The sequence below is a fragment of the Terrapene carolina genome, unplaced genomic scaffold (genome assembly GCF_002925995.2).
Source record: "Terrapene carolina triunguis isolate 2854851 unplaced genomic scaffold, T_m_triunguis-2.0 Scaffold62, whole genome shotgun sequence".
Taxonomy (NCBI): domain Eukaryota; kingdom Metazoa; phylum Chordata; order Testudines; family Emydidae; genus Terrapene; species Terrapene triunguis.
Window position 1 is genome coordinate 33305506 of NW_020664413.1, and position 72089 is coordinate 33377594.

Genomic DNA, 72089 nt, shown 5'->3' on the forward strand with positions numbered 1-72089 from the left:
TTAGGAGGGTGTGGGGCCCAGAATAGAAGTGACGAATCCGTCACTTCCGGGACCGACCGTGCTGGCCAATTGCACTGGCCTGCGGGTTCCCCAAAGCACAGGGCCCAGAGCGGTCGCCCTGATTTGCCATACCCTAGGGACAGCTCTACCCAGGGCAGAACAGTCAATGGGCCCCCTAGAAAGGTTTGCCTGACATTGGGTGGTGCTGTGCCTGCACTGGCTGGTGCCCAGTGAGCTGCTGCTGGGTCTCTTCTGGCACAGCCAGGGCTTCCACATGCCCGCCTGGCTGCCTTCGCTGCTGCTGGTATCACCCCGTGCACACCTAGGAGCCCTGCGACCTGCCCGGGCGATTTAAAAGGGCCCAGGGCTCCTGGCCGCTGCTGCAACCGCAACAGCGGCAGCCGGGAGCCCCAGGCCCTTTTAAATTGCCCGGATTCCTGGGCAATTGCCCCCTTAGCCCTCCCCGTTGGCGGGCCTGGCGGAGGGGAGCCCTCGGCTAGCAGGCCGAGAGGAGCGAGCAGTGGGCGGGGCCGTGGGGGAGAGGAGCCAGGGTCTGGAGAGGAATCAGCGGCAGGCAGGGCCTTGGGGCGCAGCACAAGTGGAACAGGCCGGGGCAGGGCCCCTTCTGAGTGTGGGCCTGGTGCCACTGGCGCCATTGTAAACCTGGTACTGACCTAATCAGCTGGCCAGGGAGGGGTGACAATTCCCTCCCGCTTGAATGGGCCATTACTGAGAAATATGATTCCCTGGTGACTCACTTTCTCTCCAAGACCATAAGGCATAGTTTTCAATATAGTTACATTATTCTTTAAATATTACCCATACACACATCTCAGAATTACCAGCTATCAGTAGAGACCTCACATGCTACCTTTCATGGACAAATACCAAGAAAACAGTGTATTAGGTGCACTGAGTTTGTCAGGTCTGAGACAGGAGTTGCTTGTAAAGAGCAGTGAACCGGTTCCCCTTTGACATCACTAGACTTCTGTGTCACAGCTTTATAAGACAGTACTTTTGTGAAAAGATAAAATAGAGAGATGGCTATGGGAAAAGTAGTGAATATATATAATTACATTTCTGGGGTATGTACATCCTTCCTATGTGTCCAGCTATTATTGTATCTTTTCCAGTTGCTCCTGTTAGTTTCTCCATCTGTTCCATGGTAGATAATGCTCTAAGCGAGGCAGCATCTCACAGACCCTTCTAGCCAGGACTGATTAGAGCCTGCGAGCTATTCCTTGGTGTTGATTGGAAGCACTTGTTCATTTAACATCTACAGCACACCAAGGTTAGGGTAAGGGCAAGCTTTTAGTGCCCAGCATTAATGGAAGTGTTTTAAATATACAGCCCAGTAGTCATGTAACTTTTCTCCCTGTAATCCATCTTTAATTGTTCCATTTTTATCCAGGCAATTAGTTTTAGCTTTTATGACAGAAGCTACTTGTCAATTTGTCCAAAAAGTCATAATTTCAAATGAATTCTGTGAGGAGGAGGTCAGCGATCAGACAGCCATCATGTGATCACCCTCCATACCTTAATGACTAATTAGGTTTCCACAGAGCCAGGACAGAATTTGAATACATTTTGTGCAGTGGTCACTATACAGCAATATCCTGTGCTGAAGCAAATGTATTGCCTTTCTCACAAAAGTTCTCAGTATGCTACAAAAAGGAATAAGTGCTAATCCTTTTTGCTCTATCTGTTAGGGCTTTGATGACTGCTTCCTCTTCAGATAAGCTGTGAAGCACAGCACACAGAGCATGAAGGCCTCCCTGCTCCCCCTCTCGCCATCCTTTAAAAAAAAATATTTGAACCACTGTTAGCAGTAAAAGCAAGAGGGACCATCTGTGATCCAATAACATATTTCTCTCCCATCACCATAGAGCATCTTCACAGAGATGCACTACCAGGGGCGGCTCTATGTTTTTTGCCGCCCCAAGCATGGCAGTCAGGCGGCCTTCGGCGGTATGCCTGCGGGAGGTCCGCCGTCACGCAGATTCGGCGGCGTTTCTGCGGGAGGTCCGCCGGTCCCGCGCCTTCGGCGTACCCGCTGCCAAATTGCCGTTGAAACCGTAGGACCGGCGGACCTCCCGCAGGCATGCTGCCGAAGGCTGCCTGACTGCAGCCCTCCCAGCGACCGGCTTGATGCGCTGGTGCCTGGAGCCGCCCCTGTGCACTACAGTGGTACAGCTGTGCCGATGTAGCGCTTGTAGTGTAGACCTGCCCTCAGTCTCTCTAGTTTTGTCAGCTCTGACTAGTTGGAGTGAATTCTCTGGACCGTGCAAGCTCCATTTTCTTTTGAGGACTCTGGTGGGGGTGTTTTCTGGTTTTGCTTTCATGGTGTCATTACTTCTCCTCACATTGCATATTATATTATTGCATTGTGTTCAGAACCAGAACCCTTGCATGGGTGAGTGGGGAAGGGAAATGGTGGTGGAAGGAGGAGTGCAAGGAGTCTCTCTCATTTTGTACCTATTCAACATCCAGTCTCCCTCTGTGGGGGTCACACTGATGAGCATCAGTCGCACAAAAGCAACAAGGAAGGACAAAGTTTTTCCATCCCTCACACCCCAGCTGGTCTTTCTGACCTTGGAGGGTACCACCCAAGGGGTGATGCAGCAGGCATACTTCCTCTGCAAATCCAGGAGGCACAGAGCTCCTCCAGGGTGGGAGATCAAGTGCCTCCCATAACACATACAGACCTGGCCCTTCCTCTTTTCTTCAAGGTGTTTCACAAAGCTCTTGCCATTGCATACCACATAATGGTGCTCATTGGACAGTGACTGTGTTGGATTGCCGGCTGAGTTCTGCATTTTATGATGTATTGGAACTTCGATATTAGATCAAAAACAGTAGATCATGGTTATGCCCTACAGTGAGCTCTGATTTCACACTTCTGCCAGTTACATGAGCTGCAGCTAATAGCCTAGAAGATGGAATGCTCACCCTGCTCCAAACAGAATATAAAGGGGGAAAGGAGTCCAGGAAAGCTGGCTGTATTTTAAAGAATCCTTATTGAGGTTGCAGGAACAAACCATCCCGATGTGTAGAAAGAATAGTAAATATGGCAGGCGACCAGCTTGGCTTAACAGTGAAATCCTTGCCGATCTTAAACACAAAAAAGAAGCTTACAAGAAGTGGACAAATGACCAGGGAGGAGTATAAAAATATTGCTCAGGCATGCAGGAGTGAAATCAGGAAGGCCAAATCACACCTGGAGTTGCAGCTAGCAAGAGATGTTAAGAGTAACAAGAAGGATTTCTTCAGGTATGTTAGCAACAAGAAGAAAGTCAAGGAAAGTGTGGGCCCCTTACTGAATGCGGGAGGCAACTTAGTGAGAGGATGTGGAAAAAGCTCATGTACTCAATGCTTTTTTTGCCTCTGTCTTCACGAACAAGGTCAGCTCCCAGACTACTGCACTGGGCAGCACAGCCTGGGGAGGAGGTGACCAGCCCTCTGTGGAGAAAGAAGTGGTTCAGGACTATTTAGAAAAGCTGGATGAGCAAAAGTCCATGGGGCCGGATGTGCTGCATCCGAGGGTGCTAAAGGAGTTGGCGGATGTGATTGCGGAGCCATTGGCCATTATCTTTGAAAACTCATGACGATCGGGGGAGGTCCCAGATGACTGGAAAAAGACTAATGTAGTGCCCATCTTTTAAAAAGGGAAGAAGGAGGATCCGGGGAACTACAGGCCAGTCAGCCTCACCTCAGCCCCTGGAAAAATCATGGAACAGGTCCTCAAGGAATCAATTCTGAAGCACTTAGAGGAGAGGAAAGTGATCAGGAACAGTCAGCATGGATTCACCAAGGGCAAGTCATGCCTGACTAACCTAATTGCCTTCTATGATAAGATAACTGGCTCTGTGGATGAGGGGAAAGCAGTGAATGTGTTATTCCTTGACTTTAGCAAAGCTTTTAACACGGTCTCCCACAGTATTCTTGCCAGCAAATTAAAGAAGTATGGGCTGGATGAATGGATTACAAGGTGGATAGAAAGCTGGCTAGATCGTCGGGCTCAACAGGTAGTGATCAATGGCTCCATGTCTAGTTGGCAGCCGGTATCAAGCGGAGTGCCCCAATGGTCGGTCCTGGGGCCAGTTTTGTTCAATATCTTCATTAATGATCTGAAGGATGGCGTGGACTGCACCCTCAGCAAGTTTGCAGATGACACTAAACTGGGAGGAGTGGTAGATACGCTGAAGGGTAGGGATAGCATACAGAGGGACCTAGACAAATTAGAGAATTGGGCCAAAAGAAATCTGATGAGGTTCAACAAGGACAAGTGCAGAGTCCTGCACTTAGGACAGAAGAATCCCATGCACTGCTACAGACTAGGGACCGAATGGCTAGGCAGCAGTTCTGCAGAAAAGGACCTAGGGGTTACAGTGGACGAGAAGCTGGATATGAGTTAACAGTGTGCCCTTGTTGCCAAGAAGGCTAACGGCATTTTGGGCTGTATAAGTAGGGGCATTGCCAGCAGATCGAGGGACGTGATCATTCCCCTCTATTCAACATTGGTGAGGCCTCATCTGGAGTACTGTGTCCAGTTTTGGGCCCCACACTACAAGAAGGATGTGGAAAAATTGGAAAAAGTCCAGCGGAGGGGCAACAAAAATGATTAGGGGTCTGGAGCACATGACTTATGAGGAGAGGCTGAGGGAACTGGGATTGTTTAGTCTGCAGAAGAGAAGAATGAGGGGGGATTTGATAGCTGCTTTCAACTACCTGAAAGGGGGTTCCAAAGAGGATGGATCTAGACTGTTCTCAGTGATGACAGAACAAGGAGTACCTGTACCTGATGACAGAACAAGGAGTAATGGTCTCAAGTTGCAGTGAGGGAGGTTTAGGTTGGATATTAGGAAAAACATTTTCACTAGGAGGGTGGTGAAGTAACCAAATCCTAATTAATGATTCTATAACATAAAGTGAACCAGGCATCAAACTTTTTAAGAGTATATTATTGAAGACTCACGTTTGAGGATTACTGCTAGTTGCTTGACCTGGGTTCTCTCTCTAACCCACAGCATCATACAGCAACTCAGCATCAGTCTCTGTGGAAAAGATTTCAAATGGGTAAATACTGAGATCCCAGCGATTAGATAAAAGTCACCTTTCACCACCTCTCCATATGCATCCTGTGCCCATTCAAATCAATAGAAAAAGTCCCATCAGTTTTAATGGTACAGTTTAAAAGAATGGGGCCAGATCCTGTAAAGCACGCCTGCATGGAACCCCATTAGCTCAGTGAGATTTCCACGCACCTGTGATTCAGGTCCTTTGTGTTTACTGAAATCACAAAGAATGGATAAGACTGCAAATGGCAATGGTATCATAAGCAATATTACTTTGATCTCAATTCTTTTCAGAGGATATTAAATGCTTCATAAAGTAGTACATTCTATGTCAAATTGTCCATGTATAATTCAGTAACTGTACAGTTCTTCACAGCAAAAACATTAAAATGATGAATCCCAGAATTGCGAAATCAATACAAAATCTTTTCAAATATTACATGAAGTTGATACATTAAAGGAATTCTGGTTGAATTTAATAATGTATCAGCATTACAGTAAGTGCCTGTAGTGCCAACATACATATGTCTAGATGGCAACTGACAATTACTGTAATATAACGTACTGTTTAAATTAAGAATATATGCATTATGCACATAGACTGAATCACCTTGGTAATAAAAGGAAACATTTATGAACCATTCAAAGAGTGATACACTTAAGCCCAGAAATTTAGTATTTAGTTAATTCCAAAGTGACTTAGTTTCATTATCTATTCCCAATGGACAGAACAAGCTAATCTATCATTCATAAAAAGTATCCAGTAGTGAAACAGACTATAGCCCAGATCATTAACAGTATTTAGGCTACTAAATTCCATTGAAATCAATGAGAGTTATGTGCCTAAATACCTTTCAGGATCTGGACCTACGTACTTGTTTCACAGCCCTGTGTACCCTCACATTTGCTGATGAAGTCAACTGGAGTTGAGGATGATCAGGACCCTACTGGACTGAGGCCAGAGTTGGATTCTGTCAAAGGTAGACTGTAGTTTTCCACTTACCTGAAACCATTTCTCTATACAACACTGGAGGAACACAAAGATCTTAAACTTGATCTTGAACTTTACATTGATTTAATCTCTATTAGATAAAGTTTGACAACACATTTCACATACTACCTATACATACATGGTCCAGCAGACCAGGTCTCTCAAATGAGACACTACAATACCCATTAGAGGAACTGGATGTTTGCCTTGGGGCATCGAAATATAATGAGCTAAAAATGTATCCATTCTCCAAACTGTGTTAATCTAATTTCATTTAATAACTGGATGGAAATACCCTTTTCTCTAAAACAGTAGAGTTGACTACTCTTCATGCCATTTTGTAGTAGATATTACTGGTTTGGGTTTGTAGGTTTTTTTTTTTTTTAAACCAAACAATTAACCATACTGACATTTTTGTGGTTCATGTTTATTCTGCACACATTACAAAATCCTTCTCTATGCTTATGGCAAAGCTGACAAGTTCATCAGAAAGGTACTGCCTTACAGAACTAGCTATTAAATTCTTCAAGCAAGCAAATAATAACTGAGCAGACACACAAAAATGATAGGAAGATTAATAAGTAACTGCTGACTTAAAAGCTTTTCATCAGTTGTAGGCTGAGGGAAAACAAAGCAGGCAATAACTACCTGAGTATAATGAATTGGGTGCTGAGGGAGTCAAGATGACAAAACAGAATGTTCCTTTTATTGAAAAGTCTAAACAAAATCAGATACAAATTTAGCAATTGGGCAGAATCTAAACTGCTAAAATACATATGGTCATCCTTTGCCAAGAGATAGTAGAAGTCAGGGCCTTTCAGGTTGAGCAACACTGGGGCTGGGTATTTTCTTAGTGCAACTTATTTATTTACACTCTATACAGCAATCCGGGAATAGAGGTAAGTCACAAAAGCATGCAGGCAAATCCTCTCTTCAGTAATTTCAGCCAAAACACCAATGCCTGGTTCTCATGGAGTAATTCTGTCCTCATAATTAACTCTGGATAGGGAGATTAAGGCAGTGTGTAAACTCCCATGATTCTTTCAACAGCTTCCCACCTTCCCCATAAAGAAACTACATTACAAAACTAACTACAATACAAAGATTTCTTCAGAGACTGAACAGTGCTCACAAAGTAAGAAAAACAACTTGTAAAACTATGTGTAACAACATCATCTAGTGCCTTCTACCATAATAGCAAACGTGTAGGTTAAAAAGTTTTGATTGAAATTGTTTTTCAAGCAATAAGGACAGTGGGCAAAATTTTCAAACCTGGATGCCTAAATTAGGGCATGGCTACACTTGCAGATGTAGAGTGCTGTGAGTTAAACCAGCCCTCGGAGAGCGCAGTAGGGAAAGTGCTGCAGTCTGTCCACACTGTCAGATTCAAGCGCACTGGTGTGGCCACATTAGCCGCTCTTGCAATGGCCTCAGAGAGCAGTGCATTGTGGTAGCTATCCCAGCATGCAGGTGGCTGCAACGTGCTTTTCAAATGGGGGGATAGGGTGGAGTGTAACGGGGAGTGTGTATGTGGGGGGAGAGTGGGTTTTTGGGGGGCTGAGAGCATGTCAGCATGCTGTCTTGTAGGTTCAGACAGCAGCAGATCCCCCCTCCCCCCACCTCTCTCTCTCACACACAGCATTCCACAGTAATGGTTTGCTTTGTCCCGGAGCAGATAAGCATGCTGGCTTTCAGAAACGGAGCTTTGAAAGGGGATATCCGCATTTCTGCAGCGATTCCAAACAATGACAAGAGTGGCCACTTGACTTAAGGGGATTATGGGACGTTTCTGGAGGCCGATCAGAGTGCAGTAATGCAACACCTCGTTCACACTGACGCCCGGGCGTTTCAGCCGAGGCGCACCAAGCGTTAAGCTTCTCGTGAAGGTGGATTACCAGGAGCACTCCAGCTGCAGAGTCCAGGCGCTTTAAGTGCCTTGCCAGTGTGGACGGGTCGTGAGTTAGGGCACCCGGGGCTGCTTTAATGCGCTGTAACTTGCAAGTGTAGCCATGCCCTCAGGTCCTACATCCTGATCAGTAGTGGCCTGGTTTTCTTTTGAAGTCAATGGGACTTGCAGGTGGGCTCAGCAATTCTGAAAATCAGGCCACTCCTGTTTAGCTTTCTAGATATGGATTTTGAAACCTAACTTATGCATGCAGGTTTGAAAATGTTGAGCAGTATCAAAGCATCTCTGGCTGAGGTAGCATAAAGACCTTAAGATAATGAAAACAGAGATTCAGCCAAGTAGGTGATCAAACCATTTGATCTGGATGCAAAACAAGCGCTCAGCAATAAAATGGGGAGCCAGGCCCATCCTTCACATTATTTACATGTGAATTCCTAGTTCACTAGTCTTCTATAGACCTTGATATAAATCTTCTAAATGAAAGTGAGCTTGGGCATTTATATGATTCTGCCATTTGTTTCAGATGGGGTAGAGTTCTGCTGAACAAATGGAATGTACTGAAGAGAGACATGGAATTTGAGATTTAAGTTCACTGGCAGAATTCCATGGGGAAGATCAGACAGCACCTGCTCAAACTACAGCATTATCACCATCAGGTTTCATAAGCAATAAGTTCACTTATGAATTTAAGGTAAATTATGATTCCTGTAAACTACAATTTCTATTCTGTCAATCTCATAGTAATGATTTTAAAGCAGACTATATCGTCAGTCATTTTAAAAAATACCAATGCTATTTTATTCATATAAAATCCTTTTAATAAAAACACAGCAAACAACCTTGTAATTCACTATTCAATGAGTAAAACTGCACTTGTGCACAGACTGTGTTGGTCCTCTGCACAACAAAAGTCCCACTTAACCCCTATTTAAATGCACAGGTCTTGCATTTGTATTGGTCCTCTGCACCAAGGTGATTTTCACTCTAAGCCAGATACACTACAGATACACTACTATAGAAGTGGGACTATCCCCACTTCTCAGCAAAGATTTAATAGCAGAGTGGTATGGTTAGGTCTCTTAATAATACAGTTTCAGGACTTTTAGAAAATATACTAGAGTATGTTTACTAGTATTCTGTGAAGAGTTATCAAAAGTAATTAAAACTCCATTTGTTAAATGACTAAAGAAAGTACACTTTGAGATGCCTAATCTATGTTTTTTAATTGTATTTGATTACTAATTTGCAAATTTGCAAAATTACATCCTTAGCAATTGGTTTTCGAGTTATTCATCCAATTTAGTGAGACTCTACTGAAGAGTCAGGTTTGATGCAATGCAATCTTAAAAGTCAAAGCTTAAGTCTCATCTAGAAAAAGACAATAGCATAAAACACGATACACAAATATAGTTGTACAGTTTAAGATTCTTAGTCAGTACGAAAACATAAGAGGACTCTGTCCCAGTCATATTTAAATTGATATGAACTGATGACAGGCCCTTTAGACTCAGGACTGGCAAATTGGCTAAAAAGGTGGAAGTGTACTGTTGTAAAGAGAGGCATTATTAGGGAAGCAGTAGACCATTTCTTTTCCATGGCTACATTCTTGGGGATGCAAGATAGTCATAACAAATCCAACTGTCATCACTAACACACCAACAGTAAGAATCAGGCCGGATATGAGGTTATCTGAATGGTTCCAGCGCTCTTCAGACAGCTTCAGATAACATGCTGTTGGGATGATAAAAACAAGTGGAGTAGCACTGAGAATCCCCTGGTAGGAGGAAACAAAAAAAACCCATGAGCACATATATTCACATCTCCAGCACAAAACAAACATTTATAATTAGTTTATAGTTAACCGGTAATTACATCTGTGAAAAAGTTTCCTATGAGAAGAAACTAGAGTAATGGCTTTTCTTCTGGGTGGTTTCAATCACCAAAACCCAAATCGATTGCAAAGGAGTCTGCACTATAATTTGAAATGTCTCAGGATGAAGAAAACAGTTACAACATATTCATTTTACTGTAACAGGGTGAAATTTTACCCTGCATGAACTTGCTTTCTATTAAGCCAAAATCACATGAAAAATCTGAGCTCCAGAAGTACAGTAAATCCCACATTTTGAATAGCTTTGAAATATTTTGTCATGTGAAATATTTAGGAACAATTCCTGATAAGGTTTTAGAAGAAATGTAAAGGGGCAGTATTATTCATTAATCCTTCTTTCATGCACTATCACAAAGCACCTACTTGGATTTCCTTAAAGTTTTTACCTTTCAGTAAAACAAAGAAAAGCTTCCTGTGCATGATAAACATCAATGCAGCAGTTTAACTTGCTCCTAGCAGCTGCTCAGAACAATATTGTCAAGCAATGCCTCCAAACATAGACCCTTAGTCAGGAAAGCATCCCTGTTCAGGACAACACTTACACATGTGCTGAACTTTTAAGGGAACTAACTACAAGTCCAGCACATACTTAAGTGCTGTCCTGGGTAGGGATGGAGTTAAGCATGTGCTGAAGTATTTTCTTAAGTAAGCACCAGTGCAGGCTATAATATTGTTGCAGCCATGTTTCATTTGCCATCAGAGAGCTCTGCAATTCTGTGCATGATGTTGGAACTTGCCACCCTCTTACACACGCTTTATGAGTAGTCTGCATTAATTTCAGTTAAGAGTATCCATAAATTTGTTGATTAGAGAGACTGCAGGCGGTATAGCAATCCATACGTTAACGTGTCTTTGTTTCATTCATCTGTATTTTCTTGTTACTTATACTGTCATGCTGGGAAGTGTTATTGGCAGTCATCAGTTACAGACCTGGTAGAAGTCAATGGGTGTACTATGCACCCTTCATTCAGGCTACATGATGGAGCAATTAAATGGCCCTTTTGCTTAGTTATAGCTGAAACAACAGAAGCAACTGCCCAAGTCATGGTCAACCATGGCAAGACCTGGAAGCTAAGCCATGTGGCCCAAGGGTTTTCCCTAGAGTCTGACTGCAAACACAGGGAATTGATTTATTGGCAGCTGTATCTGTGTATGGATTAAAAGAAGCAGTGGTGATCATAGTGCTTGGGAGGAAACCAAGAGACAGAAATTCTTTTAGGCATAATACTCAAAGAGAAGGCACACTGGGCTTTCTGAACAAGGAAACTGCCTCCTGTTTGTTTCTACTATGTTCAGGGAAACAGGACTTTGTGTACATTTTTGTAAATAAACATGATTACATCAAAGAGATACCAGACTCATCTCCTCAGCTTCTTCTCCCAATGGAAACAACCTGGGAAGGACTCAAAAATTGGTTAACTGCTTGGGCTAAAAGGGACAATATTATTATATTTATGGAATGCTTACTTATATGGAAGATTATTTAAAAAGAAAACACTTACGTAGACAATTACACATAAAAATCATACCTATTTACTAATTTTGGCAAGAGAGTGGAACTGACATTCCCTGGCAGTGCCTCAATAATATATTAATTTAGTGTAATAAAATAGTACTACATCAGGTTAATTATACAAGAGATAAGTCTTTTTGTAACAATAAAGAAAATCTATAATAAGAAAATTCTGTTTGTGAATTATACACATGTATGAATTTCATACACACAACTTAAAAATAGAGAGAGCTGCTGGAAAGAAAGTTGCCAACAGATGCCAAACAAGCAGTATTGGGGGAAATGCCAAAGGGAACATCGAGCATAGCTAAACCAAGCCAAGATGCATTCTGTTTATTTTAAGCTATTTATAATTTGGAAAGGATTAATTGGAAAGAAACTATGCAGGTAACAATGATTTGAGAGGAGGCCAGTCAGGTAGTTTATCTGGATAGCAGAATCAGATCTCCAGTATCAGTGTGAGCACAAGCAGCTAATGTGGCTGTTATAAAGCCTCTTCTCATTGCTCAGGTGGAAATTAAACTGTAATGCAGAGAACATGTTCCTCACCAAGGTCCTAATCCTTCAAGCTGTTACTTGTGGGAAGATCCTTGTACCTGTGGTGAGACCAACTCACTTCCTTCTCGTTCACTGATTTCAATAGAGCTTGCAGAATCAGGTCCTAGGATTCTCAACTAAGTGAAATGAACAGCAACATAGAGAGCCATTTTTAGGTTCCTCTTATGTATCAGAAGCAGTGGCTCTTATTACAGGGATCTCTCAAACCCCCTGCTATTACACCCTGAAGTGTGACATACCCATACCTACTATATTATTCATAGATTCCAAGGCCACAAGGGGCCATTGCGATAATCTAGTCTGACCTCCAGTATAACACATGCCGGAGATCTTCCCTAAAATAATTCCTAATGCGTATCTTTTAGTAAAACATCCACTTGATTTTAAAATTGTCAGCGATGTAGACTCCATCACAACCCTTGGCAAATTGTTCCAAAGGTTGGTTACTCTCATTGTTAAAAATGTACACCTTATTTCCAGACTGATTTTGTCTAGCTTCAACTTCCAGCTGTTGGATCATGTTATATCTTTCTCTGCTAAATTTAAGAGCTCATTATTAAATATTTTTTCCCTTGCAGGTACTTATAGTCTGTAATCTAGTCACGCCTTAATCTTCTCTTCGTTAAGCTAAATAGATAGACTCAAGGAGCTCAGTTGCTATAAGGCATGTTTTATTATAAATATCTGGACTGAAACTGAAGCTAGAGGACTGGTTAAAAACCAGAGAGTTACCATAAATTTAGACTGGCTAATAACACAGGCATGTTTTGATGAGCTATGTAGTCTGCTTCCTCTATTATTACTATTGCAGTTTGGCTAACAATCTACATTCACATACAAGACTCCACTAGGTGGAAATGTTTTTACCAGAAAAACCAGTTTTCAGACTGTAACCAGTGGCCCCTCCTGGACACTGCCTTGTGGACTCAGCACAGCCCTACAAGTGGCACATTTCCTCAGTTTCCCTTTTGAGTCCCCAGTAACTCCATGCAAGCTTATCTTCTAGTCCCAAACAATTTCTTTACAAACATGGTGTAAGTACTCCATAATATATCCCAAAACATAGTCCATATCACCCCAGTGTAAATAATACTCCCCTTCTTTCTGTGTGCAACCCTGTTCCTTCCAGTGGGGACTCCCACAGCCTCTCTGCCAGGAGTATTCTCCTTTTACCGTTTCGCTGGTCCAGCTCTCCAGCAAGGAGATGCCAGTGGGTAAGCCCCTCCACTGCTCTCCCTTCTTTCAGCCTTCTCTGGCCCTTGGCTCTGGTTTAGGGTCATCAGGCAACTCCTTCTGCTGCTGCTGCTGCTCCTCCTCCTCCTGCTTTCAGCCATCTGGCCCTAGCTCTTTGGCTTAGAAACACCAGCCAGCAAATCCCTCTTGCTGCTCTCCTACCTTTAGCCTTCTCCCAGGAAGTACCTTCTTTCTTTGGCAGTTCTCTTCTCCTACCTCACTCAGTCTGCTCTGATTCTCACTAGATCTCACCAGGCCTCTGATTGCTCCCCAAATGCTGCCCTGCCGTCTTAACTGGCCCATCTGGGAACACTTGGCCTGGAACAGGAGTGCTGAGGCCAGTTTCACTCAATGGGCCAGCTACTCCGTTACACATTCTTTAACACTTTGTGTTGTGTAAGTATTAAAGACAAGAAAAACCTTAGTATCTGTCTTTAAACTGAATCCATGGTTTTGGAGCCTCTGCCTTCAATTTGAGGCAGTATCAGAGTCTTAGGGATGACACTTTGCAAGAGATATATTTTCCCTCCTATGAGGTCATTTTTGGATCCCCCACTCTGGCCTTCCCATAGTGAAGACATTGTTGGTGGCTCAAGTGCAAAGGAAAGTCCAATAGCAGTGGAAGAAATTGGTTGCAACCGCCCTTCTGCCATGAGCTTGACAGGAATCTAGGCTCAAAAGTCAGCAGCACTACCTGGGGAAGGGCCATGGCTAGAGGATGTAGTGACTCAATATGAGATACCTGTAATACTGCAGTAACTCTAATTATTTCCTAACAACAAGTGTCAAGATTTTAACAGGTCCCATTATACTCCACTGTCTTATCTAACCTGTACTTAACTACTGATAGTCATGGTCCATAGCCATCAGCCACATCCTTTGATAAGTCTATTCCATTTACTCTTGAAGGTTATGAAAGTCCTCTGACTATCCAGCCTGAACTTTTCTTCCTTAGCTTCAGGACATTGTTCTTTCATCTTATCTTCTGAGGAGGCAAATAATTCCTTTCCTTCTGTGACACTGTTAACACTATACTATGTTACATTTAAAAGAATACTGTAGTTTTTCAGAATTCCATTTATATTAAAGAGTGTTAGTAAATAATGGAGCATTAGGTGCACTTACGTTCAGCTCTAAAACTATTCCAAGGCAATCATACACTAAAGATATGCTTGTGGCTACAGCAACAACAATTACTGTCACAGCAACATGGAGAATGGTGGTAAGGGTCCCACTGAAAAACACATTGGCAATTACCTGAAATGAAAACACAGTTTGTAACTTTACTTTGGCCAATTATTTATTTTAACAAGCTGCATGTTTTAAATTCTATATGCTATGATTTATAATGCAAATGAAAGGAGCGGGTGAGAATGTTATGGCTCTCAACTATCTCAAATTCTTGACTTCAGTGAGAGGCATCCCTCCTTTTCCAGAAATTACTTCATATTAAAATTATGTAAAAACCCCCAACATTTGACTTTACTATATTTTCAGGACATAGTGGCACTCTTCTCATTCACCCGATAAACACAGTGAAACCTTCTTACCATGAAGTCATTTATTAAAAGAAAAGATTTCTTACAGATTTCCCATTAATCGATTACAGTACAGTGAAACACTCCAGGACTTTCCCTCTACTTCACTATAAATCCCCTGCCCCAATCAGTTACAACCACCTCCTGCATACTATACTGTGTGAGTCGCCATACTGGAGTTCACTACATGCCAGTTCCATTACTCCACACTGAGAATTTAAGCAACAGTATTCAAGAAAACACTATTAAGTTTATGAAATCACAAGAAAAAGCCCACTAAATGCTATAGCTAGCATGCACCAGACCATTAGGTATTGATATTTACATAAGATTAGTCAGTAATTGCAATTAGGACAGATCTCACCATATATTTTACAGATTAAGCATATGATTAAAAACATCATGGAAAAAGAGATAAATGTCTCACTTCTCTAGTCACAAAACATTCAATGGGGAAAGTCAGGATTATAGTGACTCCATAGCAAAACCTTCCAAATGTAGCAAGAGCATCGTCTCTGCAATAGTTTTCAAATATATCTCCTAGAGAACAGTGAAAAATGAAATTATTTTCAAATTAATGACAACTGTGGCTAATTATTAGCTGACATTTACACTAATGCAGATAGAGAGATAAGTCACCAGAATAATTGTATACAAAAACTTGAGATTTTCTGACCCACTTTTGGAGACATAAATCAGAAAATGATGATTAAATAATCACAAATTACATTCAAAGTTAACTTTCACCACCCCGATAGTAACAGCATTTTCTATTATTTCTTGTGTTCTCAAGATCATTTCCACTTGAGTATTTACTTATCTATCTATCTATCATACACATATTACAGGGGTAAGCCTATTGTCATCCTATTTTTTGCAGCTTTCTTTTTGAGATTACTTTGTAATGGTGCTTCTGGTGTTTGTTTTTTTAATCGGTATGTGACACAGTTTTAGAAAGAAAAACATTTGGTTAAAACAAACAGATTTCCTTTTTGTTATTCTTAGGACAAGAACAATCACATAAGGAAGACTAGATGGGTACAGCTAGAGACCTGAATTTCCTGTGTATCATATTACAGGATCTAATCATAGCTGCAACACTATACTGGGGGATTTCAAACCTTCAAAACCCTATGTAAACATATGGATTATTAACTGGTAATTCCTTTTGCATCAGTTTACTATTATACTGCTATACAATTCAAGTAAATACCTCACCTAGTGATTATAGCAAAGGACCTCTGTGGAAAGGTGACCATGGGATCTAGTTCAGGCTGAATGACTAACTTACCATGGAACATGACCAAATCTTAAGACTATACCTAGATGGCCTACCAGGTCATTTAATATAGTGTCTAGTATATATATACACACAAAAAATAGGAAGGTATGATTTTCCCAGTCCTGAAATATATTTTTAGTCATTCTGTACTCAGCCAGTCCAGCTAGAAAGATGGGTATAAGCAATGACTGGAGTAGGTTGCTTTCCTGGATAAAAAAATGGGGGCGGGAGGAGGAGGGAAGGGAGTGAAAATCCCCTACTCCAAGCACAGCTAAATGCTGCTGTCTGCCACAAAAAGATGAGGTGATAAACCTCTTACAGCTTTAAACTGGACTGTAAAAGAATTGTGAAACAACTGAAGAAATGTCTCTAAAATTGTTTGACTGACTTGAGAAACAATGATGTATTTAACAAATTTCTTCCTCCCTTAACGCTTACCTCCCTCTTCCCGCTCATTCCCAAAGACAGAAAGAGAGTAAAATCTGTTACAAAGACAGTGAGAACCCTATGGTACATTTCTGACATTAATAATCTAGGCTGCAGTTTCAAAGAAAGTGCATACCTGAGTTGTGCATATGAAAAATGTAACTCTGTTTAGATAGAGCAGGGGTTGGCAACGTTCAGGGTAAGCACCCTGGCAGGCCGGGCCAGTTTATTTACCTGCTGACATGGCAGGTTCGGCCGATCGCGGTCCCCACTGGCCGCGGTTCGCTGTCCCGGGCCAATGGAGGCGGCAGGAAGCCGCAGCCAGCACATCCCTCGGCCCGCGCCGCTTCCCGCCGCCCCCATTGGCCCGGGACGGTGAACCGCGGCCAGTGGGGGCCGCGATCGGCCGAACCTGCCGCGTCAGCAGGTAAATAAACTGGCCCGGCCCGCTAGGGTGCTTACCCTGGCGAGCCGCGTGCCGAACGTTGCCGACCCCTGAGATAGCGGATCCTCAAGGCAAAAGGCTGTATGTTTTTAGGAATACTAGACCGAAAGTTGCTCCCCACACACACACCACCCTCACTCTCCCCTCACTGCTAGAAGAGAAGCTGACTTTTCCCCCCTCACGCTCTCAGAATGTCTCTTTTCCCTCTCAGCAACAGGAAATGAGTTTTTCCCCCATCAGCTGCTCGATTCTTCCAGAGAGATTTGTGTGTGTCAGTCATACCAGTCAGTGGCAGCCTAGCCACCTGCACTCCAGGGCAATTTCATCCTGAAGGAGTGCAGGTGATGGAAGTATCATTGCTCCACTCTGATAAGATTCTGCTGGGCACATGGGAAACAGCTCTAAGTTAGCCACTATAAGAGCACTGCCAGCACAGTGTGTTGAGGGGATGTGTGGAAACTATTTAAGCTTTTATATGTACTCATCATATTTCCCCATCCACTCTGGCCATGCTCTACCCCTGGCAGTGCTGTTTATTTTTGTGCTTTGCTAAACCCATGCAATCCTTCCAACAGAGGGAAGCAGTTTTGTGCTAATGTATCTCCTTGATGTGGGCTTTCCACCATCAGGGCTCTGCTCCTGAGTCTACAGTATCTTCCACAGCATAGACCCTGGGCTGGTTTCTCACCCCACTCCTATATTTTTTGACTACTAGGTAAGAAGGGTAAATCCCAGACATTCCTTTTCAAGTATAACTAAAAAGACAATGATCAGCTTGGCATTTCCTCCTCTCTCTACCCTGCAGGGAGTTAACTGAACTCAAACAAAAAGGGTGGAAAGTGTCAGAAGGCCAAGATAAGCCTTAAAATAGATGTGTAGAGTATCTTACCTTCTGTGTAGCCGGTAAATGTCACATATCCACATACAGCAAACACCACACTGATAAACAGAGCGAGTGAGACAGACACATGAGTGATGCGAGACCAGTTACTCAGAGTGGGTTCTTCCAAAGAGCCATAGATTAAAAAGCTGTTATGATGGCAAATGAATGCTGAAACACACATGGCAATTAAAAAAACAACAACATTTCATTAAAAATAAAAATTTTGTACCAAGCTAAGCTAGTGTACTCCAGGGCAGTGGAGTTTAAATCAATTCATTATTACAAATACAAATGAAGGGCGCAGTACATAGCAAACATCAAACAGCTTCACATTTTGGATATTTATCTCATTCTACGTGGGTCTCCACCTTCCACTCAGCCCATATGATTCTGATTTCTCATCCCCAACAATGCCACCTGGTTCTCCCCTACCAACGCCAGACACAGCTTCCTGCTCACAATTCCACTTCAATCTCCAGTGCCTCCTTCTGGTGCGCCCCTCAGGTTTTATACCATGATCCAGTCTGGGGCTTCTCTGTTAACTATGCCCCAGAATGTACAGATGAAAAACTCCAGAGGATGTGACATTTCCCACTCTGGGACGATAGGCATGTTGTGCAGTAACAAGCAATCGGAAGACCTCAGAGTACCAGCACACTAGAGCCTACAGAGGGATATCAGAACAGTGAGCGTAGAAGTTAGAGTGGGAACTATGCATATGAGAGGAGATTTATCCAAACCTGAATAAAGGTTTAATTCTGGCTAATGGGAAAAGATTAGGGCTAGCTCTAATTTTGCCTAAACCAGCTTAACACTAAGGTAAAAACTTAAAAGGAAAATGCGTATGCCATGCAGGTCCAGACATAAAGTAAAATTCTTTCAACCATTAGGGCTGACTGCAGATTGAGAAGAGATGTTCAGACACACACACACTTACCAAATGACATCACCCCAATGGCTTGTATTGCATTAGACTTTGCAAATATCCAGGCATTCTCTGTTTTGGGTCTAAAACAGAAATTTGTTTTAATCGAATGTCCCCTATAGGTGATCAATGATTAGAATTATTTTAAAATACTACATATAACACAGTAAGGCTAGGCAGACCCTTCCGAAAAGAACTCCTCTGCACATTAGATCATGATGCTTTGGTAATAAAATGCTTGTCATTCAGAGATATCCTTTTTCCCCCTTGTATTCATAAAAATATCATTTTCTGGGAGTGCTTCTTATGGCAATGTGTCAGCACTTTTAATGAATAGTTCTGGTATTGTAACTTAAAAAAAAAAAAAAAAAGATTATCACATCCAAACACTCTGGAAATGGCAATCAGGACAGTGAAGGCCATGGTGCTGACCCCATGTGGGGTCAGGTTAGCCAAATAACACTGTAGATCTCTACTCTGAATATTAAGGGACAGATTTTTCCTCTAGATCTGCACATGTAGATCCTGAGGATTTCAATGGGAGCTCCACATTTGTTCCTAGGGCTTTAGTCCAAGTGTGACAAAATTCTGCCCTCATTCACATCTGTGCAACCCCACTGTCCCAAATAGGTCTGTTCTTCAGGGAATGATATTCCCTCTGGTAGGGAGGATCTTGCACATCCCCAGAGCCCTGTGGTAAGAAACAAATTTAAGGAAGTACAACTAGAACAGTCCTGCATATGGAGGAGTTTAGGGTAGGATAAGGAAGGAGCCAAGGGATTCTGTATTATGTGGCTCCAATGACTATCAACCCCCCACAAGTTGTGTGGAAGAACTGCAGTGACTGTATGCCAAAGCAGCAGTGAGCTGGGACAAAGGACAACTGCTGTAGCCCTGAGCCCTGGTCATAGGTTGGTAGATTTTGGAGGATTCCCCCCCTCCCCCTATACACCACCCCTTATCCCCTGAATTTACTCAGGTTTTATACAGAGGAAATAAATTTCATTCTAGGGGCTTGTCAATACATGAGATTTTTCCAGATATACTTTCATAGTTAAACTGCAATAGCTCGATTGATATAACTCTCCATGTGAACACACTTATTCAGGAATAAGAGTACCTTTTTTCAGTTTAGCTTGAACTGCTTCCAAAGCAACATAAGCTAAACAAAAAAAAATGCACTCTTTTATTCTGATAGAAGTTTCTGCACAGGGAGTTACACCAATAGAACTATAGCAGCTTAAATTCACCTTACGAATAAGTCCCTGTGGAGGCAAGCCCAAAGTGTATGTACTGAAATAATCAACAGTCAAACAACAGTTTCCACTACATGAATTCATGTCTTACTGTTGTCACTGGGCTGCAGTTACCACTTTGATTTATGTATTTTTTAAATTGTGCATAATTTTATCATCTTATTATATAGAGAGTCTTGACAGTCTAAACTGCTGTCAATCTCCATTTTAAAATATACTCAGGGAATGACGGCAGAATGCAATTTAGATTAAGGCCCAGAAACGAAAGTTTGCAACAATCTTTGTTAAATCAGATCCAGAGTTTGATACATGAAATTCCATCCTGTAAAACGAATTTAGCCGCCCCATATATGTTGATGCACACTCTGGGGAAACGGAGAAGCAAGAACATCCTTTTTCTAAGATGCAATCTGTTCACATACCAGATGGAAGCTGTATACCAACTGAGAACTTCTTTTACAGAAGTTTTACAGAATAGACAAAATGGCATTACAGTGGAGAATGCTGCCATACAGCTAGCTGCTGCTAATTTTGCTTGCTTCAATTTCCACTTTGTTTTGAGGGGAAGCTGCTGCCACCTGCTGCCTCAGCTGCTGTACTCTTCCTTCACGGCAAAACAGCATGTCACAACCATCACACCACCTCTGTCTTTCTCTCCCCCTCTCTGTTACTAAGTCAGCTCTTTCAAGCAGCACTTTCCTTGGCAGGTGTTACTTTAGATATTATTGCTGCCAAACTTTTAAACCCTTTCCAAACAGATTTATTTATTTATTTTTGTTCATTCTCTCCCCCCATTCATTATCTTCCCATTTCTTGAGAGGTGTCAGGCTTTCCCTAAGAACAGATTTTAATAACAGCAATGACCTGATTATTCCAGCCTCCATCTATAAAAATGCTGGGGTTATTTTATAAATTATGTTCCTTTACTATTAAATTAATATCAACCAAATAGTAAAATCTTCATTTTCCATTTTAAAAATACGGCTTATTAGATCCAGATAAATATTTGGCCTTGATTCAGAAAAGTATTCCTATTCATGGCAGCACTTAAACTTGAAGTGAAAGGGTTTTAAGCATGTGCTTAACTGTAAGTATATGCTGAAATGCTGTTCTCTATCAAGACCTATATAAATATTTTATTAGAACTGGTTCAAGCCGAATTCTTGGTTCACAGGGACAGCGTATGGTCTTTACTACAGTAATGGGTTTTTTTAAGGATTTCAGATTATTTTTTCAGCTGAGAACTGGGAAGAGGAAGAACAGATGAGGTTGAGAGAAAAAGGAAGTTCCGTTGAAGAAGAGGCTAAGCATATTCCAGCCTTTATATCCTTGTTTATATTAGCTTGTTTGGGGAAATCTCCCCCAGCTTTACTACTGCCTGCTCTAAGTCGGGTGAGATAACATAATAGCAAAAGCACCAGTGCTCTATCTACATTTGTGCTTCCACAACTCCTACCACTACTGGGGCTGCACTGCTCATAAAGGAATGGCAAGACATTAGCCTGAGGAAGACATAGCTTAAGTGAGCAATAATCTATTATAAAAATAAGCAGATAGTATACATAAGAGAAATAAAGAGATGGCTTTCAAATGCAAACAAATAAATGTTTTTAATGATATGAGCAGTACTGAGTTATGAGGCCTATTGGTATAATTCAAGGACTATATTAAGATCATGCCTGTAAACAAGAACACTGAGACCAAAAATCAAAGAGCGAAAATTGGTATGTCAGAAACCAGGGCATGGTAGACAAAATCATGAGGGAATGGGCTCACCCACTACTCCCTTTTTGATTCCTTAAAGAAAGACATAGGGAGAAAAACTGTCTACTAGAGCAGTCGTTCTCAACTCGAGATCCGGGGCCCACAACCAGGTTTCAAGGGGTCTGCTAAGCAGAGCCAGCGTTAGACTCACTGGGGCCCAGGAAAGAATGCCAAAGCCCCACTGCATGGGTCTGAAGCCCCAGGCCCTGAGCCCTGCCACCCAGGGCTGAAGCTGAAGCCTGAGCAATGTAGCTTTGCAGGGGCCCCTGTGCGTAGGACCCCAGGCAACTGCTCTGCTTGCTACCCCCGGCTTTTATACGCAGAAAATCAGTTATTGTGGCACAGGTGGGCCGGGGAGTTTTTATAGCTTGTTGGGGCGGGGAGGCGTGTCTCATAAAGAAGCAAGATTATGAGTGTCTCATAAAGAAAAAGGTTGAGAATCTCTGTACTAGAGCAAGCTTCATCATCATGGCTTCCAGACCTTCCATCTCCTGGGACCCCAGGCCTTTCTCATTCTGATCCTGAGAGATGTCCTGACCAGACCGGGACAGAGAGAGAGACCCAGGTGACACCGCCACCTCTACCGGCTTCATCAGAATCCCACACACCACCTGGGATGTGAGACTTTGGTTCTCTCTCTCTCTTCCCTCCCCCCCCCCACCACCATTTCCTTTTCCTTCCCCATCTTATTTTATTTCTTTCCAATCTCTCTCCTTTTGCCTTCTTTTTAATGAAAGTCTGCCTGAGGCGGCCAAGACTGCATATTCTTCAATACTACTGTAAGCCTGTGACCAGAAATGCAGCTAAAAGAAATGGCCTGTAACAGCCCGATGCTGGTATAAATTTGCCAGGTTTCACAGTAGCTGATAAGACTGTGTGTTGTGCCTGCGTTTTTCTAGCAGTCATATTGCAAGTGAAAGTCAATATCAGAGACAGAAGCTGCATTTTCTATCTTTGCCGTTCTGTTCTCTCCCCTCTTGCATGTGTTCATCTTGTTTTGTCTTTTAGGAAATGGAATCAGACTTTAACAGCAGCAGCAACTACAGCAGCTCCAGCCTATCTCAACTAACTTACTTCCTGCCCCCCCAAAAGGACACGTATTACCATCTTTAATACCATCTAAGACATTGTCAATTGAGGGTTTTTTCCTTTTAAAAACTCTCTCCAGCTAAAGGTTAAAGGGCTGTTCTTAAAATGAAGGCCTTATTTAATACTTTACATTTCAAATGCTCTAACTGTTTTTCCTTCTTTTCTATATCTTTAATGAAGGGTTAAAAGGATTTTTAATGGTATGTTTGGTCTTTGTATACAAACCCCAAATCTTGTTAAAAATTGTTTAATGTTGGACAGAGACAGGGTCTTGTTAATACCTTTGACTCTTTGGGTCCCTTTATTCCATCTAAATTAATACAGCACCACATCACAGAACTACTACACTATTTAGTCTTATTGGGTCTCTCTAAACAGCAGAAAAACTCAGGACCTTAACTGCATTTCAGGTCAGGATGAGATATATTGGAGATAAGGTAGGAGCAAGATTACTTGGAACATGGTTGCTCTGTTCCTTGCCATCAGATACACATTCATGAAACAAATAAAAATAATTACAAAATTTATCAACTATTTAAAAACAGCCACCACAACTGAAGCTAAGATATACCAACTAAAGCCAAGCTATTGAAAAATTAATGCCTACATTCTGTCTAAATGCATGCCTTAGTGGTGAGGAGAAAAGCAAATGAGGCTTTAGTTGGGCTTTATTTTCTTTATTGATATATGTTAATCTAAGAGAGTTTTGATTTGTACAAATATAAAAAATAATAATTCTTTTTTAAAAACATTGAATTGGTTTCATCCTTCGTTTAACACTGACAATTTCAAATCAGGGACATCAGCGATTAAATTAGACATAGCTATTTATTGCTGGACAGTTTACTAAATATGGTACATTTATTAAAGTACTCTAACATATTAAAATGTATGAAACAGAAATGGATTAACAATATTTAAACTAAACCATAATAGCATTATAGCAATTTAGTTCTATTGCCACTGGAGGTCAGATTTTTTTCAGTACGTAGACATGGAGAAAACTAATTTATATTATCCTTTGACAGAATTGAGTATTCAAAAAGAATTTGTGAAATCTTTCTAACCAAGAATTATGATCCTAAAATCTTTTCCATTATAATATTAAGTGCACGTTGTGAAAGACTGACAATTTCCTGCAATATCCTGAATGAACTTGACTTAAATTAAATGTTTTTGAATTAGATTAATACCTATAAGGTCAAGTGTATTAAAAATAAAATTGCATATGTGTTGTGAAATTGTATGTATTTCCATGGGAACGGTAAATAGGAGAACTGCAGTGAGTGAGTAGGCAAATTCACTCAGATTGTAATATCTCCAGAGAAACCCCTCCCCCGGAAAAGTCCAAACATACTAGCTCAAACTAGATTCTCCATGGTCCAGCAGACAAAGGAAGGGGTTTTGTATAAATAACTTAGTTTTAAACTGGGTCAGGGCCTTCTTCCTGATTCAGCAAAATGGACAGGATCCCTGGTCCATGGAGGGCCCCAATCCTTAGGGTAGGATTGGAGGGTCTGTGTGCTTGTTCTGAGCTAAAGCTATGATAAGCTGGTAATCACGAGGAATAAGCCTTGGGTGAGGGTTTGAAGGACTGTTCCTGCCAGAATCCATGTTAGGGTTAGGGTTAACTTTGGTAAGTTTATTAGCATGTGTGTAGGTTCTTTTATTGTTTTTAATACATTTTCTCTGTAATACTTTTTACCTTAAGAATAAAGTTGGCTTGCACAGGAAGTGCTGTGTTGTATCTCTGTAGCAATTCACCTCTTAACTGAAGAGAAAGCAAGAAGATGTCCTTGGGCAACCTCTCTGTGCTGGGAATAACACAGTTAAGGCAGGGAACTGTCAGTCTGGAAATACCCCAGTCAGAAGGGAGAGTGGAGTGGGCCCTCACCCAAGGGAAACAACAGCAAGGGAGCTGGAAGCCTGAGGGAGGGTGCCTTTGTTGGAAATAAGCCTGAGGGGAATACAGGGGCAGTAGCCCTGAATTGTGAGACAGGTTATATTTATATAACATCTTATGAGTTAACTGACCATTTAAAATGCAACCAGAAAAAGAAAATAATGGTTTTAATACCACTGACATTTAAAAATTATTGTAAAGCTCAAGCTGATTTGAAAATGGCTGTAAAATGCCTCCATCACCACATGCATTTCTTTGCATGAACATTTTAAAATAAAATGGAGTTTTTACAGCTATGTTATAAACTCCTGTAATAAGAGTTTAAAAATGAAATGATGGTAGGATTCTGAACTTCAGTTACGGGGTTGTGAATAGAGATGTCTAAAGAGTCAATCTTTTAAAATTAAGAATACTCAAGAGCCTGCAGGGGTGCTGGAACAATTTGTATAGTGGGGGTGCTGAGAGCCACTGAACCAAACTGTAAATCATGTACATGATGGAAATTACTTCAAACCATGGGGTGCTGCCGCACCCCCTGCACTCCTAGTTCCAGAACCTATGAGAGCCTGACTACCTGCTGTTAATAACTGGACTGTGCATTAATGATATGAAATACTAACTGCTCTAACTGAAACATAACCATCTTGTCTGGATATGTGACACCAAACTGAGATTGTGCTATTTGGGAATAACTCCAGAAAAGTAAATCCTTAAACCTAACTGTACTCAGGAAGTGCATCCTATCCTATATTCTTAGAGTAAATAACCAAACCTCTCAGTACTGGAACAGAACTTAATAACCACAGTTTGCACTACCTAATTTCCACATAGTATCCATACAGTGCAATACCACACACACAAAATTATACATATATTATAACCCTTAACATTTTCCTTAACATGTAAAATAGGAATGGAAAGAATGCATCACTCAATTAAGTTGATTTTTCTGTTTTCATAGGAAGCATTATGATGTCTGTCCCTTATGGGACACATTCTTCAATTTATTCCTGAACTGGAGTTTAAAAAGCAGAAACTCAGTGGCAGTACAAAAACACAGTGAGCTGTATAAGCAAACACTAATTGTGATGTCTAGTTCACTGTTAGATTGAAAGCCAGGAGCTCTGGAATTCTAATTCGACCTCTGACATTTATTCCCTCTATCTCAGTGGGGGATGAAGATCACAAAGGCTTTAGCAATCTTCATGGAACTTAAAGGGAGGACAAGTTGCAAGAGGGAAGAGTTTTGAAGAGCACCAAGAAGTCAGTCTGTGTGCATAAGGATAGCTTCAGTTACAGTGCCTTGGTAAATAGTTCTCTTAGTAAAGAGCTAGTTTAGTTTTAGAAACATGGAGTCCGACATCCAATACGTTAAATAGTTTCTTCTCGGAAAGAAAGAGTGGAGGAGCTTAAATGGAAATTGACGTGAAAGACCATGGAAGCTAGCATAGAGAAACACTAAAAGTAACAACAATCACAAGGAGAAAACGCTGGCTGACATCAATTTAGCCCTGATACCTGCAGCAAAAATAGGAGAGGATTAAACTGAAAGAGATCCTAAGGGAGGTTACTAGCCCAACCAACAGTTAAGAGGCCACAAATTAAATGAAGCCAACAGCAAGACAGAATTGGCAAGTAATTCTAATTGCTTACTATAGTGAGGTGTATGGCCTGAGACGTGTGTTTCCCAGATAAAGTAAGACTGTATTCAGTCTTCAGGATACCAATAGAATGTATATCACAATAAAGGTGCTGGCTAATGCAAAGAATGCTGGGGAATCCCCACTGTTTGTAGTCCAAGAACAGAAAGGCTACAAATGCTGTTGTGGTGAAAGGTGCATCACATAAAGCTCTGGAGTCAGACCCAGAAAAAATTGTTTGGTCACAATATGATCTGGGTCGTTTTTGTTATTAAAATGTTAACGTCTCCATCACAAAATCCATTGTGAGGGGAAATCATTCTGTCTTTAGTGTTGTACACTGTCAAATAAGAGACAGCGAGCCTGGTTTTTCAGAATATGGAGGAAGCAAGGTTATCTCTGATCTCAGCCCAGCCACACACGGTATAGAGATTTCATTGAAATGAAAAAGTATTTACAAAAGAGGAACAGGAGTCACACTTTTGTACCAGATGAGCTGCATGTTTTGTACCAGCAAGAAGACTTCCATCTTCTTGAATGGAAGATCGGTGATAAAACTGCTATATTAAGGTGCAGATTGGCAATCATCAAGATGATTCTTCTCATGGAGCACCAGACAGCAGATTTAATTCAGGTTTGACTTCTAAATTTATAGACTTTATTTATAGACTAAATTTATATTAAATTGTGGAATTCAGTTTCTGCTCTGTGGCAAAACTGTAGAATGAAATAGGGAGCGTGGAATGTTAGTTTTATGCTCTGGATTAAACTATTTCAAAAACTGTAGCCACTGAATTTAATCTTAGTCAACATTATGAAAGGTAAATTAATAATGCTCAGGTTAGCCTTTAATTTCTAATTGACAGAGGTCTTTCTGACCATCAAGGAAAATAAATAACTAAAATTAAGTGACATCATCTAAAATTCTGGCATGGCCCTACTTGAAAATAATTGGTGTATTTCCCCACTCTTTCTTAATGAACTGTTTAGCAGTGGTGTAAATATAGAGTGTCTTTGTTTTTACTTTTGGATTTCACTATATGGTAAAGTTTCTTTGGTCATTACATGATTATTAAGGAGCAAGAGAGCATCATATTCCTACTTTCATGTTGTTTTCTTGAACACTTGGTGTTTCATTACTGCAATCAGCTGCCAGATGCATAATTCTCTTACAGCTACACTTATGTGCAATCTTTAGAGGTTGCTCTCAAAATCTTTGTGATGATTTATTTATTATGCAGGCACTGACATAATGGTATTCTTTCAAAATCAACACCAAAAAAAGTTAAAATGCTCTGTCTTTATAAATGGCATTACCTATTATCCCTTTTCTATCGATGTATATTCATAACTTCATCCTTAAGACATGAAATAGCTTTATGCAATATGAATGTGTTTGAAGACTGTTACATTCTGAAGATGAGATAATCCTAACCCATTGTTGTTTTTGAATGTGTTAAAAAATTAACCCGGTATAAGCAGGTGGAAGTAAAATGAGGGAGAAACAGTCTTTTTTTTACTCCACAACCTCTCAAATGTAATGAGGGCAAAAACTGTAGGCTGCACACTGGATGTTCTTAACAGCTACACTGTCAGCTTCAGACTGCAGTGATTATTTATTTATATGGGTGACATGCAATGAAAGCAAAACTGAAAAAAATATATAATGCCTTGACTCTACTTATGCCATAAGGGAAAAAAAGTCAAACCAAAAAATATCCTGATGCAAATATCAATTATTTCTGAAGCCTTCCAAAAAAAAAATAATAATTTCCTCCCAGTCCCACTCCCTCACCCACCCAAAAAAGCAGATACCTTAGTTTTTAGATTAACTGAACATTAACATTAAAGCATGGTTTGGTATTGAACAATGCCAAATTACTACAGGCCTCCCAGAAGAACCTCCCAGGAGAATACAAGAAAATTGCATTTCAAATGAAATAAGTGTGTCAAAAAGGTTTACTTTAGGTCTGCCTCTTGGCACACTTTGACTGGACCCTAGGGACACCTGAATAGACAATTTAAAGCTTAGGCTAACTAGTGAGACTTTTAAATTTTCTCAGTTACATCAACAATAAAGAAAAAATACACGACAAGCTTATAGGAATACAAAAAGCATTTAAAAGAAAAAATGTCAGACTAAGTTAAAAATATATTTTGGGTCCCCCAAGATATATTAGGGAGATCTGGCTTACTTTCCCAGTCCCCTCTTTAAAGGCAAAGGGAATAGAAAACCCTCTAAGAGCCAAACAGAATTCAGAAGCCCAAGCATCCGTCCAAAGACACTGGTGGTGAAGGAGGCTGCACTGAATTGGCACAAGACTAGGAAGACTGCAGTCCATAGTTGCTGCTTTAAAACCAAGAATAAGACATTCAATATAAATAAAATCTAATATGGTGAAGGCAAGCTCAATGAGGACACAAATGCAATATTTGTTGAAAATGGCTGATTTTTTTTAAAATCCACAAGTTTATTTAACTTGAATCTAATAAACCTCTGGAAACCCAAGGTCTAGTCATGCTAGTAGCTTGGAAAGGTGGAATTCTCTCATTCCTTGTACTGGCTTCTAGCTCATTTCTATGTGAATCAAGACCTGTTGTACTGATAAACTGCTAGGACCATACCGGTATCACCACCCCTTCTCACTCAGAAAGACACTTATTCTTCCCAACCTTGGACTGATACCCATCTGTCCAAGTGGTGGATGACTTGATATCCATTCTGCAAAGAGAAACATGTGCGCCATCTCTTAAATGTTGCAAGACAGAAAGACTATTCCCATTCACGCCCCCTTTAGCAGGTGGGATATTGAAATGGGACTCAAGAGACCTGGGTTCAATTCGCAGCTCAGCCAGATACGTTCTCTATGGCTTTGGGCATATCATTTAATGTAGCTTCTGCCTCAGGTCCCCGACTGTAAAATGGGGATATATGGCCCCATCCACATAGTAAATACCTAGATCAGTGGTGGGCAACCTGCGGCCCACGGGCTGCAGGCAGCCCGTCAGGGTAATCTGCTGGCGGGCCGCCAGACAGTTTGTTTACATTTGCACAGCCACCCGCAGCTCCCAGTGGCCACAGTTCACCGTTCCCAGCCAATGGGAGCTGCGGGAAACAGCACGGGCCACAGGGATGTGCTGGCCGCCGCTTCACGCAGCTCCCATTGGCCGGGAATGGTGAGCCACGGCCACTGGGAGCTACAGGTGGCTGTGCAAATGTAAACAAACTGTCTGGCGACCCGCCAGCGGATTACCCTGATGGGCCGTATGCGGCCCGCAGGCCACAGGTTGCCCACCATTGACCTAGATGATCTGTTTGGATCACACACCCATCAATAAATGCCGTGAAGTTTGAGATCTTGTACTATAATAAACCCGGCACTAGCACCATTGCAAAAGCTATGCATAAAAAATCAGGGAAGTCACAGTACCCCTATAAGAAGGAAATTAAAACCTGCATGTGATGGGGTGGACTAGTCCGAAGGCCCTCTGCTAGAGGTCTTACAGCCATGCCTCTGCCCACCCCAAAAAAGAGCAGAGGCGAAGTCCTCCCGGCAGTCTAGAGTGGCTGCAGGGGAGCATCCAATCAGAGGGAATTACTGGAGCAACCAATCAGGGGCCAGAAGGGCCACATAAAAGGAAGCAGCAGCAGCAGAGCAGTAAGTAGCTGCTTGGAGCTTGAAGAGGGAGGACTGGGTGCCTGACTGGACGAGCAGCAGGACCTTGGACAGGTCACTGCAGACAAGTTGACCCCAGGGGACTGAGCCCAGAACTTAGCCAGACCAGGCAAGGGTATCATGATGGGCCCTGCTGGTCTGGTTGAAGACTGAGCCTTGACGAGGGCTGCTGAAAGAACACTAACCAAGGGTACCGAGATGGGACCCTGTTGGGCTATTAAAGAAGGCAGTGTCTCCAGGAAGGATGCTGGAACACTGCACCACTAACACTAATTCACCTACTGGCACATAATATTGCCAAGCACCACTTTGAAAGAGCATGCAGGGGAAGGCAACAGGGAGATGTACTCAACGGCTGTGCACTGGAGAAAAGAAAGAGCTCTATGGTATACTGTAACCTAATGTTAGGGTCAACCCATAAAATAAGTCCAGCCAATCAGGTGGACCAACACAGGCCAATGGCTTCAGGCAATGGCAGCACGCTCTCCTACAAAGACATGTACCATTGGCAAGCACCATATTTTGGTTTTGTGCAAGGTAATATGGGAGCAAACTAGTCTCCCTTGTTTCCCTTCAGAATAAATAATTTTGAGATTTTGATTAATTCCAGGCTTAGGGTCAGTCTTCACAGGCCTAATTTTGTAAACTCTTATACACACAGAGTAGGCCTTATACATGTAGTCCCACTAAAGCCAATAGGACTATTCATTATTTACTTGGTTCTTTTGTTATAATAAAAAGACGGGACACACATTAGTTAACTTACATTTGTATTGCTATTGTCTCATTTCCTCATTAAGAGGAGAGAATACTAACTAAAAATGAAAAGGTTTACACAATGAAAATATGTCTCATTCTAAATATACAACTAGAAATAGATACCAGAAAAAGGTTTATGGAGCTTCTAGAAAAGTTAGTCTCTTTATTAGATTAGATTTTGAAAGGGAAAGTGTTAAAAAAAAAGTGTCTCAAAGAAGCCTCAAAATAATCTACCATAAAATACCAAAATCACTTTTTAAAAAATCATCATTGGTTTTTTAATTAAAAAAAACCCTGAACAATGCCCCATGTTTTACCATACCCTATTATGATGGTGTTACCATAGTAACAAGGTCATCATCAGTAGCCATTATATATTACTTCATTTTTGACAGGGGAGTTAGAAATCTCTCTTTCAAATATGCATTTAACAAGCTCTGTAAGAAACCACAGTTTACCAGATCATTCCACTGAAACAAAACAAGGAAAAACACTCACAGTGCTGAATGGATCATCTTCTATGGATCATGCACATGTACGTTTGTCACATTTTCAGAAACAAGACTGCCATTCTAGCTACTGTGCCAACACTAAAAACAATATGCCCTATGATTGGCTTAATTATCAGACAGTGATCAAACAAGACAAATAAATGGTTATGTGAAGCAATGTTCAAATGGTTATGCTAACAGCTCTATGGTGTAAGAAGCTACTCCATATACAAACACTGAAAATACTGCATAAACAAATCCAATGGATAAAAAATTAATTATATGTTCAAATAAAGGCTGTTTTCCTTACTACGGGAATTTCACATACAACTGAGGACACCATTCATTAAACAATGGATAAAGCAAATGTTTGGGTTTATGGAGGAGGAGCATTAGATCCACAAAAACCTTACTGTAGCAGAATTACAAAAAGTATTACCACAACAAATGCATGCAGTGAACCATCCGGAACACTGCAATGCCAAGTATTACTCGAAGTGCAGTAGAGTGCTGGACTGCAATTTCTGCCTGCTCATTCAGCTGAGAATGATGTAATGGTGTTTTTATTTACTGTATAGTTCACCCTTTTTTTTTTTTCCCCCTACTTGTTTTCCAGTTCTGGAATTTGAAATAATTGTTTTAATGAACAGTGAAATGTCAATATTAATTACATTAATTTAATTTAACATCAGTTCCAACTTGACTATCCCCTATGTGAAAAACAGTTAGACATGACATTTCAAGGACATCTACTCTCAGAATCATCATTTCTGAAAGTACTGTCTTGGAAGGAGAGAATGAGAAGAAATAAAATATCTGAGACAGTATCTACAAGCAACACATCCTTATGATAAAGTAGATTTAATCTAATAATTTTAAACCACTACATATTAACCCAGAAAACATGCAAAGCAGCATTAAGGGTATGCACAAATATGAGCAAGAATGCAGAATTTTAAGACTGAAACACCATCCTCAATCCAAACTACTTTGAACCAGATTGGACCATTAAGGCACTGGCTTACTTTTGCACTCATGCACCATTCCAGGAGGAATTCTGGGAACAACTGTGTCTTAGGAGCCATGATTTCTCTGCCAACACTCCACCATGCAGAGGGAGTGCCCACTGAGCATTCTTTGTACAGTTGGCTTGCTACCTAGACTAGTGCTAGGGCAGAGCATGGATATGGTCATGCTTTCCCCTTTGGAGTAATTCACACACCCAGATGCTAAATGGAAGCAGTCCCTATGTTCTTCCAAGCACACAACTGCTACTGTAAATGGTCCCTTGCTCAGGAGATGCAAGAAAAGGAATGCCTCTGCTTGAACCAGGCACGATCTAGCTTTTTGTCTATGGAACCTGCTGAAATAGTGGATGATCTTGCATGCCATGTGTAAAATGTTCTAATCCCAGGAGACACCTGCACAATATAGATGAGTTAGGTATGAGATTTCAGCCATAATCTGAGTAAACTACAGAAGAATTTAAAACACCACATATGTAGCTGCATCCCTTCCTTTTCCCTATATCATAAATTCTAATCTCAATAGAACTGAACAGCAGGTTTAAAACAACTTTTCATTTTGCTATTAGTAAAATGTATGTTATTTCCAATCCTTAAAAGAGACAAGACCTGGTGTTTTACTTCTACACATACAAATGCAATATAATCACAATAGATAAAGTACATTTGATTTGTAAAATTCACTCTGTGGCAGCCAGAAGTAATAAAAAATACTTACACCAGTGGGCTAAGGGTAGCTGCCCTTATCATCACGATGATCAGGATTACAGTTGTTAAAATCAGAGAAATAAAAGATACCTGCAAATTACAATCCAAATGTTTTATCAGTTCGCTGGTCAGAATTTCAGTAGTTTTAGCAATGTATTATTCTATTTGAAAACTTTCTTCTTTCTTCCAAAAGTTAAATTAATAGCAAAGCTAAATTTTTTAAGTGTCTGCCTTTCCAGAGAAGCAGGTCTTTGTTTTTAAAAAAGCATTCCAAGATTTCCATGTTTTATTTGCTGTCATTGTCTTTTAACTGCTTTATGACCAATTGAGCCTTTAGTCCACTGCTACTACAAAGAGTCTTGTCTGCAGAAATGCTGAGCATCTTTGGTTATTTCATTTAGAATTGTGAGTACTCAGCAGCTCTGAAAAATCAGACCCACTGTAGCTATTTTATGAGTAAATGGCAAACGTAATTATGTAGGTACAGGATTGTTATTTATTTATTTATTTTCATCGACAGCTGTTTGTGTAGCAGCAAATATGGCTCTCTGCCCTTGTATTTTGAGAATGCAGGCTGGCTAGTCCCTTCCTGTGAACAGCAATGTTTTCCTGTATCTGAGTGGTTGTATAACACAACATGATCTGAAATTATGAAACATCAGACAGATTCTACCCAGATGTAAGCAAGTACAACTTCATGGAAGTCAGTGAAGTTGCATCTGCTTACAGCAGGTCTGAATTTGGCTTTATATCTTTTAGGACACATGAGACATCTATAAATGTTTTAAGCTTAAGGTATTATAAAGCATGCAATTGTAAAGACATTTAATATACATAGGTCTCAATTTTGCATTCTGATAAGCATGGACACAAGTGTCTGCCTGCAGAGATGAGACTGAATAACTGGAGTAAAAATTTGTCCTGATTGGCTATTGGCTGCTATTGCTTCCCCGCTGTCATCATTATACAAATGATTTGAGCTACATTCTTAGGGGAAGATGATGATGTAAGATTAAGTAGCTGCAAACCAGATGGTGGTCGCCCCGGGCATAAAAAGGGTTGCAGTTTGGCAGCATTGGTCTTAGAGCCAAATGCATATCACCAAATTCACCTTACTTCAGTCAGTTGAGTGGCCTTGGTAAGGAGAGGAGCTGATTAATACTCTAGGCAAGCCACCAAAATGTTCTACTCTTTCATTCCAAATTAAAATTAATTTCAATATAAGCAATCCATGCCTGTGAAGAAAATGATCAAAAATTCAACAGTTAAATCTTTCAGATTTCAGAGCACAATGAAGAAAGTTAATTTTGTTGAAAGTTCCACATTAAAAGAAGAACTAGAATTTGTTTTTAATACTTTTAGAAATTAGCAATATTTGCAAGCAATCCAAGCAACAAAGGTGATATTTACAATAAATGAGATTTTATTCATGCTAAGAGGGGAATGTTTGCTCATTAAACTATTTAGGTCTTCTTTTATAGAAAATGAAAATTTAATAAAATTACAGAATGTTGAATTGTTTTATACTGCTAATAATTCCATCATTTCAACACTTGCTGTAAGTATATTTCATTTTCATTCAATCAAGTTATCATGAATTTAAAGTGCTTGTTCAAAATGTTTAACATGTAACTGTGATAAGTCCCTTTATATTCATTAAGGACCAGATTGTGATCTCTTTCCCCATGTTGTATAGTACCTTGCAACATAAGTATTCCCACTGAAATTGATGTAACTAGTTGGGGAGTAACGTACTACCCCATCGGGCCCTAAATTTAATGTGTGGTTTCTTTAGGAGGGCAGTAATAATTTAATCTCTCAGCTAACATGATGTTATTGGCTTGTATTCTGTTGCATTTAGGACTTCAGAACAAGTCCATCAGCACCAGGACTATTCAGTCATAATGTTAAATTCACTTGTCTGAGCCACACAATAGGACTCTTCAAATGTTTTCTACTCTCCTAACATGCACTGAAGGTTCAACATCCATTTAAGTCAATGGAAAGTCTCCCAATGACTTAAATGGGCAGTGAAACATGCCATGAAATCCCAATGAAAACAACTGGGAATACACGAAAGAAGGGAGAACAGAATAGAGATGTGTTTTGCAAAGGAAGATTTTAGCCTATCAAGTGCTTTACTGTGCTGTAAAAAACTGTTGGAAGTGTAACTGGACATTCTCTAGCAATATAATAAGCTGCATTTAAAACAATGATTTGATATAATTGAACCAAGATAGTCATTGGCATTATGATTTACCTTTGCCAGTTTTGCTATGTCACGATAGAGAGACATAGGCAGGGTAAAGATGATAGTAATACATAGAATAATGACTTGGCGGTAAGTAAGTAAGTTATCTGGACCAACTACAACATAAAGGAAAAAATTATATATTTAGATTTCTCTAAGAAATGGATGTGAGGAACAGATAAGTTACATTTGAAACTCTAGTAGCAATGTACCTTAGACCGTGCCCCAAACTGAAATCAAGGAAACTCCCACAGATGTCAAGGTTAGGCATTTCCTGACCTTAGGACAGATATACCTGCCCAGTGCATGCTCATAGGGATTTTGTGAGAATAAGATAAGCACATGCCAACATATGCACCTAACTATGAAATTCTGACCCTACGTGTGTAGGTATATTATAAACATCTGTCATGGGTGGGATTTTTGAAAGTGCTCAGTGTTGGCCTAACTACTCCCACTGAAATCAGTAGAGTTTTACCATTGACTTCAGTAGAACCCAGTTAGGCCAAAGCTCAGTGGTTTTGAAAATCCCATCCTACCTGCACATATATAGCCTACAACAGAAAAATCTAGCCCTCCAAAGCGAGGTCTGAAGCAGCATCAAAGTTTCAGCTGGGTAATCCATCAGTCAAGAACAAACCCAAGAGTGTGTCTTGGCCCATTCACTCTGCACTTGCATATGGCAGCGGACAGAATTTGATGTGCAGCTCAAAGTGAACCCTGGTTTTATTATTGGTAGTTTGCTTAGTTGAATAGGTTGGTATTGTTTTAAACACTCATGCTGGGAAGTCTGATTTTTTTCCTGTGTATCAGAGGATATTTTATTTAAAAAAAAACTTTTAACAGGGCCATGACATTTTGGATTTATCATTTTAGAGAATGTCCTAAGTGGTACATTTGTAATACATGGTCAGCTATATAGAAATGTTACTGTTTAAACAGACATTAAAGAAACAATTTGCATACAATGTAACATTGATCAACAACAGTTCTGGATGATTATCATAGCTGATACCATTAATACTAGAGTGCAGGATATGCACTGCACAGGCTGAAGCCATGACCCTGCAAACATATGACCTGGCACAGGAATCTACTACCATCAGGTAGTAGGACTGGGGCTGTAGAGTGCAGGAGAAGCACATGTAGACATTACAAATATATAAATAAGGTTCTTTTAGATTATTAGGAGACTGTACAATAGGGGATTCATAGAGGAAATAGGGGCCATATTTATTTTAGACCAGTGGTTCTCAACCCGCAGCCGCATGTGGCCCAATTAGCACACAGCTGTGTGTGCTAAAGGGGGCCTATGTGATGGGGTCTGGGTTCCCAACTGCCCAGCGCAGCGCGGTCCAGGCTGCCCCATCACACAGCGCGGCGGGTCAGGTCTGCCAGCCTGTCACGCACGGCAAGGGACCAGGGTCCCACAGGGTCAGGGGTCTGGGGCTCCCCACATGGCGGTGGTCCAGGGCAGGTGGGCAGTTGGCTGGCCCCACGAGGTCTGGGGCTCCCAGAGGGCCCCGCCCGGCAGGGGTCCAGGGCGGGCAGCTGCCTGGCCCCGTGCAGCGGGGGTTCGGGTCGGGGCTGCGGCTGCCCTGCCATCCGGCCCCTGCAGCCCAGGTAACACATTGTGGACCGCAACTGCTTTAGACTGACACTCTACCTAGTTAATCTCACCCCCAAAAATTATATATAAACACTTACCTCCAGGAATTGTTTGAAAAACTTTAGTCAAAGTGTCTCCTGTTATTATGTTGTAACTAATCATGGCTTTAAAAAAGAAAGATTGCTTTAATACACATCAGATAGGATATAAAGGCTCAAACAATACAGACTTTTAGATTGCATTCAGCTGAAACCCTTGCCCCACATCCTGGCTGCCTCTTTATTTGGCTGGTTTTCTGATCTCCCTGCTGCATTTAGCTGCTCTTCACAGATCTCCTTTCACGTTTGTTTTAAAAGTTAAATCAAGAGTTATAAAAGCAAAACTGGGAGCATTAAGTAATAGACATGAGAACTTGAAAGGGACCCAGTCAGATGAGCAAAACAGTTGAATTTTGTGCCCAAAGACACTTACTTCAAAAGGGAAAAAAGGCTTTTATAATTGCCTCTGCTTTCAGCAGTGATTCATGGACAGTCAGACCACTTTCAACTTCTAGTTTCTATTAGAAAAACAAATTATGTGCATTCAACAGTTCTTGTTTTATCTTTATAGCTAATCCCATGGGATTAGCATGGGATTAGCTATAATTAGTCAAATGCATTAGTCAAATGCATGGGGCTGTATCGCCACATACTGTAACTTGTAAAATCAGCTATTGTCTATACTTGTTCAAGAACAGTAGTCGATTTTACAAGACACAGTGGGTGCCACTAAAACTGAACATTTGTCCATCTGCAGTGAAGCAGTTCCACAGTGTCTTAGACTTAAAGATAAGAAGATACCAAGATTACTTCAAGTAGTTCTTACATAGACGTACATTTTAAATGGCAGTTGCTATACACTATGTAGTGATGTGTGTCTAGATAAGTGAGAGCCGGATAGAGGCAGTAAGTTAAAGGTTCCCTAGCACTAGTTCAGAGTCACTGAACTCTATCCAGTATAATGGCAGAGGGACTAAAAACGATAATGCAAAGAGGAAGCTAAAATACAGGGCTCCTCATTTAGGCTTCCATTGACTTCATTAGGAACCTGAATAAGAACTGAAGGATTGGGGTCCAAATTTACACACACACACACACACACACACACACACACACACACACACACACATACACACACACACACACTTCTGAACTAGAAAAAAATACACACTTATACGTGTGAAAAAAAATACACATGTGGTCTTTATTACCCTATCTCCATTCATTTATATTCACACAAATCCTACAAACACTAATGCATATACTTAACTTTACTACTGTGACAGTTCTGTTGGACCCAATGGAATGGCTCATGATAGACATGTGCTTAAGTTACTGAGTCTTTGCAGGTTAGGTCCATGATCTTTATTATCCTCCTCTATTTTCTCTTATAAAGCAACTATTATTTTCCATACAGAAAGATTATGGGCCAAAGTTTTCCAAAGTAACTAGTGATTCTGGGTGCCTCTATATTTGAATGCCCAACTTGACACCTTAAAGGGGCCTGATTTCCAGAAAGGGCTGATCACCCACTCTGTGGATTTCAGGCCCCTTTAATGTACCTCATGTGGAACATCCAAAAATTGAAGCACCTGAAATTACTACTCACTTTGGAAAAATCTTGGCCATGGTCAACAGAACAGATTTTTACATTTTAAAAAAAGAAATTGATAAAAGAACCATATATTGAAGCAGTAGTCTCACATATGTGTTCTTTCCAGCTCACCCGGACCTATCACTGGCTCTTGAAAGCACACGGTTCAAGTATAACTAGGGTGAAATCCTGGCCCTATTGAAGTCATGGAAGTGTGGCCAGTGACTTCAATAGAGCCAGGATTTCACTCTTTAGAATGTATATGATAACCTGATTATATACACACTAGCAAGTTTTCTTATTTCAAGTAAGCAAATATTACAAGACAAACTCTGAAGCTTTTTGTTGGTCTATAAAGATGTTGTTTATTAAAAGGATTTGTTTTCTTGGGTTTTTCGTGAGAGTCATGAAAAAATTGCCTAAGGATAGGCAATATTTTCATTTTCCTTGCCAAAATAATGAAATACAAACTAACTCTTTTCATGAGTCCATTTCTAAGTATTTTTAACTTCAGCAGTGTCTCCCTCTGGTAATTGAAAAAGGATAGTTAATTATAAGTTTACAATATATAACTTTATAGTGATCTTACCAATAAATGGATATAAAAACTGTAGTATTGAGAGAATTAGGTATCCTATAAAACCATACGATTTATTGACCAGTTCTTGGTAGCTGTTTGTACCAGAGAGGTTTCCTCCTTTAATCAGTAATATAATGGAATAATCTGTTAAAATAATATAAAAATAATATTTGAGACCTTAATTTTCCTACGTCTGTTCTGAAGAAATAGTTTGCAAAGTATTAAAAAAAAAAGCAAAGAAAGCAATCATTAACTGAAGCAACTATAGTGAACAGGAAGGGGAAGGGAAAGGAAAACACTATGGTTCAGTGTGTGCATATTCCCAGCTATCATCCTCTGGAAAGAGAGGGATTTGCAGGCCTATAGTTGTGGCATCCCGACTGTCAGAGATCCCTGAGAATCCAAAGAGAATTGTGTCTGGGACCCCATGGATCTCAGGGTTTCCACATGGAGACAAGCTTCCCTGTCTAGGGAGTGTGTAACCCACCCCCACTCAGGGTGGTGCTTTCTCCCCCTCTAGTAGTGGTTACATCACATATAGAAGTTGGTGAGCCTGCTACAGGCCTGGCTAACAGAGCAAGGTCTTTTAGCCCAGGCAGTACAGACTCATGCTTTTAGGACCAGAGGGCCCAGGATCAAAAAACTATCCAGTAGCAAAGCATTACAAGTAGCAACCCCAAATAATGTGCCTGTTTCCTAACATAGCAGCACATACTGCTTACAGGCCCCTACAAGTGCCCCCACCATATTTTTTTTAAAGGGCACTTCTCTCATTATATAATTGATATAGCAATTAACAAAAAAACCCAACAAAAATGTTACTAAATACAAACAATATGAACCATTTCTAAAACTATCTATGCCAGGGTCCTCAAGCTTTCCCCGCTAAGCTGTTGCTCTTTCCCAATCACCAACAGATGCAAGATATCTGATCCTTTCAGTTGCAGCTGCAACTACCCATCTGGCATGTTGGGGTCTCCCTCCTCCCCAGCCCACCACTGCAGATCTTCCTGTTCTGGCAGCCAGTGAAGAAACTCAGCTGCCACTCCTACCACCACTGTTCATTTGATGGGCAGGAAAGAAGGGACCCCCATCCCTCTACTATGTCATGTGGACCAGGGTCTCCATCTTCTCAGGATGGCTGCTACTTGTCTGGCTTTCAACCCTTTCCTAGAGCATTGGGCCGTATGTACGGAGGGGTCTTGCCAACATACACGTATGAAGTAAAGGACTTTATAATATCCCCCTCCTGCACATATCTCTCTATAGGGGTGAGATAAAAGTCCCCCAGGGTGTTCTCTAGAATGGGGCAGGAGAAGCCTCCTCCCACAAGACTTTCTGCTGTGCTAGCCTGTAGGGGAGGACTCTCTTGCCATCTCTGTGAGGGCTGAGGTCTCCCTCCTGGTGGACAGACCGCAGCCCACCTGAAGAGAAGGACTGGTGGGCTCATAGAGGAATAAAGTCCTAGATCCCCTGAAAAGTAACAGCAGCAGCAGACTAGATTTCCTCTGCTCTCTAGCCTGCCCAAAGACAGAATGCAGGTCAAGCAGGAGAGAACCCCCAACACACCTGAAGACTGGCACCAGGTTTCCCCCACCATTCCAAAGGGCTTTTATGCAGGTGGCATATGCCACCATTATCTAGAAGAGTGGAGAAACACGGGAACTCTATGTGTGGGTGTGGCTAGAGCTCTGGATTATTTTAATCCATTGCTGGTTGATGGGTTGTGCTTTAGTTTGGGGGCTTTGGGGTGTGTGTAAGAATGACCTGTTTTTAATTCTCCTTTCCTTTTAACTTAATTTATATATTTATGTTTTGTCTTTTATATTTATTCATTTTACTAGACACAAATAATGTTTATACACAAAGATGTATTTTATCGGCGAGACCAGGGATTGAATGCACATGAAAATGAATTATGCTCTTATCCAAGACAATACCACTTCAGGAAAGAATTGAGAACACTGATAGAATTACTTCCAGACCAAACCTCAACCATTTCTGAAGTATACTTTGGTACCTGTACCAAAGCATAACTTGAACTAACACTAACAGTTGGCTACTGCTGGAACAATTTTTATAGTGGGAGTGCTGCTGATGAAAACCATGTATTTGGTGTTTGTTATTACTACTTCAAGTCAGGGGGTGAGGCAGCACCCCTAGTTCCAGCACCACTGGTTGGCTATGCTGAGATGTTCTGGTGAGGACTAGCTACAATGCAGAAGTTACTGCCCTAGTGCTGATAAGTTTTGCCAGGTAGATCTGCCTTGCCTTGCCATCCCATTTCTATTCAGGTTTCAATCTGCCTGTTGTCTATGTGCAATATGCTCTAGTAGCCATAGTTCCTTTCAGTGAACAGCATCAGTATTTATCATCTCCTGGCAGACGCTAAAACTGCGGGGATTGTTTGAAACACTTCTTAGTATAGTTATAAAACATCAACAGGTAAATGCATAATTCAGTAAAGTTTTACATATCCTTTATGAATTCTTCACAATGATTAAATAGGGAATTTGTATGACATGTTAATAAGGACACAGAATCCAGAGAGATTCCCTTAAGCATATGGAATTCACATAAAATATACACACATCCATTATAATTGGTAGCAGACAGCAGCCTTGCAGATATTCAGGGATGCACAACACTAATTATGCTGTATTCTGAGCTGCCCTGTACAATAAATGTACAAAATTATAGCAATGGATATTAGAATCATAGAACTTAGAGATGGAAAAGAACTACACTGCTAGGTTATTTACTCTAACAGTGCAGAATTGTTCTTAGTAATTAAAATAAAAAAAAAACATGGAAAACAATTTAAAAAAACAGTTAACGTTGTTTAGTGATAATACATTTACCAATCATATCATTTTAAAACAAGGACATTAAATGCACAAGACTATATTAATATACTTTATAGCGGATTTTAAGCAACATTAGAAGTCAATAAATTCAGAAGTATAGTTCCCACCACAGTAACTGTATCATGGTTACTTGCACATAACACATTAGGGGCCCAATCCTTAATACGCCAGAATGCTGAGGCACACAAACTCTCAGGTTTTGGACATATGACTCTATGCAGTAATGCAAAATACTATATACTCAGATATGAAAGGGAGCTGAGTCAGTCATTATAGGATTTTTTTTTTTTTGGTCTTTGTGTGTGCAACCAAAAATTGCATTAAAATGGGGGCAGGGGGAGGTTGGCCTTCAGACATAATGAGAATTCTTGGTATTCAGTAGTATAAACATGTTGCCTTTGGCCCAAATCCTGACCACTTTATTCACATGGCCCCTTTATGTAGTATTTGTAAGCCACAGAAGTATACCCTATAAACATTTTTAGTACAGTGCAAAAGTACAACTGTAACCATGATTTTTGTTGATACAGGTGTGCATTTTCTGTTTGTTACGTCTTATAGTATCAAGGATGATTCACTGCTTGTTACAATACTATACAGTAAGTCCTCACTTAACGTTGTAGTTATATTCCTGAAAAATGCGACTTTAAGCGAAACAATGTTAGCGAATCCAATTTCCCCATAAGAATTCATGTAAATAGGGGGGGTTAGGTTCCAGGGAAATTTTTTTCACCAGACAAAAATATGTATATATATACACACATATACATATACATATACACACACACACACACACACACACACAATATACGTTTTAAACAATTTAATACTGTTCACAGCTATGATTATTGTGAAGCTTGGTTGAGGTGGTGGAGTTAGAGGGTGGAAGAGGGTGAGATATTTCCCAGAAAATGCCTTGCTGCTAAATCAGTGGTTCTCAAACTTTTTTACTGGTGACCCCTTTCACATAGCAAGCCTCTGAGTGCGACACCCCCACAAATTAAAAATACTTTTTTATATATTTAACACCATTATAAATGCTGGAGGCAAAGCAGGGTTTAGGGTGGAGGCTGACAGCTCGCAACCCCCCATGTCATAACCTCATGACCCCCTGAGGGGTCCTGACCCCCAGTTTGAGAACCCCTGTGCTAAATGATGAACTAGCACTCGGCTGAGCCCTCAAGGGTTAACACATTGTTGTTAATGTAGCCTCTCACTTTACAAGGCAGCAGGAATGGAGGGGAGGGGAGACAGCATAGCAGACAGAGACAGACACACACCTTGTGTGTGGGAGAGAGAGAGAGATGCACACTGCCCCTTTAAATAAGCTGACCCACTCTTAAGTGCATTGTCTTTTTAAGTGGATCAGGAAGTTGAGACAGCAGTTGCTGCCCCAGGCTCTCTCTGTCTCTCTCCGTCTGTGTCCCCTCCCTGCTCTATATGGAGAAGAAGGGGTAAGCGGGGTACAGGAGCAGGGGGGAGAGGGACACTCTGACATTAGTCCCTCCCCTTCCCCCCACCCCCCACACACAGCCAGGAGGAGGCTTGGGGAGCAGCTCCCAGGCAGAGGGGAGGAGCAGCAGCACATGGTAGTAGGGGAAGGAATAACTGCAATTGCATTATTGAATTATATTGGCATGTTGTATTATGGTTATCAAACGTGCAACAAAAATTGTGGAATTATTCATGAAAAAAAACCACTTCCATCTAGAACAGTGGTGTCCTTCCTGTGGCATTTGAATCTCTAAGTTGTGACCATTAAGGGTGACTATAGTAAGATGAAAATTTGTATTTGATTATAAATGGAGCCATACCTACAGTCTAAATCAGTTCCATCCCCTATGCCTTCTCAACTGCCTCCCACTGCTTTGCCAGCTGAGAATTGTGGGTAGGTTTCTGCTCCCTTTGCACAACCTAAGTGGTGCCAAAGATGCGGAATAGCTTCTAAGGTGGCCTGGATGAATGGGTGATATTTTGGGGTTGACTTAAATTTCTGTTTAATTCAACCATTATTATGAATAGTTATATCTGGGCTCCAGTTTTGTTTGAGGTTTACCTGGTGTTTGGATTGTCTATTGTTAACCCAGTTGATTGCATCTTTTAATTGTGATGCATAATTATAATAAGCCAAATTAGGGAAAACAAATCCATTCAATTTTGTAGTTTTATACAGAACTTTAGAACTCATCCTTTGTGTTTTATGTTTCCATATGAATTTTAGTAGTGTATCCTGCCATGTTTTTAGTGGTGTATCAAGGATACCAAGATGGATGAACTGAAACAAAAATAAAAACTTTGGGTGGACAATAACTCCATCTTCACCTAGACGACCCTACTATCCAAGAAATTTTATACACCTCTACCCCGATATAACGCTGTCCTTGGGAGCCAAAAAATCGTACTGCGTTATAGGCTAAACCGCGTTATATCGAACTTGCTTTGATCCGTCGGAGTGCTCAGCCCCTCCCCGCCCCCGGAGCACTACTTTACCGCGTTATATCCAAATTCATGTTATATCGGGCCGCGTTATATTGGGGTAGAGGTGTATTTGTTCCATTCCTCCAAGTCTTATTATTTTATTCCATGTTAGAGGGTAATTTTTCTTTAAAAGATTTTTGTTTCTCCACAATATTTATTCCTAAATATTTTAAAGATTCCTTTACCCACTTAAATTTATGTGCAACAGCATGTTTGGGGATCAGGTTAAAAAGGCTGGTCACAAGGCTTATTCACATGGAGAAGAACTTACAAAAAGAGTCCCATTGAAGCCAATGGGGTTTACTTAGGTAAGTAAATGCTTACCATGGGATTCTGCAATTTGGCCCTTTAATGAATGAAACCTAAGGGAATTTAGGTCAATTTTTGTTGAAATTATCATATAACAACTTATTTTTAATGTATTAGTTAAAACTTATTAGTTTCAATCTATGTTGTGAATTTGGAACACAAATGGCGTACAACTCTCTTGAGGATCAGAGCCTTATATAGCATTGAAACTTTTTAATACAAACAAGTGATTTGTAAGAATAACCCTTATTTATATTTCGCACTAACATCATACTCTAGTCTAGGAAACTAGACTTCCCCCATAATGAATCTCCCACAATAAGCAGCTTTAAATATTGTACAGCATAATTCTCCACTCTTGCTAATCTGCTCAGAAGATTAATGAGGTAAGTAAAAAAATAAAATAAATAAATAAATAAAAAAAACCTCTTCTGTTAATATGAAGTTTTAATTCACAGACATTCTTATTTAGTTATTATGAAGTTCAACTGAAGCTAATTTTTGCAAGATTAGTTACATTTTCACTTTAATTGGACAACCGCTTTCATGGTACCTGTGATATAGGCAACACCAACTAAAAGCAATACTCCTAATGGAAAACCAGCTTCCTTCATTGAATAAGGCAATCCTGTGAATAATGAAACAAACAAAAGATTAGAGAAAAGCCTTTTTAAATACTTGCTATTTATTTGTGGTGATCTTGTAAAGGAAGCAGTATGTTAAAAAAAAGTCTATTATTTATCCCCAAAACAGGAGCAAACGGTTTAAAGTTGCTCAGCACTGTCCTATATGTGTACATCAGACTTACTTCAGAGGGATCATTTCTGAGGGCAAAGGGTAGTTCAGTCTTAAGTCCAACCAGTACTTGATCTCTCTGCTGGGTCTGCTAACAAGGTTGCACATTATTCAACACAATGGGGCCTCTGATCTCAGTTGGCACATGTAATGTGCTCCCAATACAAATACATTATAATAATACCATAGTCACAGCAGTAAAGTAATGTGAGAAAAACATGTTTTTCACACAACTGGAGATTTATACATATATGAAAAGGGTGATTAGATTAAAGTGAAGAAAAGTGTATTTACCTATTATTCCCGATCCTATGATAGAGTTGATAACATTAAAACCAGCTGATGGGAGATCACTGTTTCCTCCTTTAGTCCTAGGTTTACAAACCAAGGCTGTTCTGTCATCTGTTTCTATCTATTCCAATAAGAGAATATTAGTGTTATACAAAAACATATTAGACTAATGGAGAACAATTATGTCAGACATGTTTTGAGTCTTACTAAGTTACAGAAGTATCCTTTATCAATCTTCTGCAGCTTGTTTTGCTCTGACTAGGTATCAGCTTCACATAAGCGTCAGAGGATGATGAACAAAGAGCTGTTCTCAGTGAGATTTTGGCCCCCAAAGGATGAAATATCATGGGATCGATCAGGTATTCTTCCAAGATTTCAGCCACATCTGACCAAGCAGTAGAAAATAAGCCACTTCTGATTTTGGATCAGCCCGAGAAACAAAATCAGAGGGATGGATTCAATTCCAAGAATTCAAATCAGAATATACCAGAATCTGAAGAAGTGCCGACTCAAGGGTCCAGTGCTGACTTTTTTCTGCTTCTAACAAATAATTTCTTTCTCAGCCAAAGGTTTAGACCACAGTGAATAGCTAATTGATATTAATGAAATTGGCTTGCCCCAGTAAACCGCCATGTGAAAGACCCAAATTCAAGGCAAAGCTTAGACTCTCACTGCAGTAGCTAGTAGTTTTACAGAGATAATGTTCTCAGCCTCTAGATGGGTCGGGAAGGGAGAAAGGTTCACCTTACTCTAAGCACACCCTTCTCTTTGGCCTGGTCTACACTAACCCCCCCACTTCGGACTAAGGTACGCAAATTCAACTACGTTAATAACGTAGCTGAATTCGAAGTACCTTAGTCCGAACTTACCGCGGTCCAGACGCGGCAGGAAGGCTCCCCCGTCGATGCTGCGTACTCCGCTCGCCGAGCTGGAGTACCAGCGTCGACGGCGAGCACTTCCGGGATTGATCCGGGGCACTTCCGGGATCGATCCGGGATCGATTTATCGCGTCTTAACCAGACGCGATAAATCGAACTCAGAACATCGATTGCTTACATCCGGACCCGGATGTAAGTGTAGACGTACCCTTAGAGAGGCAAGACACTGGTCAGGGATATATAGTCCCATCAACCAGGAGGTCAATAAATGCAGTGATATGTAATTAAAAGGAGGAACATAAATTTAATGAAGAAAATGGCAAATCAGAATTAAAGTATGATGATTTAGCTTGTACACACCATGATACTGAAATCACCATCTGAGAGGTAAGAGCTTGCTAAATATATACAGGAGTAAGGCTGCAAATCTGTCACAGAAGTCAAGGATTCCATGATTTTCTGGGACCTCTGTGACTTCCGCAGCCGGCAGGTGCGACTGACCCCAGGGTTGCCCGAGCAGCTCGGGTGGCCCCGGGGCCAGCCACACCAGCCTCCCTGCAACCTGTCATGGACAGGTCCTGGGCCGCCCCGGCCAGCAATGGTTGCGGTGGTCCCGGGCCACCCCCCCTGCCAGCAGCAGCATGGCAGTCTCAAGCCCCCACCCCACCCCCAGGACCAGCGGGCGCCTCAGAGGCCCCCCTCCGGAACAGCAGCTGTACCCCTGGAGCCCCCCAGAAAACCAAATATTTAGTCAGGGGTATATAGTACAAGTCATGGACAGGTCATGGGCCATGAATTTTTGCCGTGACCTGTCCATGACTTTTACTAAAAATTCCCATGACTAAATCTTAGCCTTACACATGAGGCACTACAAAAAAATAATTCAGCTCAGATGCCTGTAGCCAACACCGCTGGAAAAAAAGTTAAATATGATTGATAAACCAAAGATTGATTTACTTCATAGGAATCTGTGCAGTGCCATCATCTGACAAGCATGTAAGAGCATTACAACAGAATTAAGTGGCTACATGGAACTCTTCAAAGTTGCCTGCTGATGACAGCAGTGTACATCATCAGCACTTCCACTGGACTGGAACAATTTAGGCTCTCTCCTTCATATTAGGTATTTGTGTATTTCTTTGCAATCTACCATTTCTTTGACCAGAAATATTTTTTGCTTACTCAAAAAATTGTACTATACAAGTCAGAAATTCATTCTTACTTTTATTGTCTCATTTCTGGATCGCTGCCTAATATGCAAAATACATATTTCTACCTAGTCTTTAGAACAATTGACTTTGTTGTCAGACTGTAAAGCAGCCATTAAATATAAATCCTTATAGTCAAGCTTTGTGGAAATGAGTGGTCTAGCCTGGACGTGACTCTTTTAAACACTTTTACTGTTGTGGAACTGGCCTTCAGTCTTGGCAACAGTATCAATAAAGCAGCTCAGAAATCAGTGGAATGCTAGACTGTATTTGGTACACATGGGAGAGTAAAAGCCCATGTTAAGAGACATATGTCCAAGAAATCTGATTCTTTAAGGTTATCAATTTGTGTCAGATACAGCAGGATGTAGTATATTAAATTAATAGTTTATTCTAGGGCAGTTAACTCACACGATTAACTCAAAAAAATAGTTGCCTATATAAAACAAAGCCCCTAATATCGGGACGGTCCCAATAATAATGGGACATGTGGTCACCCTACCTGAAAGTGAGAATAGGCATTCGCATGGTACTTTTCTCTAAGTGACTGGCTGAACAAGAAGTAGGACTGAGTGGACTTGTAGGCTCTAAAATTTTACATTGTTTTATTTTTGAATGCAGTTATTTTTTATACAGAATTCTACATTTGTAAGTTCAACTTTCATGATAAAGAGACTGCACTACAGTACTTGTATTAGATTAATTGAAATATTTCTTTTTTACACTGCAAATATTTGTAATAAAAATAAATATAAAGTAAGCACTGTACACTTTGTATTCAGTGTTGTAACTGAAATCAATATATTTGAAAATGTGGAAAACATCCAAAATATTTAAATAAATGGTATTCTATTATTGTTTAACAGCGTGATTAATCGTGTGATTAATCATGATTATTTTTTTAATCACTTGATAACCCTAGTTTATTCTGATCACATGTTTACCACATGTCATGCATTTTCATGTTGGATAAAATGGGAACTTATTCTTGCCTTGGGATTCTTCACAAATTATCTAATAACAATGATAATACTTTGTTCTATGATAGCACCTTCCATATGAGGATCTCAGAGTTCATCATCTTCTCTATAAACATGTTTCTAAAGTGCCCACCACTCCAGCAGAGTTAGAAACTTTAATGAACTTGCTCCCCTTTGATATTCATGTGAAAAACAAAGGCTCAGGGACATTAAGGGACTGATCTTCAGACGCATCGAGCACCCACAGCTCCTGTGAACTGTTCCAGGTGACAAAAGAAGTGTGTGTTGCGGCGTGGGGGGAGGAGCAGGATTAAATCTCAGGCCGCCTGACTTCTGTTGCTGTGTTTTATCTTTCCCCGTTCTCTATATTGCTCATGTGGAGCCATTGTGATGAAAGAGATTACCAGGAGCAGTTATTTCTGGTGACTGCCCACTGAAGACTTTGAAAGTCTATTTACCAACAGTTCTGTTGCTAGCAAACGACTTTTATAGCTTTTCCCGCTTTCCATTTTATTTTTCTAATCACCTCTCCTAGCATCATTTGCATTAAGCCAGCTGTTTAGTGAAGCCTAATTAAATATTGACATTGACAGTCTTTTCCCAATCCTTAATCATAAAGGTGAAGGAGTAGATCGTGCCTGAGCTCGTACACTTTCTGGAAAGTTTTGCAAAGCTTATTTCGTGTTTTAAAGCTTGTTCAAAGTAAATGCAGAAAAGTGCCTTTAAACAAATAAGTGAAGGACTTGCTAAATGTGAAATGTAGCTGGGTGAAGAGCAGGCTTGGGTTCGTTTCCTCTCTCCACACCAAGGAAAGAGTTAGATGTCAGACACGGAGCTCCCAGGCCAGGCAATACTAGGAGGATTTCAAAGCGTTGGGAATGAGCATGTTGCATGTAATAGCCCTCGCCCCCGGCCCCACACATACATACACACCGCCCGTACCCCTCCAGTTCTGCATCTCCAAGAGCGAGCAACTTTAAACACTCCCCTGCGGGAGGCTGAGCTCACGGCACTGCCTGCCTCCACCCGGCAAAGAAACGGGGGAGGACTGAGTTTCTAGCAAACCAGCGACACTGACTGACCCTAACTTCCCCGCGGTACCTGGTGAGCAGAGCTTGGCAGCTGGCGCTCCTGGCGGGCGTGCTGCTCCATCGCGGGGCGCGGACGAGCCAGGCTCAAAGGGGAGCAGCAGCCAATGGTCCTGCTGGGACGCCCGTCTGCGGCTGCCCGAAGGAGGCCGTGCGCTGACTGGCTGCCCTGCCCAGAGCCTGCAGGGAGCTGCATACTCGCGGGGGGGGGTTCCAAGGACACGTGCAGCGGGGGGGAGTGGAAGCCCTCCTCCCCCAGTTTGTACGGGAGATGTGTGAGCTCCCAGACAGAGGTCAGGGGAGATGTGCCCTGGGGCAGGGAGTCAGTATTTTGTTTACGAACAGAGGCAGGTGATTAAGATAAGAAAGGGCTGGTGATTAAATTAAAACTCTGGAAGTTTAGCCTGAAAAACAGAAATGGGGGGGGGCGTTTTAGAGAGAACACAGGGGACTCGGAAGAAATACAGCCAAGCCCTCTGAGCCAAGGTTGCATTCAGAAAAGGGGGAGGTTTGGGGGTTTAGGTGAAAAGACGGGGCCAAAACTCAGGGAAGGGATAGCAGTGGTACAGAGAAGTTCCCACTCAACCTGTAGTACTTATGTGGCCACATCACTGTAGCAGCTGAGTGCATCACAAGGTCTAACCTATTTCTCCTCACAGCCCCTCAGTGAGGTAGAGCAGTGCTGTTATCCCCATTGTACAGATGGGGCACTGAGGCACACACCGACTAAAGGCCAGATTTCCAAAGGTATTTAGGCACCTAGTGGGATTTTCAGAAGTTCCTAGAAGGTTAGGTGCTTTGTAAACCCCACTAGATGCCTAGCTGCATCTTTGGGTGCCTAAAAAGTTTTGAAACGCTCTTTAAGGCACTGGCCTGAGGTCATACAGGAAGTCCATAGGGGAGTAGAACCCAGGTCTTTCAGGGCTAGCATGCAGAGGGGCTGAGCCCACCCATGAGGAAAGCAGAGCTGCTGTACCCTGAGCTTCACTATCCTCCCCCCCCCCAGCACAAGGGGAAGATGTGGGGGGTACAAGCCTGAGCAAGAGCTGGAGAGAGGGTAAAGTCAGCGGCTGCACACAGTGGTGGGAGAACTAGACAGGCAGAAGAGTAGACCAGAGTCAAGGTGTGTCGCTTTCACACATCCCTGGAGGATTTCCCTTAGAGGTAAAAATAAATAGCCTGCCCCCATATTCCCTGTGCAGGGATCCACTCTGGGAAGTTTGGCACATCTCCAAATAGTTTTAATAAAAAACGTTTTAAGCCCGGCTCCTGCATCTGGACCAGTGTGTAGGGATGTGCCCGTGCAGAGCCCTCTTGAAATCAAGATCTGATTGAGTTCAGGTGTGCTGCTCACAGGAGCTAAAGCTGACACTTGCATCTCATTTTGAAGCATCAGAGCCCTAGAGCAGGGACTGTGTCATTCTATGGGTGTGCAAAAACCTTATACAAGAGGGCCTTTATCTTGATATTGGTTCCTAGATTTAACCCCAACAAAAATAATAATAGAGAGCCGGGTCCTGCAATGAGCTTCCTGGGGCCAGGTACCTGTTTGCCTGCTTAGTAGTAACTGCAGAGGGGACTCTGGAGGAGTTAACACTGCTTCAAGTAATGTTAATTCCGGGTGGAAAGTCTGCACAGAAACCCCCCATCTTCCTCCTTCTGCAGTTCCACACCCAACATCTTGTGTGGTCTTTTGGTCAAAGCCCTGAACTAACAATCCAGAGACCTTGGGATTTATGGTCTTTCACAATAGTGTAAATCAAGAGTAAATCCAGAAGAATCAGACACTAGAATAGACTTTATCCTGGCTCTTACACAGATTTCCTGTGTGCGCTTGGGAAAATAACATCACCTCTCTGTGCTTCAGTTTACCCATCTGTAAGTAGAGGATGATAATAGTTACCAACTTCACAGCGATGTTCATTAAACAATCTTAATCTACAGGCTTAATTCATTAAAGCTTGCCAAACATGGTGAGTACCTCAGATTGAAGGTGCAAAATATTTTTAAAGTAAGAGGCAGTATGTCTTTACTGAAGTAAGAGCAAGGCTGTTAAATTTCTATGAGAGACAGATAACTGTTATGATAACCAGCTGCTAACATATACAAGATAATTATCAGAGCATTCAAAAGAGGCTGAATTTTCCATTTCAGCAGTTGAGAAAAGAGTCAACAAATACAGAGGAATATAGAACTAAAAGTTTCAATTCTGCAAAGAAATTGTTGGTCTTTCTCATCACAGAAAAAGGTTCTTCCTTCAGATTCCGTGACCCTTTGGGTAACACTTTTTTTGTGTGCAAAGTATACACGGGTCTCAGAAAAAAAGCAGATTTCTAAGGTCATAAGAATCTTTGCCACATCCTTAGTATTTTGTTTCTATCTTTTACTTTCTCTCTAATGGTGTTTCCTTCTACATCTGCTTCCTCCTCTCCTATTTTGTTCTTTTCTTTTTTGTCCACCTCCTGTCTTCTAAACGATTTTTTTCAGCTTCTTTTCTATTAAGATTAACATTTTATATGAGACCTCACCTTGTACTCGTGTCTCATACTAGAACAGTTCAATGCAGCTTCTAAGCAACCCTCCCCAGCTGCAAACTGATATTTTAAAAAAGTAATAGTACAGTACTGTGTAACTGAGTTGAGACTAGGCAAGCTTTAGAAGATATGAATTCTTTTAAAGACAAAGATAAGGATCACACCTCAATCATGGAGCAAAGCACACAGCAGCATCAGTCCCCATTACCTTTCAGCTCCATAATCTGACCTAAGTGTGGTCACTACAGTCTTAAGCAACAAGCAGTGTGTATTGCTGACTGAAACATTTTTGCAGTGTGTTTTTCTCCTGCCTGTAAACATCTCTGAAATAGTGCGGAATAATAATGACAAACATTATTTTGAAACTTGTAAAATACAACTGGAGGCAAAACGGGTAACATTAAGGGTCACATGCTGGCAAGAATTAATGGGTTTATTCCAAGGGCTGTAGGATCAAGATCCCTGTTTTGTAGGCTGCAAACCGTAAGGGCTGGGGAAGAATATATTAGATTAGAAAAAGAAAATGTAAGAGACAACAAACCATAAAGCATTCACTGAGTAGCAGAAAAAAAATAGAGGACATTAATTTGTTCTCCACAGTATGAAAAAAAACTTAGACTCTAATCATGTTTTCTGTTTCTAGGGCAAGCTAGAGTGATTGAAAGAATACATATGTTGTGCATCAATAATTTTTGTTCTTAAACATTTGCCGTGCACATGATGTAATATGGGTAACTAAACCCATATAAAAAGAATATATTTCATTTTTGTTCAACAATCTAACCACATTAGGTTGAGCTGCTTGAAAAGTTTCCATTCATCTCCCTGATAAGACAGAATCTGACATGTATTTGAGTGTGACTGGTCAGCTGACATGACTCAGCAAAGGAAACTTTAGAGGCCAGAGATGCAAAGGAAATTCTTTCTTTTGGTAGCAGCATAAACATTTCATTTGTACAGTAAGATGAGTCCCCATTATACTGTATAAATTATATCATGTGAAAACAAAGAAATGAAGAAAAAACTGTTTTAAATAAATAGTTTTAAACCATACAGTGTAGTAAAGCTTACAGTAGACTTTGGCGATATCCCCCCAGAGCGTATAAATGATCCAAGTACTACAGCAACTTGTAAGCAGCACTCCATTTTCTAACAAAAAACTTTTTTGTTTGAGTTTCATGGGCACTACATTAGTCCTGTTGTTTTTAATTTATATGGGCCCAAAGAGTTAAAGGTGTCTGTCTACCATTAAACAGTTTTAAACAAGGTTACAGCTTTGGTAGACAGAAACTTCAGCCTGCTTTGTACCATGGCAAACACACCATTACAAGTCCTTTTAAGCTTTTATTAAAGATAAAGAAAAGAAGGAAAAAAACAGTTATCACATTTCAAATGTAAAGTATTAAATAAGACTTACATTTTAACAACATTCTGTGTTCCCTTAAACTGGAGAGAGTTTTTAGAAAGAGCCCTTCTCCATCCCCATCTTTGACAGTCTCTTAGGCCTTGTCTACAGCAACAAGGGAGTTACACCACAGTAAAGCAGCTTTCTGCAGTGTAACTCCCCAGGTGTACACACTGCCAAGCCACTTAGTGCACAGAAACTGCACAGTTGCAGCACTGTAAAAAAAACCATCCCGACGAGAAGCATACAGTTTTCTGCACTGGGGCTACAGTGCCGCGGTGCCAGTGTAAACACTGGTCGATTACAGCGCTGCGCTTAGCCTCCGGGAGGTGTCCCACAATGCCTGTTCTCACCTCTCTGGTCATGGGTTTGAACTCTACTGCCCTACCCTCAGCTGACCAACCGTGAGCCCCACCCCTTAAATGCCTTGGGAATTTTGAAAGCCCCCTTCCTGTTTGCTCGGTGCCACGTGCAGTGGTCTCCGCGCATCTTTCCAGGTGACCATGCCTGCTCCACACACCAGGTGATCCCCCGCTTGGACCTCATCAGCATTTGGGGAGAGGAGGCTGTCAAGTCCCAGCTGCGCTCCAGCCATAGGAATTATGATACCTACAGACAGATTTCATGATGCATGACAGAAAGGGGCCATGATCGGGACACACTGCAGTGCAGGGTCAAAGTGAAGGCACGGGAGGCAAACTGCCACTCCAGTGCTGCGCCCATGAGCTGCCAGTTTCACAAAGAGCTGGACGCAACACTCGGTGGCGACCCCACCTCCACTGCAAAGGCCACTGTGGATACTTCGTTGGCTCGCGTGCCAGTCGAGAGTGGACCGAGCCAGGAGGAGGAAATCTTGGATGAGGAGGGGGAGGGGAGGGGGACCCAGAGGCAGAGGATGACTCGGAGGTCAGAAATACATGCAGCCAGGAGCTCTTCTCTACCCTGGAGGAGGCTAGCCAGTCACAGCTGTCAGAGCTTGGCGAAATGCAAACAGGAGAGGAGGCCCCTGGGAAGTGGCTTTGATTTTGGGAATCACTGAAATGAGTTGTTGGAGGAAGGAGGGTTGCAGAAAGCAGGCTTGTGTCTGTATGATGCACGCACCACCACATGCCTAGTCTGAGCAGTGAAACAGGATGTTGATTGACTCCCTCACTTCACGGGAATCTGCCTCAGAGATCTCCACAAAACTCTCATGGAGATACTGGGCAATCTGCTGCCGTAGGTTCTTTGGCAGAGCTGCTTTGTTTCTTGCCCTATTGAGGGTAACTTTCCCACGCCACTCTGCCGTTACTGGGGGGGGGGGGGCGGGGGGGGCCCCTTGCTGCACACAGGCGAGCCACATAAGGGCCAGGGCAGAAGCCGCAGTCTTGGAGAAGACCCTCCCTTGATTCCCTGCTCACCCTCAGCAGCGAGATATCTTCCATAATGAACACAGCCTGTGGAAAATGTGGGGACAGTAATGATTATATGGCCCCCCTTACAGTGCTGGCTCTCCCCAAGAGTCACATGCCAAAAGTACAGTACGGTCCTGGAACACTGATTTCCCCTGCCCCCGTGGTTATTCACCATTTTGGGGGTCTTGTGGCTCATGTGTGCTTGCCTGGGGTCAGCCAGCTAGTGACAGGTATGTGAATAGTGGCTGTGTTTTAAATCACTGAATCAGTGGTCTGTGTGTTGCAAACAATACTGCGTCTTTAAAATGTTGCATTTTGGCTTCATAGAGATGACCTTGGGAGCCCAGCCTCTCTCTTTGTTATTGCCGGCTGAACAGCTGCACAGAATTAGAACGCGGACATGGAAAACTAGAGAGGACTTTCTGCGTGATGTCATGATGCACTCCGCAGCTGAAAAATAAGAATTGAAGGAGTGGCAAGTCAGCGAGAAGAGGGACCAAAAGGAGAGCGCGGTATGCCAGAACGAAGCGGCTCTTAAAAGTTATGGAGCACCAAGCGGACACGCTCCAGGCGCTACCAACACTACAACCCCCCCTCCACCCCGCAGTCAGTGTTGCAAAACTCTTTCCCATGTGGCCCCCAGACACTGCCAATGCACTCTTACCAACCTCCTGGCTTTAGTCTGTACCTGCTGCACTCCACTCCTCCCCCGTCACAGTGCAGCCCTGCAGACTCTCACTACCCACTGCACTCAAAACCCATCCCTCTGCACTTTAGCCCTGCTGAAGTACAGTACCTGCTGCACTGTACTCAAAGGATAAGGTTACATATGATACTTGGACGTACACAAATCTTTAATCGTCCTGGGACTGGACCCTCCCTTCCCCCATCCCCCACAGTGCTGTTGTGTTTTTTTGTTTGTCTCTTTCCTCCGGTGGTTGTTTTTTAATAAAAGAATTGTTTTGATTTGAAAGCAATCTTTAGTCCATTAATTGAAAGCAAAGAGAGCCCTGCGAAGCAACAGGCAATCTTCTTAAACCTTCATAGTGCATCATCTGCACCAATCACAGTCACCTCCTAGCACTATAAGCACTGCACTCCTGAGCATAGCAACAAATATTAGTGGATTTCAGCTTCAAATTGCTGCCTCAAGGCATCCCTGATCCTTATGGCCCCATGCTGCGCCCCTCTAATAGCCCCGGTCTCTGGCTGTTCAAATTCTGCCTCCAGGCACTGAGCCTCAGATCCAGCCCGGAGTGAAGCTTTCACCCTTCCCTTCACAAATATTATGGAGTGTACAGCATGCGGCTATAAACATAGGAATATTGTCATCGACCAGGTCCAGCCTCCCATATAGGCAGTGCCAGCTGGCCTTTAAACAGCCAAAAGCACATTCAGTCATTCTACACTTGTTCAGCCTGTTGTTGAACCGCTCCTTGCTGCTGCTGTCAAGTTGCCCCATGTATGGCTTCATAAACCATGGCATTAAGGGGTAGGCAGGGTCTCCCTAGATCACAATGGGCATTTCAACTTCCCCTACGGTGATCTTCTGGTCCAGGAAGAAAGTCCCGGCTTGCAGCTTCCTGAACAGGCCAGTGTTCCGAAAGATGCGTGTGTCATGCACCTTTCCGGAGCAGCCTGCGTTAATGTCTGTGAAACGCCCACAGTGATCCACAAGCGCCTGGAGAACCATAGAGAAATACCCCTTCCAATTAATGTCCTCTGACGAGGTGGTCTGGTGCCAGAATTGGAATGTGCGTGCCATCTATCACCCCTCCGCAGTTAGGGAAGTCCATTTGTGCAACGCCATCCACAATGTCACTCACATTACCCAGAGTCACGGTCTTTTGGAGCAGGATGCAATTAATGGCCCTGCACACTTCCGTCAACATGAGTCCTACAGTCAACTTTCCCACTCTGAACTGGTTAGCGACCGATTAGTAGCAGTCTGGAGTAGCCAGCTTCCACAGTGCAATCGCCACGCACTTCTCCAATTACAGAGTAGCTCTCATTCTCATGTCCTTGCATCGCAGGGCTGGGGTGAGCTCATCACACAGACCAATGAATGTGGCTTTCCTCATCCAAAAGTTCTGCAGCCACTGCTTGTCATCCCAGACGTGCATGACAATGTGATCCCACCACTCAGTGCTTGTTTCCCAAGCCCAAAAGCGTTCCACTTTGGTCAGCCCCTCTGTGAATGCCAATCTCGTGTCGTAGCTACTACTCATGGCAAGATCAGTGTTGAACTCCTCTTGCCTTTGTAGTTTAAGGAATAACTCCACTGCCGCTCGTGACATTTTAGAGAGAGCAAGCAGCATATTGGTCAACAGTGCGGGATTCATTCCTGCAGACCGAAGAGGCAGAGCGTGCAGTACACAAACCGTTGAAAGATGGCGCCAAATGCGGACGGAAGCACAAGGATTGCTGGGATACGACGCAATGCATCATGGGGCATTGGGACAGGACACAGGATGCCCTGCCACCCCCTCCACCTTCCCACAATTCTTAGCGGCAGAAGAGGAAGAGATGCTCTGTGGGATATCTGCCCAGAGTGCACCACTCTGAATACTGCTGCAAGTGCAGCAAGTGTGAACACGCTATTGTGCAGGCAGCTGACAGGGTGACACACAACAGCGGTTTCCCTTCAGCGCTCTCTGAGTGGCACTGTAACTGCCAGCGATGTAACTCTGCCAGTGTAGACATACCCTCAGATGATATTAAAGATAACTTCCCTTTTTGGGGAAAAAGAGAAGTTAGTTGAGATGGGCTGCAGCTGTCATTGTTGCTGTAGTTGTTAAAGTCTGATTCTGTTCATTGGCTCAAAGACAAAACAAGACAAACACAAACAGGGGAGAGAAAAGAACAGCAACAACAGAAAATGTAGCTTCTGTGCCTGGAATTGACCCTCACTAATGGAAAAACACAGACACAATACGTGGTCTTATCAGTCCCTGTGAATACGTCTACACTGCGATAAAACATGGCACAGCTGCTGTTGGCCTGGATCAGCTAACTTGGGCTCAGGCTTCAGGGCTATAAAATTGTAATGTAGACATTTGGGCTTGGGCTGAAGTCTGGGCTCTGGGACCCTCCCCCCTTGCAATGTTTCAGAGCCCAGGCTTCAACGCGAGCCCAAATGTCTACATTGCAATTTTATAGCCCTGCGGGCCAGGTCCCGCAAGCCTGAGTCAGCTGATGTGGGTCTTTTATTGCAGTATAGACATACCCTCTGAGACCGGGCAAACTTATACCAGCATCAGGATCTTTAGGACATTGCTTTTAGCTGCCTCTTTCTGGTCACAGGCTTACAACAGTGTTGCAAAATGTGCAGTCCTGGCTGGCTAAGCCAGATTCTGAGAGTGAAAGAAACAAGAGAGATAGGAAAGAGAAGAAATAAGGTAGAGAAGGAAAAGGACACATGGGAAGTGAGGAGAGAGAGACAAAGTCTCACATTGCAGGTGGTATTTGGGATTCAGCCAGAGCCTATAGAGGTGGCAATGTCATTTAGGTTCCTTTCTCTGGCCTGGTCGGATCAGAATCAGGATGATGAAGGCCCAGAATCCCAAGATACTGTGGGAACAGTAGCCATGAGAAGCTCACTCCAGTAGCCAATTTTTTGGCCCCAAAGTCTCTTTCTTTAAGGACCCCAAAAGGGAGTGGTGAGTGGAATAGCCCATCCCCTCATTATTTTGTTCACCAATTAGGCCTAATTTTTTACATCAACACGCACTTTTTAGGCGTGAGCTCACAATCAGGCCCAAACACATGCTGTGATTTTATTTTAAATCTATTTTAGGAGTATAAGGTAATTTGTCAAGTGAAGAAAAGTTTTGTGAGAATTTCTAGTATGTAAACATTATCTATACTACATATTATTGTTGTTATTAATTAGATAAAAAATTGTGAGGCATCTCATGATAGTTCTTGCCATGCAGTTCTTGCAATCTGGAGGTTCACTTACTGAGTGCAGTACTTACTTATGTGAATCGTCATGTTGTGTTCTCTGTTGAATCCTACAGATTTCAAGCTGATATTTTAAACCAGTAGTTAGCAGCATTAGTCATCTCTTCACCAGTTCCCTACTTGTACTTGTTGTTTTTTCTATTGTTCCCTTTTGGCTTCATCTTCATGACCATAGAGGAAACCCTCCAGGCAATGTCTCCCACACGCTTGTCATATAAATATTTATTATTTTCTGATTACAACTATTCTCTTTTGTTTATCCTGTTTCAGTCATATGTACATTGGTTTGTTCATTGTTACAGAGTTCACAGTAAGGTGAAAAGCTTTGTTATAGTAACAACTGTAAAATAAAACAATAGTAAGAACATTCAAAAGTTTAGGTTTTCATAAAAATGCTAACTTGCATGTTACATACACTATACTGTCTGGAATATATAGCGTCTATATTCTACATGATAGTATCTTGTCAAACTTTGGAATTAGTTTCTATGCATAAATGACATCATAGACCTGGAAGGGACCTCGAGAGGTCATCTAGTCCAGTCCCCTGCATTCAAGGCAGGACTAAGTATTATCTAGATCATTCCTGACAGGTGTTTGTCCAAGCTGCTCTTAAAAATCCTTAATGATGGAGATTCCACAACCTCCCTAGGCAATTTATTCCAGTGCTTAACCACTCTGACAGTTAGGAAGTTTTTCCTAATGTCCAACCTAAACCTCCCTTGCTGCACTTTAAGCCCATTGCTTCTTGTCCTATCCTCAGAGGTTAAGAAGAAAATTTTTTCTCCCTCCTCCTTGTAACAACCTTTTACATACCTGAAAACTGTTATCATATCCCCTCTCAGTCTTCTCTTCTCCAGACTAAACAAACCCAGTTTTTTCTATCTTCCCTCATAGGTCATTTTCTAGACCTTTAATCATTTTTGTTGCTCTGACATGGAGTAGGCCAGCAATTGATTACTCCAAGTGATTATGGTTTTGCCTACTTTGTAGTCAGTTTGTGCAAGTTTAGGATCACAGACCAAGAAAAACTCCAAGATAATACTGTTCTTTTTTTGAATTATTGAGTCCCAATCAGAATTAAAATTGAGCCCTCGTTCCAAATCCTGACTGGTTACTTTTAAACCTTCAGAGATCAATTACAGAATTTGGCATAGTGACCTAGACACATCATTTGATAAATCACTATCTTTATATTTTTAAAACTGTGTGTGAGTGATTCAGAATGCATTAACTATCACTTGATCTGCATACAAATTGAATCTGAATCTGGTATTTCTCCCACCCCTAGTTATTAATATGGAAACTTCCCCCATCCCCCTTCGCTGTGCTATGAAGGTATGTTCAGCTAAACAAACCTAGTAGGTTAATTACTTGTGGGAGCCTGTAAGAAACTGAACTATACTTTGTTGAGAATATAGAGAATAATCAAAGGACATGGGGGTCATTGTTCTTGTTACTGGGTTTTTATTTCAAATATATCACAGACACTTTAATTCTTGACCTGGAAGAAGGGCAAAGAAGTCTAGGATTCTTATTTTCTCGGAGTTACCATGTTCCATAGCTAGCTGAGATCTAAGAGTGTACCAATTATGAAGCAAAGCATTGTGGGGACTTCAGTCTGTCATGAGAACCCAGAACCATAGCTTCACTTGAACTGGGTGCCAATGAAGCAAGAGCATCTCACACTAGAGACCACTCATCCATAAGCCTCTTCTTTTTTCCTGACAGCTCCTTCTTCCCTGTTAGCTGGTCTGGTCTTGCCTCTCTTGCTTCATCTTTGAAGGGCTGCTCCAGCAGTCATCTTTGTGAAGAAATAAAGAGGAAAGAATGGGGGGAAATAAATCTGTCTCTCTCTCCTGCCTCGGACTGGAATTTAGTAGCTCTGGATTTATCATTATACAGCTACCAGTTTGTCTTGTCCACTTTTGAGTGATTAGAAAACCTGATATATGAGAGTCTGGAGCTTTCTAATATTCTCATACTGGAGCTGTCTATATGCAAATATCCTCCCTCCCCCCCATAAGAGTAGGCAGGTTGTTGGCTATCTCAGCAGAGTAACATGCCAGTAAAGGGATGCATGGAAACAGAACTACTCTCACCCCCTATGGTGGTCCTCCTTGTGAGTCATCACAGTTGAGACATATTGGCAGGCTATTATGGAGAAGCTTGCATTGTTACAACTAGTGCTTTACCTATTTTGTGGCTAGAGAACTTCATTTCCCAGGCCTGTCAAACAGACTGTCATCTTTCAGAAGCACTATATTCACTAAAACAAAAACAAACAAACAAAAAACACTAAAGGAGGGGAAAAATCAATAAACTGAAGTTGTTTGCATAATATCAATCTGAAGCTGTGTTCTAGAAAGTTTGAAGATATGCATGAGATAAAAGAGATGTAAGGGATAAAGACAAAACACAAACCATGTCTGGAAATAAGTCATGGGAAATAAAAGCATGTGATGCAACTTGAGAAACATAAAAAGAAAGAGATTTTGTTTCTTTCTGATCTGCTTCTCTAAGTGAATGGATAAAATAGAAAAAATTGGGTATTTTCATAGGGAATGTGTAATTATAATCACATGGTATTTTAAAGTCAAATTTGTCAGTCCTTGTTCCTTAACTTGTCATTAGCCACCTCATTTTCAACAGTAAATTAATTAAGCTGCACAGATAGGGTAAGAGTGAGAGGGTAAAAACTGTATTGTAACTCCTTTGATTGTAAAGGGACTCTGCCAAGATTGGTGGACCCCTATTATTGTGCCTGGGCAACATGGAGTTAAAACTCTTTCTTTCTCAATTAGACGTCCCTGCAAAGGGTCTTGGGACTGCAGGGGAATGCAACCTCCTGATGCTACTAGCTGCAAGCAATCTGCCTGCAATGCTTAATTGAGTAGCTTAATAAGCAACAAGCACCTGATCCCCAATAGAGGAGTACATAGAGCAATAGGGAAGATGCTTACAAGAACTTAAGATTTGAGAACAATGTTTACTTAGGGTTTTGAAAGCTTCTTTTAGGGCCTTGTTCATAGGAGCTTTTATTCTTTTGTGAGTAGTTGGTGGATGAATTCTAAACAATTGAACTAAAATCACCTGTGCAGCTTTACCTCTCCTATGAGGTATATTGTAGAGTCCATTATGGCGCAGAGGCTGTTAGCCACAGATCCACAAATCTATTGATTTCAATAGAAGTTAAGAGCCTAAATACCTTTGTGGATGTGGTCCAGTGAATCTTTCAGATATTCCTCATGTGTTATTTAGTCTTTACTGCTTGTAATAAACTCTCGGAAGTTTTCACCGTGGATCCCTCTTTATCACTTGTATATAACATCCTCAGAATTTCTGTTTAACTTACAACTTCAGTTCCTTTGGTGTGTTCAAAGGGCTGTTTGGGTATTTTTTTTAATCATGAAAATAGCAGGAACAATGTATCTTTTTTTTTTTCCATTTGAGTTATTAGGTCGCATCTTTAAAAACAGAAAACAGTTAAACTTTAGAAGTTGAAGCTTTACTGGTGAGTGTTTCTCAAGAGGGAGTTTGCCAGGTTTGAAATTTTAAACTTCCCCTGATGCTCCAACTTCAGTCATAAGATCCGACTCTGCCTCTGACGATATCAAAGGCAAAACTCAGGGGAGTTCAAAGGAAACAGGCTGATGCTCCAAGTTTCAGATCCTGCAAGCTATTTAGGTTACAGTGTATATATCTTCATTTTTGTGCAGGTAAAATGTTCCATTTCTGTCAGGTTGTAGTTACTTCTTGCAGCATATGTGTGCTATTGTGGAGATAATAGTGTAACATCTAGGGGTTTTGTACTTATATTGGCCCCAGTCCCACAAGTGGATCCACTTAAGAAGCCTTTGCACCTGAACAGAGTGTCTCTGACTTTAATGGGGATCCAAAATGTGTTTGTGTGTTGGGTTCACAGTGTACACTTTTGTGTGTTAAAACAAGTAGAATTGAGCAGCTGTAGTTCTCACAATTTCATGGTGTATTGTTTTATTTTTTCTTTTCTGCATTAATTTTTTTTTGCTTTTTTAAATTAAATGCAAAAGACTATCTTGCTGCAAAATTAAGGTTACAAATTTGCACCTCCTAACTTTTATGTTTAAAATATAAAGTTGTCATAGTTTTTCTCACCTAAACTGTGTAATGTAGTAATTCCATTACCAGTCAGTAGAGATGGCTGAAATATTTCTAACAAATACTTTTCATTAACTATTGCCAGTTTCCAAGTATGCAAAATACCATTAAATTAAAATTTATATAAACTAATTAGTAAAAATTCAAAGATGTATGATAACATTTCGTAGAGAAAACATTTTGTTGTTGTTTTGGCATGGGTTTTTTTGGATTTTTTTTGCTCTGAGGATAAACCACAATCTTTTTGTGGCCCCCCCACCCCCATTTGAGCTGGGTTGGTTAGTTATTGGTCACAAGTCACATAGTATTGGTTCTGAATCTATGATTGGCAGAGCTTACCCCACATGCTCAGGACAGTTAACTTAACAGAAGCCATTTTAATCAGAAATAGTAGCTGTATATTTGTTTTGAACCAGTAAGCAACAAAACAACTGTCAGTAGCAGGAAATGCCTGTGTGCTGCTCCTTGATATAAAATATGTGGGATAACTGCCCTCTCCCCAAAATAAAGCATTATTTTGGGGGCATCAAATGTCCTGGTTTCCTGGGACTTATCCAGTTTAGAGGGTCTGTTTTGATTGGTTTTAATTAAGCCATTCCAGTTTGACCCAGTTTCATAGAAACCCCGAGAGATCTATTTGTCTCTTCCCACTGGACCAGCTCCTGAGAGAGGGGGCAACCAGGGAAGCAGCTCCAGCCCCAACAATCCTCTTTCCAGAATGAGAGCTTGAGCTGCTGCTATTCTCACAAAAGGTGAGGGGGTGTCAAAGTGACCATTGGGCTGCTGCATTTTTAAGGGAAGGGGACCAGAGGGCTGGAGCTGATGCAGTTTGATAGGAGGGAATGGAGAACTGTTGAGCACAGCGGTAGCTGGGGCAGAAAGGAATGGGAGGCTGAGGGCCCCCACTCCTGACAGCGAGCATTAGGAGGGGTAAAGTCCCCACAAACAGGTAGGCATCTGATTTTAAAGGGGGACCTACAGCCATGGATTCAGGAAGGTTACAGTTTGTGTGTTTGTTTTTGAGCAATGAGGGATGACAGAAAGTCAAGTCAGCAGCCTTGCATAAGGAAGAGGGAGTTGTTTGGCTGGATGGGATCCTCATGAGCTTCAGATAAGTTTCCAGGCTCTGAACTTTCGATCATGACATCTGTGTGCTTGGCGAGTTGAGGATAACTTACAGTATGGTTTTACATATGGTTCAGCACTGGCATTTGTAGTCTGGGTGTATTGATGCTGGGGTTCGCTTGCTGAAGTGTGCACAGATCAGTAACTTTTTAGATCAGTTGTGTCCAGCCTGCAGCCCGGGGTCACTTTGTGGCTCTCAAGGTTCTGAATTGTGGCCCTCGAGGATGAATGTAGTAAGAAGAAAATTCTGTTTGATTATGACTTGAAAATGCGCTCCCTGAGCCACACCCTGCCACTTTTAAACTTAAGTATTTGAACCCATCTTGTCACTACAGAGAGGAGATATAAGCCACCCCCTCCTGAAATGCTTACGCCAGGAGCAGCTGTTTTCTCCTCCCCCCGGCTATAAGTGCTCAGGTCTACTGCTGGAGTGGCCACCTGCGGCATTTCAGAGGATAAAGAAGAGAGTAGCTCTGGCTGCATTATAGCCTGCTTGGCTACAGGAGCCCCTGGGACAGCAGAACAGGAACTCAACTGGCTCTGCCTGATTTTAGGGGCACACCTACCACAGGATGGCTCGCTCCCTGGCCTAGCCAGCCACTTGTGGCAGCCCAGAAGAGGGAAAACAAGAAGCTGAGAACCAAAAGCTGGTTATGACTCCTTGATTATGGACTCAGCTCAGGTTAGAGCTGCTGTAGGCCAGCGGCATTATTCTTCCCTCAGAATACCAGTTTAATACTCGCTTATTGCATTATATTGAAAATCAGATCATAACCCCTTTGACCATAGACAGTGTTTTCTTAGGTGTTTGTAGAAGGGCCCTAATCCTAATTCAAGAGAATTTAAAGTCCCAAAAATTCAAAGTTCTAGTCCAATTTTCTATTATACTGAACTATTTTATTTTATTTTATTTTATTTTTGTGCATTTAATATGTTTCTTTTTCAAGTCGTCCTGCTTCATACCATTACATAGTGCCTGGGCATATAATTTTGTTAGGGAAAAAAAAGTCACAGCATCTTGTAATTCCCCTACACTAAATTTGAAGTCCCGATTTCTAAATAATTTTAAAAATTGGAGACTCAGAGGGGAAATAGCAAGGTATGTATTACTGATATTTGCATGTCAGCAGTCTACTGGAAGGAAGAGCAGCTGTTACTTCTGTCACTCAGTATATTAGTATCTGACTGCCAGTCAGAAATGGAGACTACACTGTGAAAGATATGGGCAAAGAGACATTTATTTGGCTTGCATATGTGGGCCTTCTTTAATTCAGGCTACTCTGGCTAAGTGTGTTTAAATTAATATTCCTAGCTACATACTATACTGTTTGAATTATGGTAGATTCAGTGGCTAAATAATTGGTGTTGGCTTGGTTGCTAACTAACCTAAATGCCACAATTAACTTCTTCAGGTGCTGGTTCTGTAGAGTGGTGGAACCTGCTAGCATTTTCTAAGTGCCAGTGTTCTGTGGAATGTGGATATACCATGTACCTGGAGCAGCACTGACACAATAGCATTTCTATGCTACCTTAACTTGATCTGGATTCTGTGCTGAAATAATTGAAGCTGTCTTCATTGCCAGTTACTTGGGTTCTTAAGTAGGGTTAAATAATTGGTGTCGCTTTATTTTTTTTTTTTATTTCTATTATTAGATGTCACTGTTTTGATTCCTTCCTCCTATGTGCAATTCTTGCATGGCTTCAGAGTGAATACTGGCTGATTGCATGCTTCCCTTTCTCCGCCAGGAACATTTTTTTTTTTTTTCCTTCTGATTTTTGAGGTGGACACCAAGATGAGTCTGCTTACATTCTTCCACTACCTGGTACTAAGGATCAAATATGCCTTCCTCTAACATGAGGATCCACTGTCCCTTTATTTAGAAAAACATATCCGCTTTACTTTAAAAATACTCAGTATTCTTTCTATTGTAAGAACATTTTTTAAAATTAGCCAGTCTGAGCAGAAATGTAATTCTAAAAGGCATAATTTTGCACTAGTTAAAAATCAGGGGCCTAGGGGAGTATTTTCCTTATTTTTTTTATAGTGTCATTATTTAGCTTGCTGAATATAAAAGCTCTAGTGTATGCCTCTAATTTTGACATGCATGGCCTACTTTGAATGTGCATCCCCTACTGCGCCATTTTACATATAAATCTTCTCTGAATTATATTGCCAGTGTTTCTGATGTGTCTATGCAGAAATGTGTAACTTATGCTAACAAAAAATGTTTCTGAATTATTTCAACCATGTCTTGTTCAGCAAGTGCCAAGGAGCCACTGTTTTTTTTTTTTTTTTTTTTTTGCTTGGGTTCTATATTACCTTAATCCAGGCACACTTGTGCTGCAAACTCCAGTTGAGAGACTAACAAGAGCTCTGCCTAGATGGTTACATACCAGAGCCAATAACTCACTAGGAGTTCATGTTGTCTTTATTCAGTTTTATATATCGATCACTAGAGGGCAACATTTGACTTCTTTTGGTGGTGAATTGCAAAGCTTTAACAAAACATAATTCAGCTCCCAATGTGGGTAGCTGAATACAGGCTAGGCCCACTACCAACTGAAGTCAGTGCACGATTCCTATTTACTCCACTAACTTTCTGTCCAGGCTACATTTGAAACGGAAAATTGAAAATAAATACTGAAAATAATATCTGAACAATATCTTTCTCACCCTGTAGCTAAGGGTTACATGTTTGTTCTGAGCTGCTGCTGCTAACTCAGCTAATTTCATTGCACTCACTGTGAGTGGTGTGATGTCAACAACCCTTGTTGAAAAAACATGTCTTAACTTCCGTATTTGGGGCCTGTAGAGGGGACTGTGTGATTGTAAAGGCCTGCTGGGTCAAATCCATTTGCAGGATCAAGGCCTTGGCTCAGGGTATTTAGAGCATGGGAGGAACTGCTCAAATTGATCTTTAAACCTAATTTGTATGATCAGATTTTCAAACATGTATACAGACAGTTGTGTGCTGTTCTGTGCATACTTATGCAGGCATTTGGCCACTTATGTGTGCAAAATAGCCACTTAGAGTTAGGGTTGCCAGGTGTCCAGTTTTCGACCGGAATGCCTGGTCAAAAAGGGACCCTGGTGGCTCCAGTCAGCACCGCCGACTGGGCCATTCAAAGTCGGTCAGTGGCGCAGCAGGGCTAAGGCAGGCTCCCTACCTGCTGTGGCACTGAGTGGCTCCCAGAAGCAGTGGCATGTTCACCCTCTGGCTCCTAGGCGTAGGGGCAGCCAGGGGGCACTGCGTGCTACCCCAGCCCCAAGTGCCAGTTCCGCAGCTCCTATTGGCCAGGAACCGTGGCCAATGGGAGCTATGAGGGTGGCTCCTGAGAATGGGACAGCGCGCAGAGCCGCCTGGCCGTGCCTCCGCGTAGGAGCTGGAGTGGAGTCATGCCGCTGCTTCCTGGAGCTGCCTGAGGTAAGCACCACCTGGATCTTGCATCCGAACCCCCTCTCCCAGACCTGATTCCCCTCCTGCCCTCTGAACCCCTCGATCCCTGCTTAGAGCACCCTCCTGCACCCCTCATCCCAAGCCCCAGCCAGAGCCCTCACTCTTCCACACCCCAACCTCTCAGCCCCAGCTTGTAGCCCCCACCTGCACTCCAAACCCCTTAGCCCCAGTCCCACCCCACAGCCTGTACCCCCAGCCAGAGCCCTCACCCCCTCCCGCACCCCAACCCTCTGAGCCAGCCTGGTGGAAAATGAGTGACTGAGGGTGGGGAGAGGGAGCAACAGAAGGAGGGGGAGGATGGAGTGAGCAGGGGTGGGGCCTCGGAGAAAGGGCTGGGCCTCAGAGGAGGGGCGGGGAGGCAGAGCAAGGGTGTTGGTTTTGTGCAACCAGTTGGCAACTCTGCTTAGCGTACTCAGGATACTTCTAGTCATAACATAGAAACACAGGTTTGTGCTTGGAAAGTGTTTATGTACAGCATGGAAAATCTGCCCCAATATTTAATTTTGTGCATCTACACTGGTGATTATTTGAGGTAAGAATATTTACAGTAGCTTTCCAGATGAGTGTATGTCTATATAATATATATATTCCTTTAAATTATTTTTGTTTCATAGTTTTATTTTCCAAAATATATTAATATTATTAGGAAATATATTGGCCAGTTTATTTGATCTAACAATGTTTTAATAAAATCTTCACAAACTAGTGGAGTAGCATACCAGTGGATTAATAATATTGTATACTTTGGACTTATTAAGCATTTAATATGATCTGAAAGCACTTTTTTCACACTCCGCATCGCAGTAACCTATTTTACAGAAGAAATCAAATCCTCAATTTATTTGAATGACTTTCTTGGAATCACATGAATTAGGGGTGTCTTTGGGATCTAAGTGCTGTACATTTATCGCATCTTGTACCTGGATTAGAGTGCAGAGGGCAAAGCCAAGGAAAAAATGGCTTCTATTTATGCATTTCATTTTGGTACTCTAACCTTGAGTTTGCCTTGCTAAGAGAGCGGAGGCAGATAGAATTTGACTGGCCCCAGAAGACATTTAATGTAATACTCTGATGGGAATACCCAATTGCATGTTGTTCTCAAACACATGCATATTTTATACCACTGATTCACTATTTAATTCATAATAGCTGTCTATAAGAGGCAAATCTCATAACTGAGCCAGCCAAACTCTAGCTTGATAGCTTTAGCTGGAGATGGCTTCTAAATTATCCATCGATCTTCTACTTCCCCGTCCTACAGTCAGAATAAAGAAAGCATTGACAAGTGCTAGCTTTGATTAAGTTAATCATTCTTCACTGACTGGTTATAAGGTGTACTCTATTAATTGTTATTGCATAATTGCAGCATCAAAACTCTCTGTACACTTACAGTGTAATAAAAACAGCAGCATCAAAACTGTCCTTATGCTTACAGTATAATAAATCATCCAGACAAGTATTGGCCAGATTTTGAATATAAACATACTCATATGTCTTTGGTCTTATTTTTGGTTTAGTTATTGAAACCTATCTAATTGTTAAGGAGACATGAGTTACTACTGTGTTTTCTTCCCCCCACTATGACAAATTTACTGCATTTTTGAGTGAGCTGAATGCTAAGGACGGCTATCAGGCAATGAGTACTTTGTGTTCAGCAGAACAAAGTGTGCTGATCACAGGATGATTAAAAAATTTCAAAGTTGTCCGAAAACTCAACTCTAATCTGGCAACAAACAATTGCTCTTTTAATTGGTTATTTTCTGGATGGAAAACACAAATGAAAATAGGTATTAATGCTGTAATTTAATCACACATTCTTCGAAACACGTCATCTTTGCAAAATTATATACATACAAGAAATGAGGGAAACTTTTGAATTTAGTGTCCAAGGTATTGGCAATTGGTTTAGGGATTACTGTGTCTAGATTTTACACAAGTCTAGACTCTAATACATAATGTCTTCATGCTATCTGCCACTTATGAAATTTTAATGTCAAATTCAAACTTCTCTGAAAGCTTGTTGGCCACTATAAGGCCCCAAAGGGTGGTTGATGAAGGAAAATAATGTGTGAGACAGCTTATTCACACCTTTTCTCCCCCCCCCCCTCCTTTGCCAGAAAATCAAATTATAGCTGGTGAGCATTAGCATAGGGGAAAAAAAGGAGGAAGCAGTAACGTTGACCTAGGAACATAGTAATATCAAGTGCAGCATGGAGTGGGTGGCAATATCAGGAACTGAGGTTGGAAAAATTTATAGAACAGAGTGTGAGTGTGGAAAAGGCTTGGCAAAATATGGGATGACACTAAGCTTGGGGAAAGGTAGATACATTGGAGGGTAGGGATAGGGTCCAGAGTGACCTAGACAAATTGGAGGATTGGGCCAAAAGAAATCTGATGAGGTTCAACAAGGACAAGTGCAGAGTCCTGCACTTAGGACGGAAGAATCCCATGCACCGCTACAGGCTGGAGACCGACTGGCTAAGTTCTGCAGAAAAGGACCTGGGGATTACAGTGGACGAGAAGCTGGATATGAGTCAACAGTGTAACCTTGTTGCCAAGAAGACCAACGGCATATTGGGCTGTATTAGTAGGAGCATTGTTAGCCAGTCAAGGGAAGTGATTATTCGCCTCTATTCGGCACTGGCGAAGCCACATCTGGAGTACTGCGTCCAATTTTGGGTCCCCCACTACAGAAAGGATGTGGACAAATTGGAGAGAGTCCAGCAGAGGGCAACAAAAATGATTACGTGGCTGGGGCACATGACCTATGAAGAGAGGCTGAGGGAACTGGGGTTATTTAGTCTGTTGAAGAAAAGAGTGAGGGGGGATTTGATAGCAGCCTTCCCCTACCTGAGGAGCGGGTTCCAAAGAGGATGGAGCTCAGCTGTTCTCCATGGTGGAAGATGACAGAACAAGGAGCAATGGTCTCAAGTGGCAGTGTGGGAGGTCTAGGGGAAACCAACAAACAGGAAAGATTTGTGTTGCCTCCATCTGAATTATAAGTCCTCCTCTTCTGGGGACAGATTTCAACTAATCATACCCTTTTGGCCTTCTCCAGGCTCTAAATAATTACTTGTTAGTCATCTCTTGGTTTCTAGGCACAGTACCTTTTCTAAGGTTTAGTCATTCATTTACTCCTCAACTCAATACCTTCCACCTCGAGGTGGCGCTTTAGGGGAACCTGGTCCGTGCAGTGGCGGATTAGCCACGGGGCCGATGGGGGCCCTGGCAAAAATCCACGGCTGGGCGGCAGAAGTCCGGTGTCCCGGCTGCTGGGTGGGGTGGGGGAAGCCCCCATGCCCTGACCCCGCTCCCCAGCAGAAGCCACAGCGTGGCAGGGGAAACCCTGTCCCCGGTGGAAGCCACGAGGTGGTGGGGGAACCCCCCAGTGGCCCCTGTCCCTGGCAGAAGCCACAGGGTAGCTTGGGAACCCCCCAGCAGCCTTTGTCTCTCCCCCGCCCTGGCAGAAGCTGTGTGGTGGTGGGGGAAGCACCCGACCCCACTCTCCAGCGGAAGCACCTGGTGGGTGGGGCAGGAGAAGCCCTCGCGCCCCCTGCAAAAGCATAGTGGGTGGTGGGGGAAGCCCCTGCACCCAGACCCCCGCTGCAACCCTGGGACTAGAGGAGTTTTACTCCCCGGTGTGCCCTCGGGCCATGGTGTGGGGTCAGAGCTTCTCTGGTCTTTGGGCCTCAGTGGAGGAGAGTGGCAGAAAGGAGCAAATGGGTTGGAGGGGGCAGCAGTGGGGAGAGTAGAAGGAGGGACCCTGAGTGGAACAGGGGTGGGCCCTAGAGAAGGGGCAGAAAGGGGTGGGGCTGTGGGTAGGGTCGCATGCAGAAGGGGTGTAAACTCAGGGGTTGTACTGTATGACTGGAGAATTGTTAACATAGTTCCTATTTTTAAGAAAGGGGGAAAAAAGTGATCTGAGTAACTACAGGCCTGTTAGTTTGACATCTGTAGTATGCAAGGTCTTGGAAAAATTTTTGAAGGAGAAAGTAGTTAAGGACATTGAGGTCAATGGTAATTGGGACAAAATACAACATGGTTTTATAAAAGGTACAACATGCCAAACCAACTTGATCTCCTTCTTTGAGAAGGTAACAGATTTTTTTAGACAAAGGAAACACAG

General features: G+C 41.8%; 1 protein-coding gene across 1 annotated transcript; it reads right to left on the minus strand.

Annotated features, from left to right (window-relative positions):
• Window positions 1-9497: 9497 nt before the first annotated feature.
• On the minus strand, window positions 9498-45887 carry SLC38A11 (solute carrier family 38 member 11). Its single transcript, XM_026647769.1, has 11 exons — window positions 45794-45887; window positions 45258-45332; window positions 39060-39194; window positions 36937-37002; window positions 35239-35345; window positions 32989-33068; window positions 18679-18749; window positions 17748-17909; window positions 15133-15245; window positions 14293-14424; window positions 9498-9746 (listed from the first exon to the last, which is right to left on the minus strand). Exons 2-11 carry the CDS (start codon window positions 45316-45318, stop codon window positions 9498-9500), a joined length of 1176 nt encoding a protein of 391 aa, XP_026503554.1. The 5' UTR covers window positions 45319-45332; window positions 45794-45887.
• Between the last annotated feature and the right edge of the window lie 26202 nt (window positions 45888-72089).

Coding starts and splice junctions, on each gene's coding strand:
- SLC38A11 (XM_026647769.1), bottom strand. CDS start 45,318: ATGAAGGAAGCTGGTTTTCCATTAGGAGTATTGCTTTTAGTTGGTGTT. Junction 39,195..45,257: donor TGGTGTTGCCTATATCACAG/GTACCATGAAAG, acceptor TTATTTTAACAG/ATTATTCCATTATATTACTG. Junction 37,003..39,059: donor GTTTTTATATCCATTTATTG/GTAAGATCACTA, acceptor TCTTTTTTAAAG/CCATGATTAGTTACAACATA.